Raw genomic sequence first — 72089 nt, forward strand, 5'->3', positions numbered from 1 at the left:
TATAATTTACAAAATGCGCAGTGTTAGTCCTGCTCACGTCTCCTGAATCACCCTGTATATACAGGGTGATTCCGGGGTCGTGACCCCAACCCTTTTTTTCTGACTCAGTAAACGATTGCGATGTTACCTGTATATATTTAAATTGAAATGCTAATGATTCATTTTTTACTTATTTTAACTAAAAAAAGCATGATTTCTGAAAATGCGTGGTTACCCTACTTTTCATATTGCAACCTCTTTGAAAACAAAACGTCTGATAGAATACTTAATAATTTATGAGTAATTATTGTCACAGTACGTCAAAGTCAATACACGTGTCAATAAACATTGTAAACTGAAATTAATAAAATAATTAATTAATTATGCCTCCGGCGTACCCTTTTTCCAATATCGAGCGTTCAGATATGGTAAAATTTTACCATCAAACGAACAACACTGTGAGAGCACGAGAGATTTTTCACCATCATTATCCCAATTTGCCAATACCAACCAGGCGTTTGATTGATTCAATGGTGCGAAATCTTCGAGAACACGGGCAGTTCAGCGTTCCAGCCCATGCCCAAGCACGAGGTGGTGATAGGCCACGAAGGCGAAATTACGAAAACCTGGATCAACGCATACTGAGATATTTTTACCGAGATCCGCAACGCAGTACCCGACAAGCTGCTAGAAGGTACAATGTCAGCCAAAAGTTTGTCTGGAAACTGCTCAACGCTACTGGATTGCATGCATACCATTTTCTACCCGTTCAAGATATCTCCGCCCCTGATTTCCCCTTACGGATGAACCTGTGTCGATGGATTTTAGACAATGAAGAAACAAACGTCCTGTGGACTGATGAGAGTACATTTACACGTGTTGGTTTGTTCAATATCCACAACGAGCATTTTTGGAGTGAAGAAAATCCGCATTTAACTCGGAGAAACGCGTATCAAACACGATTTAGTTTGAATGTTTGGGCGGGAGTTATTAATAACGTTATTATTGGCCCTCATTTCATCGAAGGCAGATTGAATGGAATGAATTACCTTGATTTATTACGAGAAGTGGTCCCGGAATTATTGCGAGGCGTCCCGGAGCTTTACTTAGAAAACCTGTATTATCAACATGATGGTGCACCTGCTCATTTTTATAACCGTGTTCGTGATTATTTAAATGAACAATTTCCCCAACGATGGATCGGTCGCCTTGGACCCATTGCATGGCCACCTCGCAGCCCCGACCTCACACCGTTAGACTTTTTTCTCTGGGGAGAGGTGAAACGGTTGGTGTATGAGCAGGAATCTAACACCGTAGAAGAGCTACGCCAGCGAATCATTTTAGCCTTTGAAACGGTTAAGCAAAATCACTTTGCTCTGAACAGATTAAGGGGCAACCTAAGACGACGGGCGGAATTGTGCATACAGGAGGAAGGTTCACATTTTGAACAACTTTTGAAGTACATTTAGTGTTGTAAATTTTGTGTAAATAAAGTATTAATTTTTATTGTTATTTTCTTAGAACAAAAATACAAAATATCATAATTTTCGTAGGTATCGATGCAATTATTCCTATCTGATTATCAATTTAATCATAGCATAACAATTTCATTATCTGTGACGATTGCAGTCTTTTAGAGTACACGCACTTGACATAAGTTTTCCTGGGAAACAGTAGGGTGACTATGATCTGAAATCATTCCGGACATTTTGTTTTTTTTTTGTGATGACTAAAAAAAACCACAGGATTGTTGTTGGTCCTACTCTATCGTGATTCTCAGGAGAAACTAAATTAAATGCTCCTTGCTTGCTCCACGACCCCGGAATCACCCTGTATATAATGTTCTTTTATTTTATTAATAGGTAGTACAGTAGGTAAATACAGCAGCACGTATCGCACATTTATCGATATCGATAAACAGTAGGTACTGGAAGTGTCGAGCCCTAGCGTTGTTTTTTTTTGTGTTGGTAGTATTGTGTGGTTTTTCTTTTTTTAACAATTATGGCCTGGATGCGAGATCTTTAAGCCTGTATTTGGTGTGTTGGGATATGTACGTTCATAATTCGGTTCGAGGATTGTTCGAGAGTGCCGACTCTTAAAACGTAGTGATTATATGCTCTTTGGGTCAAGTCAGGAATTATATTATCTGTAACTAGCTAAAATCACTACAAAATGTAATCTTTATTGATTGATCAATATTATGAAAAAATGTGAAATTAAACATGAAATATTTTAAAAACAAAAATCCGACTGCTTTAAAAATGAACTGAAAAGGGAAATAAATATTTGTTTTTACCTTGTTATATAGATTGAATTGGAAAATAAAAGATTGTAATATATTCTATTTACATTTCATTTATGTTCATATTATTACACGGTTATTATTTACAAAGGATAATTCTTTAGTCCTGCTTGCTAAGTTATAGGTACCTCCACGTTGCACCTGCTGATACTGAAGGTGATAGGTTTTCTTAGTATTTGATCAGTCATCTTCGTCACTATTCCCATTTATAACTACAACCATATTATTTTCAGCAAATAATTTCGTCATTTTTTCTGCAGGTTTTGGTATTTCAGACAGGTATCTTCCGTAGGACAGAAAGTAAATAACTGCGGCCACGTGTGAGCAGCATCCAACTGTGCGTAGGCCATTAGCACATTCACAAAAATATTGCATGATGGCGTGCACTTCGTTGCAATCAGGTATATATTTTATAAAGCAACGATAACTTTTTTTTGTCATGTGTCTGGACCGAACTTGTACCTTTAAAATGTTGGATTGTTCTTTGACAAAGTGCATATTCAGTGTGCCATCATCTAGTAACATTTCTGCTAAATAATAAATGGCTTGACCTAGTTGATAGGTTCCGGTAAACAATATTTTTAAATCGGTTTCACTGAACTCTGGAAAATCAACTATATCCCTGGAAGTTAACTATTGTACAATAGGGTAATCGTTTCCGAAGCCAGCCATTTTCTTCAACCTCTATCGCCAAAGTGTTTTCTGTATTTTTAGTGTTCCGTACAAAAGTTTGTTCACGGAACACTTATGGGATCACTTCGGTCTTGCAAATCAGTTAAATGCGTTTTTCTCAGAAACCGTTTGACGTAGATACCTAAAATTTGGAACAGTTATAGCAATTTCCACCACTCATATTGTAAATAAGTCAAAACTGCTTATTTCTTATTTAAGAGGGAAATTTAGGGGGTTGAGAGGGGTAGGCTGAATTTTTTTTAATTTGTAAGAATCGTGTGGGGTACCATTAGAAAGCTTGCAATAAATTTAGTCGATGGACTGATTTTGACTTCATTTTAGACTGCAATAGTTTCGTCAAAAAATGCATTTAAAGTTGCAAGTTTTCATACAAAAATTTTCACCTCTGTTCTGGCGATTTTCGCGAAAACTATAGCTAACAGGCAGCTGACCAGTCAATACCCAACTTAAAGAAGCATGGAGACGGCGGAAAAATTATCAGCTTAACTCTATCTTTATTAGTTTTTCAACTGCAGCCTGGTCTTTGGTTGCTTAGGGCTAGCTAACTGATGCTTACACTGGTCATTTCATATTACGCAGTAGTTTTAACGAGAAAGATCCTTAGTTAAAACTTTGGCATTTAAATTTATGACTTATGTCTTTAACATAAAGTTTAATTCTGCTTGCTTATTTTTGTGGGATATTTAATTTTATCAGAATAGCCTACTATAAGTATGAGAGAGATCTACAAAATACAACCTTATTATATTGTAAATAAGTTTAAATTTCGAACGGGCTTTCCAACCAATGGACTAGGTATCTCAAAAATCTGAAAAATTCAAATTAAGAATTCCGTTCTTCACTGTCGTTGTGTTTTTTTTATTTCACAATAGGACACATAGAGTTAGTAAGGCGTATAGAGATAATAATAGTACACTAGTAGTTCGCCCCGAACTGTGAACTCGCGGTTCGCCAAAAAGATCAATTGAATGCAGTGCTACTTAGTCCGAGATGGGCATTTCGTAATTGATTCCTGATTCCACGATTACTTGAAATTACTTTGTAAACTTTTATGACATAGTGCATGGCAGCCATTTTGGAATTCAAAAAGGTCATCATTTTAGAAATCGGGGCCGCCTAAAACCTATAAAACGACATCCATGACGACTTTTATAACATAGTGCATAACCGCCATTCTGGAATCCAAAATGGTCATCATTTCCGAAATCTGCGCCCCCCAAAACCTATAAAACGCCATCCATCCATTACGACTTTTATGACATAGTGCATGGCCGCCATTTTGGAATCCAAAATGGTCATCATTTCCGAAATCTGCGCCCCCCAAAACCTATAAAACGACATCCATGACGACTTTTATGACATAATGCATGGCCGCCATTTTGGAATCCGAAATGGTCATCATTTTTGAAATCTGTGCCCCCTAAAACCTATAAAACGACACCCATGACGACTTTTATGACATAGTGCATGGCCGCCATTTTGGATTCCAAAATGGTCATCATTTTCGAAATCGGGGCCCCCTGAAACCTATATAACGACATCCATGACGATTTTTATGACATAGTGCATGGCCGCCATGTTGGATTTCAAAATAATCATCATTTTCGAAATCTGCGCCCCCCAAAACCTAAAAAACGACATCCATAAGGATTTTTATGACATAGTGCATGGCCGCCATCTCGGATTCCAAAATGGTCATCGTTTTCGAAATCTGCGCCTCCCAAAACCTATAAAACGACATCCATGACGACTTTTATGACATAGTGCATGGCCGCCATGTTGGATTCCAAATTGGTCATAATTTTCGAAATCTGCGACCCCTAAAACCTATAAAACGACATCCATGACGACTTTTATGACATAATGCATGGCCGCCATTTTGGAATCCAAAATGGTCATCATTTTCGAAATCTGCGCCCCCCAAAACCTAAAAAACGACATCCATGACGATTTTTATGACATAGTGCATGGCCGCCATCTTGGATTCCAAAATGGTCATCGTTTTCGAAATCTGCGCCCCCCAAAACCTATAAAACGACACCCATGACGACTTTTACGACATAGTGCATGGCCGCCATCTTGGATTCCAAAATGGTCATCATTTTCGAAATCTGCGCTCCCCAAAACCTATAAAACGACACCCATGAAGACTTTTATGACAAAGTGCATGGCCGCCATGTTGGATTCCAAAATGGTCACCATTTTCGAAATCTGCGCCCCCTAAAGCCTATAAAACGACATCCATGACGACTTTTATGACATAGTGCATGGCCGCCATCTTGAATTCCAAAATAGTCATCATTTTTGAAAAAAATCTAAAATTAATAAAACAATATTATAAATGTGTAACAAACCGAGCACTTTCATTTGATACCTAATTCGACCATACTTTCTTTGAATAAAAGTGACCAGAATAGCTAGACCCCTCACAAATGGCTTTTATAGTATTTTAAGCTCTTCTAGCTCAATAACCTTTTGTTCGAGCCTGCTCAAAATTTAATGACTAAAATATAATCTACACGTTTACCCAATTTAATTTAAATTAGAACAAATTTACTTAAGTTCTTGAGTATCAAACTATCTTCTGACAGTTCAGCTTAAAAACATCGAAATGCCGGGACGTGCCGCTAGCCAGCCGCGTGATCCAAGTCGAATGTAAGAACTTCGCTTCGCTTCGCTTCGCTTCGCTCGCTCGTTCGATTATTGTCGAGGCTCGGAAGTAGCTACTTGCAGGCTGAGGATTCGTTTTAAACGGACGACCTTGGGAGTCCGTTTAATTGAATCCGAAGCCAGCAAGTAGCCTTCCAGCCGAGTCATATATAAGTGCTTTTCTCAAAAATGGTGCAAGAAATATAAATATCATAGAAATATTTTACAAAAGCAACATTCTTACGTATATATTTTCACAGAACAAAGCACTTGCCGCCTTTTTATTTTTTTTAATAAAATAATTTGGCCAAGTCCGAGATAGCTCGAGGCATTTAGTGTTCCGTACGGCTACCATCAGTTTGGCATTGCCATAAACGATATCGTGAACGTAATTTACTTCCTATAGGTATATCTCTTTCGCACTAATATGTCAGTACGAGCGAGATGCATAGAAAGTAAATTACGTTCACGCCCACGGTAGCGTTTATGTCAATGCCAAACTGATGGTAGCCGTACCGCTCGCATCGTTACATTTTACAGAGGTTGTTTGCCTGTTTTTAGGATACCGTATTCAACTACACACACAGAACAATAGTACAAAGTGTCTAAGTGCGAAGGCCGAAGGCCGAGCTTTAGCGAAATATCATCGCTTTAGCACAGAGCAATAGTACAAGTGTCTAAATGTGAAGGCCAAAGGCCGACCTCCGCGTAGCCCGAAGACCCGAAGCGTCCAGGATGTCAGTGCTTTAACACAGAACAATAGTACAAGTGTCTAAATGCGAAAGCCGAAGGCCCGAAGCGTCCAGGATGTTAGTACTTAAACACAGAACAATAGTATAAGTATCTAAATGCGAAGGCCGAAGGCCGAGCTCCGCGTAGGGCCGAAGGCCCGAAGCGTCCAGGCTGTCAGTTCTGTGTTTAACCACTGACATCTTGCAGGCTTCGGGCCTTCGGCCCTACGCGGAGCTCGGCCTCCGGCCTTCGCATTTAGACACTTGTATTAATTACCTGTGTTTAGAACTGACCTCCTGGATGCTTCGGGCTTTCGGCCCAATGCGACTTCAGCCTTTGGATCTTGCGACTTAGACACTTGTACTTAAAAATACTTGGAAAAGTTACGGGAGGCGCGCGTCTGTCGGACGCTTCGGATCTTCGAATCGCTCCTTCGGCCTTTGCATTTAGTTAGATTCTTGTACTATTGCTTTGTGTTTGAATACCGAAGTCGGCATTTCGCTCTCCAAACCCCAACATCTCGGCACCTGCATCTCCAATGGAGTCTCAAAATGAGACGCTAGATGTTGACCATTTAATTATGGAAATAGACGGGGATCACCTTTGTGTTACAAATGCTCAAAGTCATACAGCAATAACATATTAAAGACACGTTTCATGACAAGCGACTGGTACGAAATCCATGTTGAGAATGAACAAATCGTCAACTTTTTCATCGCAGTGCGCGCAGTGAATTTTCTGCGATATGTTACAGCGGGATTCTAAAATCGTGTCACAAAAATTAATATCGTGGTGCGCGCTTGGCCTATAATACCTTAAATGTATATCCTTCAATTTGAATTTAGAACTCATTATTATTTTTTATTTGATTTTGTTTCTAGTTCTATGCCATATATATAGACTTTAATATTATTTAGAACTGCTAAAAAACAAGATCGGCTTACTTTAAATATTTCGTCAATTTTACCTTTGTTTCTAAAAACTGTGATATTTAGCTGTCATATACTATTAATATCTTCCAAAATTATTTTCTCGTAACAGGACTGAGGGGCTACCGCGAAAACCGAAATTCGCAATTTGCGGGGATCTTTCTCTTTTACTCCAATGAAGGCGTAATTAGAGTGACAGAGAAAAATGCTCGCAATTTGCGAACTTCTATTTTCGCGGTTATAGCCCTGAATCTTGTTGCTCACCGATCCGTTCAAAAATATACATAAGTACTGAATATAATTAATAGATATTATAATTATACAATTAATACATAAATGTAATGGTACTTAATGAAAAGGAATATTGTGTATATTGTTTCGACGAATCAGATACTCTCAATAAAATCTATACATGAGGCCAAAGCTGTTCATAAATATTAAATGACTTTATTATCTCTATACGCCTCACTAACTCTATGTGTCCTATTGTGGAAAAAAAAACACAACGACAGTCAAGAACGGAATTCTTAATTTGAATTTTTCAGATATTTGAGATGCCTAGTCCATTGGTTGGAAAGCCCGTTCGAATTTGAAACTTATTTGCAATATAATAAGGTCGTATTTTGTAGATCTCTCTCATACTTATAGTAGGCTATTGAGATAAAATTAAATATCCCACAAAAATAAGCAAGCAGAATTAAACTTTGTGTCAAAGACATAAGTCATAAATTTCAATGCCAAAGTTTTAACTAAGGATGTTTCTCGCCTAATATGCATTGACCAGTGTAAGCATCAGTTAGCTAGCCCTAAGCAACCAAAGGTCAAGCTGCAGTTGAAAAACTAATAAAGATAAAGTTAAGCTGATAATTTTCCCGCCGTCTCCATGCTTCTTTAAGTTGGGTATTGACTGGTCAGCTGCCTGTTAGCTATAGTTTTCGCGAAAATCGCCAGGACAGAGGTGAAAATTTATGTATGAAAACTTGCAACTTTAAATGCATTTTTTGACGAAAATATTGCAGTCTAAAATGAAGTCAAAATCAGTCCATCGACTCAATTTTTTGCAAGCTTTCTAATGGTACCCCACACGAATCTTACAAATGAAAAAAGTTTCAGCCTACCCCTCTCAACCCCCTAAATTTCCCCCTTTAATAAGAAATAAGCAGTTTTGACTTATTTACAATATGAGTGGTAATTGCTATAACTGTTCCAAATTTTAGGTATCTATGTCAAACGGTCTCTGAGAAAAACGTATTTAACTGATTTGCAAGACCGAAGTGATCCCATAAGTGTTCCGTAAACAAAGTTTTGTACGGAACACTAAAAATAGAAGTGTATTTTTCTGCCGAAAATACGCCAACCTATTTGAGACAGCTAAATAGTCGCGGTACTAATCATCTGTTTGGCTGTTTAATGGGCCTGTGCCTTCATTTGATATGGCCATTTCAACTTTTAAAAAGTTTGGAACTCGAAAAATTATGGAATTTGTATGCAACATTGCAGTCCTAAAATCGAGACTGCAATGTTTTTCACTTTTTAATTTTTGACTGACCATAAACTCCGCGCTTCGCGACCTATTTTTTACACGGCAAAGTCGACTTTGACGTCCATTTTTGAGAAAAGTTATTTTATATTTATTAACAACTATGGCCTCATCTACAGATTTTATTGAGAGTATCTGATTCGTCGAAACAATATACACAATATTCCTTTTCATTAAGTACCATTACACTTATGTATTAATTGTACATAATATATATATAGTCAGGCCGTAAAAAGTCTGCAGCGATTTTGATAGCCCACGCAGTGCAAGTGTCATTTTAAAAGTCAAACTTCTATGAAGTTATGGCGTTTACATAACACTTACACTGCGTGGGCTATCAAATCTGCTGCAGACTTTGTTTGGTGCATCTATATTAATTATATTCAGTACTTATGTATATTTTTGAACGGATTGGTGAGCAACAAGATCCAGGGCTATAACCGCGAAAATAGAAGTTCGCAAATTGCGGGCATTTTTCTCTGTCACTCTAATTACGCCTTCATTGGAGTAAAAGAGAAAGATCCCCGCAAATTGCGAATTTCGGTTTTAGCGGTAGCCCCTCAGTCCTGTTACGAGAAAATAATTTGGAAGAAATTAATAGTATATGACAGTTAAATATCACAGTTTTTGGAAAGAAAGGTAAAATTGACGAAATATTTAAAGTAAGCCGATCTTGTTCAAACTTGTTTGAGAGATATTTCGTCAACCTTACAGCCAGCGCAGAGACAAAAATGTCAGTTAAGATTTGGTACTCATGAATCCCAGTTCTACTAAAATATTTTTTCTTTTAAATAGGTACTGTAATCGCAAAGATTTTCTTTTTTAAATTCTTTGAAAAACACATTTCCTCGGCCAAAATTCAAGACGTGCAGAAAATATTAATAACTGAATCGTATTCATAACTTATATTTTTTGTCAGCTTAAGTAGAGTAATAACACTAAATAACCTATTAATGCGGTTTATATTGCATTAGAAGTATTTAAGTACATTATAAAAACTTTAAGTTAGACCAAGAAAAGTCTGCAGCGATTCGATTTTGATAGCCCATGCAGTGCAAGTGTTATTTATACGTCATCATTTCATAGAAATATGATGTTTAAAATAACGCTTGCACTGCGAGTGCTATCAAAATCGCTGCAGACTTTTCTTGGTCTAACTCTAATTATATAAACTCGGACTGAGTTTAGTATCAATTGAACGTAGTTAAAAAAGCGAAAAGGATTCATCCATAAACTACTTCATTTAAATTAATGGCTTTTGTTTTTGAATTTTGTTTACCAGATTATCGTGGATTAAGTACACCCTTTTCCCTAAACTACGTCCAATTATTGATAGAATCGGACCAAGCTAACTCTGTATGGAATTTGCAATGACAAAGTGTAACTGTGTCATCATTAATGTCAATTTTCTATGAAAATATGACGTTTATCTCACTCTTACACTCCTCTACTCTACATTTTTATGCAGTTCTAAATAATATTAAAGTCTATAATATGGCACGGAACTAGAAACAAAATCAAATAAAAAAATAATGAGTTCTAAATTCAAATTGAAGGAGTATACATTTAAGATATTATAGGCCAAGCGCGCACCACGATTTTAATTTTTGCGACACGATTTTAGAATCGCGCTGTAATATATCGCAGAAAATTCACTGCGCCCACTGCGATGAAAAAGTCGACGATTTATTCATTGTCAACATGGATTTCGTACCAGTCGCTTGTCGTGAAACGTGTCTTTAATATGCGATTGCTGTATGACTTTGAGCATTTATAACTAATTATAACACAAAGGTGATCCCCGTCTATTTCCATCTAGCGTCTCATTTTGAGGCTCCATTGGAGATGCAGGTGCCGAGATGTTGAGGCTTGGAGTGCGAAATGCCGACTGAGGTCCGGCCGGGGTGCGATTTTATTATCGATACCATACAACTCCGCATGCTGCAATTCACTTTGCGACAATCGCGTCGCGAGCAATCGCGGAAAAATGTGACAAATCACAATTTGTCGCTTATGCGCGCACTGACATATAAACAGTATAAACACATACGTTGCATTTCTGCGACAAAATTATCGCACAACAAAAAATCGTGGTGCGCGCTTGGCCTTACTCTAAATTATTATAATACATCAAGCATTCGCGAGATGCTCGACTTCGGTATTCAAACACAAAGCAATAGTAATAGTAAATGCGAAGGCCGAAGGCTGAGCTCTGCGTAGGACCGATTCGAAGATCCGAAGCGTCCGACAGATGCGCGCCTCCCGTAACTTTTCCAAGTATTTTACAGTACAAGTGTCTAAATCGCAAGATCTAAAGGCTGAAGTCGCATTGGGCCGAAAGCCCGAAGCATCCAGGAGGTCAGTTCTAAACACAGGTTATTAATACAAGTGTCTAAATGCGAAGGTCGAAGGCCGAGCTCCGCGTAGGGCCGAAGGCCCGAAGCCTGCAAGATATCAGTGGTTAAACACCGAACTGACAGCCTGGACGCCGCGGCCCTACGCGGAGCTCTGCCGTCGGCCTTCGCATTTAGACACTTATACTAATTGTTCTGTGTTTAAGTACTAACATCCTGGACGCTTCGGGCCTTCGGGCTACGCGGAGCTCGGACTTTGGGCTTCACATTTAGACACTTGTACTATTGCTGTGTGCTAAAGCACTGACATTTTGCTAAAGTTCGGCCTTCGGCCTTCGCACTTAGACACTTGTACTATTGTTCTGTGTTTAAGCACAGACATCCTGGACGCTTCGGCCCTACGCGGAGCTCGAGCTTCGGCTTTCGCATTAGCTGTCAACACCACGTTTCACGTCACGTTTATGTCACTGCCAAACTGATGGTAGCCGTACGGAACACTAAATGCCTCGAGCTATCTCGGGCTTGGCCAAATTATTTATTTTTTGTCGATCATACTTTTCAAAATGTCGTTTGTTATAGTTTTATCTGAAGACAGTCTTTTAACAAAACAGTTCAATGTATAAGATGCTATCAACATTATGAGTTTTTTGTTAAAAAACTCATAATGTTGCTTTTTAATACTACATCACGCTGCGAAAAGAACACTTTGTTTTTTATATTTTTTACTTTTAAACTTTTTTTTTCATTTAAGGTAACGAAATGTAAGTGGCCAGTATTATGTAGGTATGTAATCTGCACGTTTCTCTAAAGAGGTTTCACACATGTTATATTGAGGCGAGTCTAGGAAATGTATGTAAAGTAATTTATGTAAAGATGTTCTCCCTAAAATAAAATTTTGAAAAAAATATATGTTGTAGGTTATTAGTGGGTGTACTATTGGCGAAAAAACTAGAGTGGTCTCTAACCTGTAAGTAATAAAAAAAAAGTTTAGTCATCTTTTTTTTTATTGTTTGCTATGACACAATGAGAATATTATTATGTCATATAATTATCTTGACTTAATGTACAACATATGTAAATTATACCAAAATCGGTTAACTAGAAAAAAAGTTATGGATGGAAAATGATTTTTCGTTTTTTTTTTTATAGAAACTATAAAGTTTCGGGTGCTCAAATTTGGCACAATAATGACTAATGTGGAGCCACACCATCTATAAAAATTACAAGCCAAAACTCGCTGGGGGCAGATTCACTTAGCTTATCCTGGCATGGCCTTTAAATTTCAACATTACCAATACACCCACTACTGAAAATATTATCTCTAATTAAAACGGCAATATGCATAAATTGCATTTTTTACTTTTTCTCAAACATGCAATGACATGTCGTCGCTCCGGGCGTTATAACAGGCTTCGAAGTATCACGTTTCGGGCGGAGCAACACGAGAGAACTGTTAAGGAATTTCATACAAAATTGAAGTCCTAGGCCGGGAAGTATTTTATTTATTTTAATGTACCTAAACATAGCGTCTGTGTCCATTAACAGGCTAAACAGCTGAATTATTTTTTTTATAAATTTTTTTTAGTGATTGATTGGTTATCGGACCAAAAATATCCACGTTAACGCCGAGTTAGCAGGCGTTGCTATACACGAACGTAACGAAATCCTCTGCATTTATTTTATTTATAGAAATTGGGATTCTTATTATCAGGTCGTGTATGCTGCCCTAATAGGATCTATGCGAACGTGTGTAGTCACACGCGAAATACGGACGATTTCCGTAAAAAAAAAAGACATTATGTCGGGATTGGAAGGAAAATTAACCCTTTGACCGCCGTTGGCATGTATACAAGACAACGATAGAACGATACACTGGCGCCGCTGTCTCGTATACAAGACACAAATTCAACCGCTCCGTAAATGTGAAAAAACATCAATTGTAGTATATTTTTACACTCGTGTTAATGTTTTAGGTCTTTGATTTTTAAAATAATTGCATTTAAAGCAGATAAATAAATCCATTCTTTTATAATAAGGCAATCAAAAAAATTGCTCCAGTTTTCAACGTTTTTCATGTTCCTCGTCGCCGTTGTCTTGTATACAAGACAGCTAGGGATGGGAATGTTAATTCGATATGAGAATATTAGAGATGCAACGGATAGTTGTTTGGCCGTATACTGGATATTCGGCCTGACCATCGGCCGAATATCCGGTATCCGGCCGCCGAATATCGGCCAGCAGAGCTGCACCTACATTTCGGTTTTTCAGGTGCGCACTCTGCAGTTTTGACCTGTTTCTAAGTGAACGTTCGCGCGGACACATTTCTAGGTTCGAAATGTGCGTTGCGCGCGTGCAAGTCAGTTGAATCTCTAAATTGTTTTAAAATAATAAACAAGTACGATTATGACCGTGACTGTTTCTTAAATCCAATTTTTTTACTCCAAAATCAAGCAATGGTACTATCCGGTATTCGGCCGGATAGTAGGGCACTATCCGGTATCCGGCCGGATATTAAAATACTGGCCGGATAGGGCGGATACCGGATAGTAACCGAATATCCGGTGCATCTCTAGAGAATATTCAAAATAAATATCAAGTGGCCAATCTGGTTTTATTTAAGCATTTGAACACCTGTTAAATGCCAATTGGTGATAACTAGTAACTAGAATACGTTAAACGAGAGAGAGACAGGTATAACTATAGCGGGAGTTCAGGGAACTTGTTCAGCTGTCCATAGTAGAGTCAGACAAGTAAATCTGTCCTTGTGGTCTATTTGCAGAACAAATGATTCATTTTGAGATGATAGTGTAGTGGGGAGTGATACCCTGCAGTGACCGCTTCGCACAAGAATGGTACCTACAGGCGGACGCTCGGACTAGTCAGTGTCGCCTAAATATGAGAATGTTATGTATTTGAAATTGACGAAAAATTATTATGGTAGGGAGGGTTTAATACGGGAACTGACAAGCTCTTCTAAGGAACATGTCGAATGTGAAGCATGCATTCCCGAACATTTCTGATCCCCACCCTTTTCCAATATTATTGTTCTTCACTCATTGACAATTCAACCCACGTGTCATTTTCCCCAATGCAGTTCCGGTACATTTATATTATCGACACACGATGCGCGGCTCTAACCATACGCTTATAAAGTTTACGTACCGACAAGCGCTTACGCCGTTGACCTAGAGACTATTATTACTTAATCCGCGCGGAAACGGTCCTTGTCGGTCTGCACTGCGGGCAGTCCATGCGCGCCGTTGTCATGTATACAAGACTTCCCGTAGAGCCTAGTGCGGTGATATTACGTCATGAATCGATATTGTTTAGTGGTTGTTTCTAATGATAAAGACCTTTATTTTTAACATTGTCGTGTGTAAAAAATATGTTAATTTTTGGCATTCTCGATATAAATTAAAGTTGGTTAAGAACAAAGCCAAATTGAGAAGATTTTTACCATAAACTGTAAATATCGATATCACATTTTTGGTCGTGTAGCTATTTGTGGTTGATACTTGTAAATACATTTTTTGAAATGAGTTCCGATGAACAGCGACGAAGGAATTAATTGTACTCCGCGGGGATTGGGGGCGGAGGCAGGATTAGCAATTAATAACTTGTTGCCGCCAAAGTCGAAGGAGAAATACATATCAAAATTTTATAAGCTGGAAGACTTGACAAAAATGCCCACGGTTTCTCAGAGAATGTACGAGTATTTCTGGCTTACTTTACGGAACTAGAAAGAACCAAAAAAACCTCGACATTGTAGGCAATGTACTCAATGCTTAAAGCGACTATACAGCCTAAGCAGAATATTCACATAAAATACTGTGTTAATGTTAACCCTTAAATGCATGGTGTACGATGCAGCGTACATTACATTATTTCATTAGTTTATATTTCATTTATAGTTTATATTTCATTAGATTTAATTATTATAAAATTAAGAGTTATTGTTAAAATACGAGAAGAGCAGTACCTCTTATCACAGGTAACAATTTACTTAAAAAGAGGTACTAAATACTATAATGTTATCTGTAACTTACTCTTGATTGAATAAATAATTTTGATTTTTTGATTACAAAGAATTAAAGATTTATTAAAAATTGGGACTATTTATAATAATAGGTGTTATTATAAGAAAAACTAATGAATTCAATGATTTATTACTGATTTGTTGGCATAACTGTATTAAAAAAAGTTATGTGTTTATAAGATGGCGGCAATTTAGAAAAAGTTAGATTATGAAGGTTTTCGTTGAGTGTGTTAGGCGCTTTTATCAAAGTAATTACTTTTTTTTAATTTTGTAATTCATATCATACCGATTTTACGTTTACTAAATTTAATAAAGTTGTCAGTCTAAAAGTAAACAATATTTGCGTCTTTGTTCATGTACGATCTAGCTTACATTAGGCATTCCCAGCACTTTTAAGGTACTGTTACACATGCTCTAAAATAGCATGCTAAAAAGCGTGCTATTAGTATGCTCAATACGAGCATGCTTATGAGCAGTTTACATTTGCTAGCAATAAGCATGCTAGTTTTAAGTATGCTCCTAAATAAGCATACTCAAAGCAAACACTCCAAATACACATGCTATTTTATAGCGTGCTCTCTCGCTCTCTGTCAGTTCAAACAAAGCTATGGACAATCAAACAGCTATCCGTATGGAGCTGAATAAGATCATCCTTTTGCTGGCGATGCAATGCATCCAGAAACTTATATCAGCTCGGCAAAAAAAGAAAAGAAAGAGAAAGATTTGGGTCCGTGATTGGATATCTAGAAGACAGGACTTTGGAGCAAGTGCTCAATTGCTTACAGAAATGCGAGAAGCCTCGCTCGCCGGTGTCCCCAAGGAAGGAATTCATTTCATGAAACCATGCCGCGGATGGTTTATATACTGTAGCGGCACCAGAACCGGATCGCTTTGACTCTTCGATTTTTTTTTAATTCTGAGTGGTACACAGACCTTAAATTCTTATCTTGGTTTTATTGATTTTCACAGTCAAGGACTCATCCTCCATGTTCGTTAATAAGTCTTGGTACGCATTAATTCTAAAAACATTACTTTTATACTGCGGTATGCCAGCGATGTGACGAGTCCACTTTTTTTCGATTCGAATCATTCGAATCGATTCGGCCACTGATCCGAGTTGAAATTCGAACTGACTCGACTCGACGGTTTGCGTGGTTCGCGACAAGGTCACGGGCCGCGGAGCCGCAAACGAGTCAAGCGGCAGTTGTTGTAAACAGAACCTTCAAGACACCGAATTAAGGTTTATTTTTCAATGGCCATACTACCAGTGAACTCGACTCGGGATGGCAAATCAAGCGGCAGTTGTTGTAAAAAGAACCTTCGGGCTATGGAATTAAGGTTTATTTTTGAATGGCCTTAGCGTAGCGTTGACTCGGCTCGGAGAGTTGGTGAATTGGCGATTCATTCGCCGAGTCAGCGGATCGGATACCAAGTTACCAGTCAGTTTAGTGGCCGAGTTGATTCGGATTGCCAATAGTCTTGATTCGAATCAACTCATCTGTAGGTTGATTCGGATTATTCGAATCAGATAACTCGACTCGCCCATCGCTACGGTATGCGGGGATTCCACAAGCACTCGTTATTTAGACACAAATTTGAGCGTATTTTCGTCGCCCCAGCGAGACATTTTGGCGTTAAAATTGTTCACGCGCACCTGCCACCCTAGCCAAGGTTACAATCGCTATCGCTTCGACAACGAAAAGCATTATGTCTCTCTGTCACTCTTCCATATTAGTGTGACAGTGACAGTTGCGTTTCGATCGCTACGGAGCGTAAGCGATTGGCATCTTGGCTACGCGGCCTGTTGCGAACGACTGATCGATACTAGCATGCTCAATAAGCAAACCTGTTCACACGCGCTAAAAGCACGCCCCCCTCCACCCGCACTGCAGGTAGCTTGACCAAAAATCGCACGACCGTTGATTTTTGAGCAAACTCAAAATTAGCATGCTCATTATTAGCAATGTTTCGACACACATGCTACTAAGTAGCAATTGCTCAATAGTGGCATGCTTTCGTGCTAGAAATCAGCATGTGTAACAGTAGCTTTACAATACTATTAGCAGTATTGAAATTACTCTTGCTGAGTAATTTAACTTGTACATGATTTTGATGTTATTAGTTATTTTATTTCATATCTTTTATTAATTAGATATACAATTGAAGGAAGGTATTGTGAGGAATTTATCTTCGATTTATTATTATTTGAAATTCCGTAAAGTTATTTTTTTTTTAGTTTATTTGTGGCTGATCATGATGGCATTATTCACTGTTAAAATTAAAAGTTAAAAACATTAGCTAGCTAAGTGAACGGACCAAACGGCGGGAAAAAGGCAAAACTTAAAGTACCTAAACATGAATGTATTTAAACGACATCCAAGAAAATTATATAACTTAACAAAAAAGAAAGTTTTAAACTTATTAGATTCAAAATTCGTATGTACCTATAGTAGATAATTGGAAGAACTCTTGCCGAGACTCTGAACTCGGTAAGAAAAAGAGGCAGACCGGGAACCAGTACTGCACATAGATCAGTCAGACGTCAAGAAAAGAAAATTGCAAGTGGCACCATCGAAAAACGTAAGACTCGATCAAGTTGGCCATTGGCCATCTTTTAACGAAATAAGCTAGAGATGTAAAATGCCAAAATGCTCAAGCGTCACTCAAACTACTTATTGTCAGAAATGTAGGGTGTCTGTGTTATAATAAAAGAAAAACTGCTTTATAGATTATCATTTTTAATATAAATATAAATTATTTACCAAAATTGTGTTTTTAATAGGGTGTTACCCTTTTTGTCGATATCGGGGTTATTGTGGCTATAGTATTCTTTCAGAATTCAGGCCGACTTCATTTGATGCTCTACCACCTCGTGACGGAAATGGCGTAATATTATTAGTAAGTTAGTGTTAATAGCATATACTTCCGAAAATGTTTGATTCGTACCTAAAAATATTTTGTATTTCAGATCTTTCATACATATCTCTCTAGACTCTGATAAGGGCCGACTTGTCCAGCGTGTGAACAGATGGAGGGGGTCGCTGGAGAGCGGCGGTCTTAAACTAAATGTGGCAAAGACAGAGTACATGGCCTGCAATAGTACAGATCCTCTACCCGTCCGCATAGGCGTGGACATGGTCAAGCGCACGGATCAAGTACCTAGGATCTGTACTTAGCACTACCGGGGACATCGACAGCGACGTCAAAGGCCGAATATCCGCTGCTTGGGTCAAATGGTGGGAGATGACTGGGGTTATTTGTGACCCCAAAATGCCGATTAAGTTGAAGGGACTATCTCGAGAAATTGATCAATTGATAGACTCTTATTTCCAAATGGAGCTAAGATGATTTATTCAATAATGAATTAAATATTTTAGCATTTCTAGCTATTCTAGCATTGCCCTCTACAACTTTTTTTGAGCATTCGTTGCCTGACCTAAATGGTTAGTAATATTTTTGTTATATTACTTATATTATTTTTTCTTTCCTAGTTTTCAAATTACCTTAATCTTTGCTTCTTAATTTTATAGATTTTTACAGGAGTTAAAGACTGTATCCAAAAGTAAAAGGACAACTGTAAATGGCCACTTTTCCAGTTTTACTTGTTTAAAAAACTAAAAGTTTATTATTATTTCGGAAGCTTTTGATTTCACGAAATGAGAGGCCTAACATCCGAGCAACGAAAACGAATCGTGGACAAATAGAAAAGGATATGTCCATTGAGATAATCGGCGAGGGTCGAGGTGAGGTTTATAATGTCATTAAAAATGTACAGCGAAGAGCTTTCTTTACATGACAAGCCTCTGACAAGCTGAAAAGTGTCCGAAAAACTGGCTCACATAACAGCAATATCGATTAGGAAATATGTCAACCAAAAAATCGCCTGCCTGTCTAGTGCTTCGATAAGAGATGTTGCCAATAACGGCTAAGAGATGTAGCTAGAATGATTCAGAGCCCATGCGTAGCGACTTTTATCAAAAGCAACGTAAGCCAAAACAGGCGGCACATGTTAAAAATCTTCTTCCAAAATTATACGACACGGTTTTGACTAAAAATTAGCATTGCCTAATTCAAAACGATGAAACTTATAGTTAGGATTATTCGGTGTAACCCGGCGCTCAAGTACTATACTGTTCGCAAAGGAAAACACGTCAATTGTGTCTGAAGCATTGGTGGCAGGAAATATGAGGAGTGTCATTTCTTAGGGCTTATTTTTGTATGGTGTTCATAAAGAAATAAGCCCTTTTGAAAAGATAGGTCAGGAAATGAATGGTCAAAAAACGTTGTAGAGGGAAATGCTAGGAACACAATTTTTGACTCCGTAACTTTGTTTGGACTAGTTAGGAGGTGAACATATCAAAAGTCCCCAGCTGTAGCCCCGGTGCTGCGGGGTAGAGGGGGGTAAGAAGGTCACATTTTTCGGTTTTTCATTGATATCTTGGAAACTTTGCATCTTAGCAACATGACTACTAAGACAAACCGAAAGCTGATAAAATTTGTTACAAGTTTTATCCAGTCAAGTTTTTCGATATCTTGAATAGTTTTTGAGATACCCGCTCTTGAAAGTTTATTTAGGGATTTTAATTTTATCTTGATATCTACATCAGTGATGCTATTAGGCCATGTTTGGTATCATTTTCGTATAAATCGGGAGTGCTGAATTCATTTAAGGTATCACATTGACACTATTCCGAAGTAAAATCAAAATTTAAAAAAAAATATTTTTTTTAATCCCTCTTCACGCTTAAACCGCTGAACCAATTTCGTTAAAATTTGGTACAGAAATAGTTTCAGTCTCGACACAGGACATAGGATAGTTTTTATAACCAAAATCATCTTTTGAGGGTGTGAAAAGTGACGTGGAAGTTTGTATGGGGAGTCAATAACCGCTGAACCGGTTTAGATGAAATTTAGGATGGTATACATCTGTGATTTAGATGAAAATGATACCAAACATGACTTCAAACCTTACCTTAAGCAGTATTAACCTCAGGAATTCAGTTTTGTCGACGAAGTTGAATTCCCCCCATACTCCATTTCACAACTTTAAAGGATGATTATTGAAATAAAAAGTATCTTATGTCCTGTCTTGGGACTCGAAATATCTGTATACCAAATTTTAATTAAATCGGTTGAGCGGTTTAAGCGTGAAGAGGAATTTAAAAAAAAAGGTATTTGTTTAAAGTTTATATGTTTTTTCTTAGGAATGGTGTCAATCTGATACCAAAAATGAATTCAGCACCCCCGATTTATATGAAAATGATACCAAACACGGCCTAGCAGCTTCACTAATGTAGATATCAAGATAAAATTGAAAGCCCTAAATAAACTTTCAAGAGCGGATATCTCAAAAACTATTCAAGATATCGAAAAACTTGACTGAATAAAACTTGTAACAAATTTTATCAGCTTTTGGTTTGTCTTAATAGTCATGTCGCTAAGACGCAAAGTTTCCAAGATATAAGTGAAAAACTCAAAAATGAGACCGTCTTACCCCCCTCTACCCCCCAGCACCGGGGCTACGGCCGGGGACTTTTGATATGTTCACCTCCTAACTAGTCCAAACAAAGTTACGGGGTCAAAAATTGTGTTCCTAGCATTTCCCTCTATACTTTCTTATTGCTTGGCCTAAGAATACTCATATGCAGATGCGGTATGAAATCCAAAGCGTTTATCACTACTTCGTCAATGACTACTGAACTTTACATCTTGCAGAAACGAATTCTGCCTCTGAGTTCGAGGACACGGGCGGTCTACCTTATTTTGACCCTATTTGGCAAGTTCCCACTGTACTGCCCGCACCACGCAGTGGACGGATACCCGCCACAACGTGCCACATGTCGATAATAACAGGAATACGCAAAATAACTATAAATAAGAAGTGAAGACTTTTTGCAATACTTAACTCAAAAACAGCTGGACGGATCATATTCGCTTTCGTTTTCGTTGAATGTATTTATTAATTTTGTTTAACGATTTTGTTTCATATTTTATGGACCCATTCTGCCCTCCTAAGCTAAAAGGCCGTATTTTCATTGAAAACTTAATGAAAATACCGCTTTTTAGCTTAGGAGGGTAGCATGGTTCACATAGTATTTTTTCCTTTCGCAGCGATTACCTATTTCCAAAAAAAAATATTTTATCTAAATTAGTTGTTGGAGACCCCCTCATTGGTTTTGAAAGACCTATTCAACAGTAGTATGGGAGGTATCCTATAAAAATATTTGTTGGTTTAATTTTACCGTTCTGACGCCATGGATGATTTATGTATGCATAGCAAATGCAGCTTTCTAGCACGTCACGGAGCAAAGCCGCGGACGGTAGTTGACTACGGAACCAAGTGCGAAAGGTCGCCCAAATAGCAGCACGTTAGTGTCAAGAACATAATCATGTTAAATGATAAACATTTGTGTCACTGATAAGGATAACAAAAAAGTTATCCTTATCAGTGACACATTTCACTTGTCCTTATACTTTTCGATACAGTCTCTATTCTTATTCCCAAATCCATTTATTAGAGTTGGAAGCATTATCAACTGAACACGTAAATAAAATTATTATGACTCTCACTATGAAAAGAAAACGTTCTTCTATTGGTCACACTTCAGTTTGTTCGAGGTAATATTATTAAAACGTATTTTAATACTGATATCCAGTTTAGAAATAATAAGCTGACAGCAGTTAAAAATATTAATAGGTAGGTATAGCAATCTTGCTCTTCGGTGTTGTCAACAAACAGATGCCATCCTACCTCTACAACAAGCTTTTATGGTCACGTAACTCCAGGTCCAACAAGGTTAGGTCTGCAAGGTTTCTTCAGCTTGTCTGTCCTCCTCACCAGACAGCAGCGTTTTGTGGTAGTTTTAGGTGTGCTGCCGCGAAGTGTTGGAACTTAATTCCGCCGCCTATCCGTGCACTGAAATCGCTTTACACTTTTAAATCTAAATATCGAGCATACTTGTTAAACGAACAAATCACTTAATTATCTCTTTTCTGTTTGCCTGCTTGCTTAATCACGTTACCCAATAATCTCACGGTCCGCAACGTTAAGCTTGCTAAAAATGATAAACTACCGTCTAATTTAAGTTAATTTTTTGTTGTAGTTTCCCACTTTTATTGTATGATTGTATTTTGTAATCTGTGTTGAAGTGCGTGTTGTCACTCGTCTAGTTTTAGTTTAGATTAGATGTAGATTAGTTTTTAGACAAGTACCCACTGAAAATCAGCGTCATGGCTTGCCGTGGCATTATGCTGAGTGGGGATCCTGTTTAGCATCTAAGTAGTTTATGTAACTTGTTCTGTGTGTTATTCTATACCCAGATGTTAAATAAATGTATTTCTTCTTCTTCTTCTATTGTAATTTATTGTCGTTATCCTTATTAATCTTATTTTTCTCAAACATGCAATGAAATATTGATGTTATGTTCCTTATAATAGGCTGCGAAGTATGACGTTTCAGGTGCGGCTAGGACAAAAGGTCGTTAATGGAATTTCATACACTTCTTGCAGGCCTAGTCCGGCAAAGTCCTCTTTTTTAATTTTCATTTCACAGATATTTGTGACACAGCATCGTGGCATTCATCCATTAAAAAAAACTAGAGGCAGTATTTGCTTTATGGTTCGTAATGACACTCTGCCACTACGCCTATAAAAAAAAAAAAAAAAAACAATGTTTGCTATAATTTGCAGTTTTATTTGTATAAAATCAACATGAACTTGATAAATAATACATTCTATAATTTTATAATTTTAAATTATAAATTTAACTACACAAATAAAAACATTTAAAATAAATCATCTAAACGTTAGCGGTAAAAAGGTCTACTCAAACACGCGTAGTTATATTTTTTAAATTGTTATGGAGGTAAAGTTGAAAAATATTCATTCTGTTATTGAATTTATGGTGCGTTGTTGATTTTTTGACTTTAATATGAGTTCCGACGAAATAATGAAATTAATATGAATTGTAATCGTAGGTGTTGGAATTGGCAGCGTAAGCAGAATTGATTTTAAATAACTTGCTGCCTCTGCCGCCAAGTCAAAGACGAAGTATGTATATGGTTGCTTATGGCAATTTTATTATTTGAGAAACTAAGAAAAATGGCTTACAGTTTATTAGAAACAGTTTTGTGGCATATTTTAAATAAATGTAACTACAAATTCGTCAACAGTGTGGAAATATACTTATTTACTCCATGCATAAAGCAACGATGTATGTGAAACATGATATCAACATGAAAGACTATGTGACGAAAACGACAGTCAGACGGATACAAGGCGAAAAAATCAAAGATACATGAAAATATACGGGTAGTAAAAATACACGACTCGTGTAAAACATACGCGTGATAATGATATAGGTACGTGTTGGTTATATTTTGGGTGTAGTTTACTTTTAGTTTTTTCTATAAATAAAACTTGGGTTTCGTGCATTTTTTATTTTATTTATTTCATTGCATGTTTGAGAAAAGCACTATACATACCTCGGCGGGAAATGGGGTTGCCCGCGCTCAGACCTATCCGGCCTCGCTTAGCTCGGCCGTCTATATGTCTTCGGCCGGCAACCCCTTTCGTCCCGGCCTCTTTAGTAATGTACTAATACTGAATTTTATCATTGTAAAAGTTTTTTTTTTGTATTAGGTACCTAAGTTTACTATGGATATCTTGCACGAAATAAGTTTTATTCAAATAGACGGTAGGACACGAGTTTACAATCATAATTTAGAATTTTAGCCATGTAGTGAGTAAGTAGTTTGGGATATTGAAACTGTGCGGAAATCTTAAATTATTGTAATTCACCACAATTGCTTATTATTACTTTGGCAGAAACTGTCCCACTTTTACTGCCATATCTTTCTATTTTCTTTAATACATCCAATCCGGATATGACATGGCCAAACACAACGTGCTTTCCGTCTAGCCAATCAGTTCTGAAACAAACATACAATATACAGTAGGTATAGTATGAATTTTATGAAATTATTTTTTCGGCTCGGAGCCTAAGCTGTTCAACAAAGGGTATTGATTGCTGTATGCAATGAGCTACAATTACTAAAATTGCCGTCATAAGTAAACGGTAACAAGCCGTTTAAATACCAATTAATTTACCAGCCTATTTATATGGTTCAAATTCATGAAACAACCCATTCAGAGATAACAAGATTGGTTATATCCAAAAATAAAGCCCTGTTGTTTTTGCCATCCGCGTGGCTGATTGGGTTTCGAATAATCTGTACTAAAATTTGAATCTTAAGACGAAACAGGAGCTGAGTTTTAAATATATTAGGTAAATATACCCGTCTCGCTAACGGAAGCTGCTACTAAAACTAGTGCGATAAGCACAAGGCGAAAAATCCTGCGTAAAAATCTCAAACATGGAGGTTTCGTACTCGACTGTTTCCTCCTCCAAAACTTAACCAAACTTGAAAATCTAAATGATTATGAAATTATCTGTGTCGGACCGCTTTGCTTTTTTGGCTAATTGATATCAGTTTTGAATACTACGCCTCTCATTGCGGCATAGTAAATTAGGCCATTTTTGAAGGGCTATAGCGCCTTAAAAAACAAAAATATCAAAAAAAGCAAAACGGTCCGACACAGATATTGACAATATTAATCTGTGTTGAAAAAATCATTGCTCTAGCATATAAAACCCACGGAGGAAACAGTCGAGTACCTTTGTATGAAGAAATTACCACTCCTGTTGGGTCTGAATACTATCACGATAGTTGCTTTTTTATCGAAATGGTTACACATAAAAGAAACATTAACGAAATGGTGTAACAAGAAACAAAGCCTTTTGTTTACAAATTAGGGCCCCAGAGCCCCTTGTTCATACAACTTTACAAGCTTCAATTATTTTATGATTTATCTCTTTCTTACAAAATCATAAGTCAAAATGACAGATTAAGACAAATGATTAATTGAGACTTGTATTGCTTTATGAATAACGTCAAAAATATTTTGCCATATTCTTACTTTGCAGTGCAGAGGAAAAACTGAGACCCATTGGAGTTTGGACCAGAATTAGCCATACTCAACACGCCTGGTCCTGAGTGTTTGAGTGTCAAGTTTTCGTCATCAAATTTTCTCCCATAAATAGATTTTCCACCAGTGCCATTGTGATTCGTGAAATCTCCACCTTGACACATCTGATATATATAAGTTAAGGTTCAAAGGTTTATAGCTTCTAATATACAACTTAAAAGATATTGCTACTTGTATACTTAAAATACCATACCATAAAATTCGCGAAAGCAGATAATTTCTTACCGCAGATGGACTTTCCAAATGCGACTACGGCTTGTGAAACTTAAGTAAATTAACATAATATTGATAGACTAAATAACTGTCAGATTAAGGTATTTTTACCACTTTGGTGGCAAACAAGCATTTGGCCCGCCTAGTGGTAAACGGTCGCCGTAGCCTTTGGACGCCTGCAACTCCAGGAGTGATACATGCACGTTGCCGACCCTTTAAGAACCTGTGCACATCTTTTTTTTTACACACTATCATATTTGCGGGCTAGAGGGCATACCAACAGGTATGCCGTCTAGCCCGCTACACATATGAATGTTCAAGAATAGCATCTGCCGACGAATACCCCTCCGCGTGATAGAGATTTATGGCAAAACTGGGGATGGCGGGTGGTACGGAGCTACCATCGTCAGTCAAGGTCGAGTTCGATGCAAAAAAGACTACCTAGAAGATTAAGTTTCTACGGTGGGCCAGATCACCATCTAGCTAGACCACCATCTCACAGTGACGGTAATTATTTAGAAATTAGGTTAATATAAAAATGTAAAAACAGCTCATATACATATAATGCAATTAGAATTGAAGTGACCTTTCATAATATGCACAAAACCTCAAAATAGCAAAAAAACTTAATGAATAGAAAAAGTTCAACAACTCTTAATGATGGTATAAGCTACTAACTAAACCATTAGCACTGTTGTAATTTTGGAGTTTGCTTGCCTTTATTTCATTTGTTTTGGGATTTTGAGATAGGCACAACAATGTTTATTTATTGTTTCACAAAACTTTGTTACCTACCTGTCAACGAATAGTGCAAAAAGCAACATTTCAAGATTCTTAAATAAAGGATACAAAATCGGGTATTATTCGATGGAAACTGCTGCCTTGGTACCCAAATCCTTTCTCGTGCGTACACAAAGCTCTAAAGTTTTCAGCAGTTTTGGGCACAACATCAGCTCGTAGCATAATAATTATCCGTCCAAGTTCCTGCTTTGAGACACTTATGTCAAAATATACTTGAGGATTCCGTTTCTCTGCAGGTTTGGCCGGAATCTGAAAATTAATAATAATTTGTTATTACATCTATCTAACGTAACAGGTGGCTATATATTGAGTATATTTATGGTATTTATCCCAGGGCTCGGAAACCGGTTTTTGCTCCATAGAAAAATACCAGTATTATTACATTCTTTTTCGTTCTTTGTTTTATTATTTCTTTGTTAATTGGACAATCTGATAACACAAATTCGTTACCTAAATACATGATACAGTCTTACGTAAAGAGCATAAAATAATTCAAAATATTGGTCTATTTGGGGGTTTTTTAAAAATAGCGGTTCCGAGCCCTGATTTATCCAAACATTTGTGGCTTAAGTATCGCTTTTGGAAAATAAGAAAGTAAGGGCCTATACGAGCCCCGATGCATATGTTTTCGTCAGGTGACCCCATTTTTCGAGGTTCTCGCGTTTGTTCAAAAATAATGTTTTTGATTAAAAATTACTATTATTTAATGCTTAAGTATACTAATGTAATTTAATTTTATATGGTAATACTCTGCAATATCTAAATCCAAATACAAGAAATACCGTTTGTTCTGAAAGAAAAAAAATAAGGTTTTTTTTTTTTTGACGGGTAGGATTACAACATATGTGAAAAGGGCTATTACCAGGGAAAGCAATAGGGCTCTGGCAATGTACTGACAATTTTGTTTCGAGCCCATGCATGCAGCAGTGTAGTAAGAGAGGACAATATGATTTGGACAACGTTTTTGAAAACTCCTTTTTTTCAGCAATAAAAGTCTCATGCAATTTTATTATACGATCAAAATAAACTACATTAAACATTGCTATTATGGTTCCCATTACTGGGTCATTATATGTTCATGTGTAAAATTTATTAAAATAAACAAAATTGTTGCGCGGAACTAGACGAAATCATTTGCATCAGGGCTAGTACAGACAGATGGACTGCAACCCAACTGCAACTTGTATGGGAACTGCACGCCAGCGTTGCAGTTGTCGTGCAGTCGGCGTGCAGGTCCTTTACAAATTACAGTTTGCTTGCAGTCTGTCTGTACCAGCCCTAAGATAGTGATAACAACCATTCTACGTTAATGACTCTTTTATAGATGGAAATGATATTGCATTTTTGGTAATGATGATGTGTGAACTAAGGGGTCATCCATTAATTACGTCACACGTTTAGGGGGAGGGAGGGGGTCAAGAAAATGTGACATTGTGACATGGGGGACGGGGGAGACACAAACTTTGTGACGTCACTTTAACTTCATCAGTAACCGAAAATTTATTTAAATTATTTAGTTCGCTGTACATTTAAATAACAAGTTTTTAAAACGAAAATAGTTTTTAATCGTTTAATTTTCTTTCCTAAGCAGTTTTGGGTTATAAAATTACTAATATTTATATCGTCAAAAATATTTTGATAAAATATTAATAATACGTAGGTACTTACTTAATTCGATTTGGCGATTTCGTAGAAAAAATGTGACGTCACACTAGGGGGGGAGGGGTTTGCCAAATGTGACCAAGTGTGACAAGGGGGGGGAGGGGTCAAAAAACCTAGAAATTGGTGTAACGTAATTAATGGATGACCCCTAATTTATTTCAATGTTAACATGATATGAAATTTATTAATATCTATTGTATGTAACGAAACTTACAATGTTAGCCTGAGATACCGACACCTCTTTCGCTTCATCTTCTGCACCATCTTTGGCTAGAGGCAGTGTTTCCCCAGCATGTTTTTGGAGCCATGTGTCTTCCGACCAGACAGGGCGAGTTGAGCCTTCTTTTATGCGCTGTGGTGCAGCTATATTAACGCGGACTGTGCGTCCAAACAGCTCTGAATCATTCTGCAAATACCAATAATACAATTGATAGTCAGCATTGTTTTTTATTACAGATAAAAAGCCCCTTAGCCACACCAAGTCCCATGACCTAACAGTCCTAACACACTATCTAAGGTCCGACTGATCCGGTAATCCGGCTGAATCCGGCACTTTTTAGGAGCTACCGGACCCGGACCGGATCTGGGAAAATAATAAAAAACACCTACACACAGCACACGCTGAGCGTTTTAGATGAGGTAAAGACGACGAAAGGAAGGTATGAAGTTGAACAGAAAGAAGATTGAATAAAAAATATATTTATTATGATGATGATTCCAAACAAAAGAGGATTTCCTCTTCTTTCATGTTGGAGTTGCAACTACTTTCTCAGATCTCAATTTGTTAGAGCAAGATAATATTGGAGCACATTTAATGTAATTTTGGATAGAAGTATTAATTTAAATATATTCCAAACTTGTCTGCTAAAGCATTTGGCTGTTCTTCTAATGTTACTTACCAAACCCATATTTTTAAGGCTAAAGCAAACCAACTTTAGCAATAGGAAATTGAATTTAGTTGAAACTATGTGACCCTGTTAACTGGGTGTAAGGGGGAATCTGGCAGAAAAGCCATACATTATCAGCAAATTAGTCTTAATAGATTTAAGCAAAATCCATGTAACTAGGTTATCAGGTCAATCAGGCACAAACATTTTGTACCTTTAGAATTAGATGTACCTGTCACTAGCAAAACAACCGAGTGTGTTTTTCAAACGTGTAGTAAGAAATAAGTTCATAGTACAATACTGAAGTTTAATAACATTAATATGCCCAAAATGTAGAATAAACGATCATGTCACTTACCATGTTATCGATGGCAGCCAAAGCATCCTCAGCGTTCTCAAATTCAATGAACGCAAAACCTCTGTGCTTCTCAGTTTCATAATCCAGTGGTATTTGGACATCAACAAGCTCTCCAAAGGGCACAAACGCGGCGTTAAGAATTTTCTCATTTACTTCCTCAGATAAGCCACCAACATAAATTGTGCGCTTAGAATTAGGTTTGCTTGTCATTTTAAATGCAGTTTTTGACACGTCACGACCTCAAATAAAACAATGAGCCAATTTAGACTGAGAAAAGTCTGCTTTGGCACACAAAAGATGAACTTAATGGCAGGGCTGTTTCACTTAGAACTATCAATATGAAGTATGGGGGCATATGTCTTGTCAATGAATCTAGAGATGTCGCCGGTAACACTCCGAGCCGGTAACGGCAAACATTTTACCCCTCATCCACTTGTTTTATTTCCTGATGCAACATTTCACGGTGCTCAGCGTTTAGTTATACGCAGAAAAACAGCGGTGCGGTAGTCTGTTACGACTATCAGTATTTATGGTATGTAAAAAAGCGGAAATTTAAAAAAATATAAGCGCGATAAGTTATCGTCCCATAGACAATCTGAATTTCGCGTCTTTTTCTACTGACGCAGTTGTTTGACCGGCTATACTTTTGTCACTGCAATGAAATAAAAAAAGATTACCAAAACTGTCTTTTAAATTGTCTTTTTGACTTTTCGTGTAACCTGATTATCTGCATATCGTTTTTTGTAATTTATGAATATCGTTACTCGGCGGCGAAGACAATGGCCGCATCTGAGAAACTTTGCTGCGTTCGGGGATGCGGCAACTCTCGTAAGTAAAATACCGAGCGGGAAAATTTAAAATAATAGTGCTAACAGGCCTGTACCGACGCGGCGCGCGGCCATGTGTTTTTCTGTATTTACTTATACCCTATCGATGTATAATAATCGCTCAAGCTGATTAGTACATGCGAAACGGATTATACAAATGTGTACAGCTTGGCAAAAAAAGAGTAGATTTTAAAAAGTGGCAACACTGTAGTGTCGTCCCTTTCAAACCAATTTGTATAAGAAAACGGGACGACACTACAGTGTTGCCACTTTTTAATTCCTACTCTTTTTGCCAAGCTGTATAATTCATGCTATTTTCCGGTTAGTTTTTCCTAAAATACTACAAGAGTTAGACCAAAAGAAGTCTGCAACGATTTTGATAGCATACGCAGTGCAGTGCAAGTTTGGCGTTTAAAATAACACTTGCACTGCGTGTGCTATAAAAATCGTTGCAGACTTTTCTTAGTCTAACTTTACACTCTAGTCAAAACCATGAATCTAGTAGGTACCTATAACTGGATCAGGCATGAGGGGAAATGACCGAACGGGATAGTTTTATGTATCTTTCAGTAGGAGTAGCAGAGAAAGCGCTATTGTTGTTTGTCCTTGTCACAGTCTCACATTTTTATTCCCCACCTAGCCCCACATTCACACTCCTACCGTGTAGTCCGCCTCGCAGGACTACGGCGTAGGGCTCACACACCATCCTACGCTGTAGGTCGCCTTGCAGGACTACGGAGCAAGAAATAGCTGTTTTGCCGTCCATTCACCAGTACTGCTTCGTTTCTCACAAGTGTCGGTCTACTTACTCTTGAAAATGTTAGGTACGTGCAATTAAAAAAAAAGAAAATAGCTCTTCTGCTATGGATTTTTTTGTTATTGGATAAAAATAAAAAAGAGTGTGGGAAAAGAAACTGCTAAAAATTCGCCCGAGAGCGTCATATTTCTTAAGTATTGGTAATAATTGTTGCAATGCCTATTCCTCCATTGTTTGTTGGAGTGATTGGGTGATTTCTGGTCCCAAAAACAGCGATTTACTTTATAAATTAAAAAAAAATGGCGCGCACTGTTGTCATACGTCAAACACGGTAGGCCAAACGTAGGACGACAACCCACACACAATCCTACGCGGCGGACTACAACGGTGGGCGGGGCTTGTAGGATCCGTAGGACCCAAGAGGCATCCTACTTAACCTTGTAGGACGGCACGTAGTATAATATATTACAAAAATGTATTTTAATATTTATTTCTATGCACGTATTTTTAATATTGTAAAATATGGGTAGTAGGCAATATAAATTGTGACTACCTGATAATTATATGTTTTTTTTATAATCAGGCAGACCACTAAGCTTATACTGTTTAACTTAGGTATTATTAGACACTCGCGCGACTTGTAGGTACCTATACAAACACCACCACCAGACCAGTACAAACGGCAAATATCAATTTACGCTTTTCCTACTGACATATTGGTTTGCCACTTACAATTATAATGTACCTACCTGGAATATGCTTACAGTCCCTTTTTTAGCATTAGAAAGAACTTCGCAGAAGTAAGCTTGTGGTCCAAATCCGGCACTTATAGCGGTAATAATTTGAAGTAAATTATGTATATGTATTAACCATGCTTCATTAGATAATTCAATAATTATTAACAATTAAAGACCCTGATAAAAACTGCACGCTTGCTTCTATGGAGTTCTTTCTAATGCTAAAAAAACGAACTATAGGTCAGCCCATCGACACCCCATACTATGATAAACTATGAACGTACTTGTTACCAACATTGAGGCATAGAAATAATCTTATCGAATTAAAATGACTGTTGTTGCATTTTGGTAGCACATACCATACTTGCTTTCAACTTAGTCGTATTATACTTACTTTTCTTTAGGTTGGTATGATCGGTAAAACGTCAACCGTCATTTTAAATTTTCGTGACAGCGGTAATATTAAGTGATTATTTTTGAGTATAAGACAAAATTATTTTCTCTTTTACTTAAATGGGGGGCAAATCTTTGCGAAAATGTGAAGTTTGTGGGGTCAGGCGTGTAAGAAGATTAACTTCTGATATATTTTTGGCGAGATTTCCGCTTGACCCCAACAGGTCGATAAACTGATGTTTTATGCGATATTTTCATTTTGAGTCGTTACCAGATACTAATTTAATTAGTTTGGAGCAGTTTTTATCGTTTACAATCCTTGATTAAAACGAAAACATTCTGTGAATAGGTTCTTCTTGTAAAAAACTAGGTAACCTAAGGACACGAATAGTGTGCGAACAACTTGTCGATAATCCCTTTATTTCAGATGTCGATTATGGGTAAAGTTGACCGGCAACGAAGATTTGGTATATTTACCCATACAAATATTAAACGAAAATAAATTTATTTGTGGAGATCATTTTCCACCAACTGCCTTCAACAAAAATGGAAACAGGCTAAAAAGGAATGCGGTACCAAGCCTAAATCTCAAGGCGCCCCTCTCGGACGAAATTCTGTCGTCATTCCCTATTGTTCCAGAGTTTGAAAAACCGGGCAAGTGCGAATCGGACTCGCGCACAAAGGGTACCGTACCATAATGCAAAAAAAAAAAAAGCAAAAAAAAAACGGTCACCCATCCAAGTGCTGACCACTCCCGACGTTGCTTAACTTTGGTCAAAAACGTTCACGTTTGTTGTATGGGAGCCCCATTTAAATCTTTATTTTAGGGGAGGTCACGAAAAACTCACGATAGATCACGTTGGGGGAGGGGGGATTTATGCGACTGTGGACTTAAAGGAAAAATGACGGTTTATAAAAATGTCCACTCGGATAATTTCCTCCCTGTATAATTTTTACTAGTTATATGTTTGTCGAAGTATAAAAATGACCCTTTTTTATTGTCTCAATATATATTTGGTGGAAAATATAATTGACAAAGTATAAAAATGACCATTAAACTTTTAAGATGCCGCGGCGATATCCCTATGCTCGTTTTGTCCATAGTAGATATCCTATAAGAATCGAACTTTTTACATTAGTAACTGGCCACTTAACGATACTAATTTACACACACATATAAGATATCCAAGTGGGCACACATAAACATACATATAAATATGTGTAAAATAAACCGGAATATAAATATGTAGCTAAATATGTGAGCCACAGAGTAACAACAACTATGTATGTACTATACAAACAAGCGATGGAATTTAATTAACAAAATTTCTGCTTTACAAATTTTTAAGAGGTCACCCAAGACATACCGTTTTCTGCAGCATATAATGCCTTTGCCCAGTGTTCGAACAATTCAACGCTTACTTAAAGCTGTAGAAATTAATCCTGGCATTAATACCTCAACTCTGAAAATGTTAAAAGAGAAAGCTTCAACTATGTTACCAAATGACAAAATCTGCGCGTTATTGTTTGATGAGATATCATTAGAAAAGCGGCTAATTTACAATGAATGTTCAGATAAAGTTGAGGGATATGTTGACTACGGATCTGGAGAATACCGCGGAAGGAAAAACGAGATAGCAGATAAAGCTCTAGTCTTTATGCTTCAAGGAATTCGCAACAAATATAAACAGCCATTGGCGTTTTATTTCGTTAAAGGCACTATTTCCTCAGAAAACTTATTGAGTATTATCAAGGAAATTATTGCCACTGTTGAAGATATTGGTTTCACAGTCATCAGTACGGTTTGTGATCAAGGACCGACAAACTGCGGAGCATTAAACATTGCTCAAAAAGTTATCACATTTACCGTCTACTGCTAACTATTTTCTAGTGAATCAGAGAAAAATATATACAGTTTTTGACGTTCCCCACTTATTCAAGTCAATTCGAAATAACTTTTATGAAGCCGGGTCTATGAAATTTGACGGTAAAGTGGCTAAGTGGCAACACTTACGTGACGCAGAAGCCATAAATACTGGAATGTTGTACTTTCATAAAATATCTTCTGTAATGCTAGATCCAAAACAAAAACATAAAATGAAAGTGAAATATGCCGCTCAAACTCTAAGTAATACTTTCGCAGCTATTCTAAAGATGATTGCAGAAAAATATGAAGACACAGAGTACGGAAAAGAAGTGGCACAAACATCCGAGGTAGTACGGGACCTTAATAATTTATTTGATTCTACTAATGGCCCATCAAACCCAAAAGATGTAATAAAGGGACGAAGACAAAATGTGTCTCGTAAAACCAATCACATAGAAATCTGGAATAGTTTTTTGAAAAAGCTGAAGTCAATGGAGTTCATGAAATCAGATAGCAGGTTAAGATTAAAAAGAGTCAGATGCGTGGAAGGTTATATTGTAACCATAAATTCGCTTAAAGATATCTGGTGTTATTGTAAGAATCAAGGATTTAACTATTTGAATTTACGCTCACTGAATCAAGACGCTCTTGAAAACCTATTCGGACTTATACGACAGAATAGCCGGGCACAAATCGAAATCCTACCTGCACACATTTTGTAAGTGCATTGAAATCAATTCATATTTCTGGAATGAATGCACCACATAACCGAGGATCTAATTGCGAAGAAGATTTGAACAAGTTATTGCTTGTCAATCCATTATACCAACATGATGTTGATGGTGATGAGAAACTCACATCAATGACTACCAATGAAGAAGAAGAATATCCTGTTTTAATGATACCTGAAAATGAATTAGAGGAGCAAATTGAAACAGATTTAACAGACATAGAAAATCAACCTATTGTATATTTAAGCGGTTACATAGCTTATAGACTGTTGAAGAACGTAAGCTGTCAAATGTGTTCTAATTTGCTGAAACTGGAAGATGTTACAGATCACCCAATGTATAAATTTATAAGCTTGCGGGAGTGGTGGCAAGAAAAGAAATCATTAACGTACCCATCTATCCAGCTGTGTCGTACAATTGAGGAAGCGAAAAACTATTTTGAAAAAAATAGTCATTTATTATATAAAGAAAATGTCGGGCAAATGTTTTGCACACTTTTTGCGGCAAACATTAACATAACCTGGTGGACATGTAAGGAACATGAGGATTTCATGAAAAAACAATTATTTTGGCTTGTGACCAAAATCTTAATTAGAAGACAGTGCCAAATATTAAATTCGGATATTATTAAAACAGAAGAAATTTCTGCGAACGCTGCAAAGATAGCTCAACTAAGAAGCGCTGCAAAATAATATATGTAATTACGAGTATGCAATATCAATTCCACGCGGACGAAGTCGCGGGCAACACCGCGACTTCCTCCGCGTGGAATCTTATCTTCAACATTTTACATCTTTAGTACCTATAATTTTCATATCCAAGCAATGTTGACATTTTTTAGCAAGTTGTATGAAGTTTTAAGTCAAGTGGATTTTGATGTTGGTTGCTGAAATTACTTTTCTTGTATTCTCATAATAGGTACCTATGCCCTTATACAAAGATTCAAGTTCCGCATTCCGCACTCACAAAATATCTGATCTCCATACAAACTTTCAACCCCTTTTTCACCACCTTAGGGGATGAATTTTCATAAATGCTGAAATGAGTTTTCTTGTATTTTAATTAAAAACGTTTTTACAAAGTTTCAAGTTCCTTGCTTAAAATAAAATTTGCACCCGCAGACAAACTTCCATCCCCTTTTTAACCCCCTTAGGGGTTGAAATTCCAAAAACGTTGCAATCACTTTTTTTTGCATACGGCTATTATGCCTTTCTAAGAAGTTTCAAAACCATTTGTAATGGATTCAAACTTTCAACCCCTTTTTAACCCTGTTAGGGGATGAATTTTACAAAACGCTGAAATTACTTTTCCTGTCTTCTAATAATATCCCTAAATACAAAGATTCAAGTCCAACACTCGAAAAAATGTTTGATATCCATACAAACTTTCAACCCCTTTTTCATCACTTTAGAGGTTGAATTTTCAAAAACGCTGAAATTAGTTTTCTTGTATTTAAATAATATATCTTTTAACGAAGTTTCAAATTCGTAGCTCAAAAGAAAACTTTAACCCCATACAAACTTTACGTTCATAACATAAGCGTATTGTAATAATAAACTATCTGTATCATATCTTTAATATGTTAAATAAAATTATTTTTATATTTTGCTTTTATTTTATTAATCCTAGTGATACTCAAAATTTACTGTTACTATAGTACAGTACAGCAGCATGTACAGTCGCCATCAGATATATCGAAGCGGCCAAAGTGCTCACAAATATCTGAACACGCCTCTATTGTCATGGCACTAGGTGCGTGTTCAGATATTTTTGAGCACCTCGGCCGCTCCGATATATCTGATGGCGACTGTATCGCACATTTATCGATATCGATAAAGAGTAGGTACGCCAGTAGTGGCAAGCCCTAGTGTTGTTTTTTTTTGTGTTGGCAATATTGACATGTATTTGGTGTGTTGGCACAATGTACGTTCATAATTCGGTTTAAGGCTTGTTCGAAAGTGCCGACTCTTAAAACGTAGTGATTATATGCTCAGTGCTATAGGTATCGATTGCAATGTATTATTAGTTACTGCAATAAAGAATTTGTATTTCCAGTTCGATTGTCAAAGGCTCCATTAGTAAGTACCTAGGTGATCATAGGTCCTAGATCCGGATCATCCGGGGGCTTACGATAACTTGCTTACTCGTCAAGATATGACGAGTATATTGTATTTTAAATTGTTAAAAGATTTTTATAGTACTCTTTGTTGTATTGCTGTAACTTTGTTAGTGGATTTGTTTAAAATTACTGTTAAATGTTATAAAATTTGGTAAATAAAGTAATTTAACAATTTTTAAAGTAGTTTTACTCAATGATTATCAGGATGCTTTTCGTTTTTAGGGTAATCAAACTATTTAATAAATTAATTTAACTATACAAAGAATAGTTTTATTACCCTAATCAACCATGAACAGATTTGAAATTTCCCTAAAAAATTACCCTTGTGCCAGTTAGTTTGGAATATTTCGCTAGATGGCGTAGCGTCTCAATGCTGAGTGTATACTCTATCTCAGTATATATAAGTTACTCTATGCTTAATGGGAATCGCATGTAAACTTGGTCAAGCAGATCTTGTCAGTAGAAAAAGGCGGCAAATTTGAAAAATGTTGGCGCGAAGGGATAGCGTCTCATAGAAAATTTGAATTTCGCGCCTTTTTCTACTGACAAGATCTGCTTGACCAAGTATATTTTCAGTGTTGATATCTATGGTTGATGTTACCAAAATGAAATGACGCTGACGCCGCCGCCGGCGCCGCCGGCCACCGCCAACAAGTTTTTTTTCTTCGATTCGCAGTTGACATTCCGGTTAATAAACGGCCAAACAATGCACGACCCAATAATCAGCCTCCTATTTCTTTGGACGTTTAGGCCCCGTTCGCACGGCAGCTTTTTCGGCGCGATTTAAACAACCGTTTGAATGACACAACTTTTCGCGACAACTTAGACACGACACGACAACTAATATTGCAGTGTAAGAAAAAATATATGGGCAAGTTTATTATTCGGCAAAAATAATCAAATCATATGAAGGTTAAAAGTTGGCCAAATGGTAAAGATGGCGAAATGTAACTATCACTATAGAGGAGTTGAAAAGTAGTTAAAATGAACATAGTTATACTTACTAACTCTTCGAAATGTAGGCAAAATTAAAAAGTTGGCAATCACGTAACAGATCGGCAAGATCTGGGTTCTTCTAACCCATTACCCAGGCCGACCGATAATCTTACGATGGAGTTAACTCACCGTTAAGTCATCCGGCGGGTGATCGCGTAGCATCAACATCTCCTGATAGGGAAGAAGAGTACGTATTAGCTAAGTCATCATCCCTCAAAAGACCCGCGAATAATATAAAAGAGACCTCGACTGCCATTCCTAAGAAAACAAAAGTAACTCAACCAACGAAGTTTCAAGCGTCAGCATCGCCCCCCATTGGTAGGCAGTGATTCACGTACAGATGAAGCTAGATCATGTTCTGATAATACACATGATATTTCTCTACACCCCGTGAAGTTTGGACAGTATTTGTGCTCTAATAATGTTAAAGGTTTGCTCGAGGGGGGAATTCGTAAGATAGGCAGGAATCGGTTAAGCCTTGACTTTGTTAACGATCTTTCTGCTAACAGGAACACAAACAGTTAATAAAGATAACTCTCGTTACCTTGCTTTTGTCCCGACTTTCAACGTTAAGCAAGAATGTTTATCATTCGAAAGGATCTCTAAGCAATGAAGGAGTAGTAGCGGGTATGTCAGAGGAGGCTATATCATTTAGCGAAGCCTCCCATCTCTTCCCCTCATCAAAACGATCCTACGCTGAAATTGATGAATCGGCTGCAACAACATCTTACAAGAAAACCATTGCTATCACCAGGACACCCAGGGCTCCTCTCTATCCGGTACATGACAAGGTAGCCCATCAATCAATAATAAATAGTTACAGAATCCCTGATCCACAAAATGGTTGTGCTCTCCGCGAAAAGTCGAATGCAGACTTAGAAAATCACTCTGACAACGCCAACTCTTCTCTCTCCCCGCCTATCCGCCAACCCCAAGACTCTTTCAGAGGGAATGCGCAACTAAATGACAAGGTCCTTGACTCCTTTCTATCTTCCCTTTTGATGCTTCTTAGTCTAGACAATTTACCGTACCACGCTGCTTCCAAAATTGAATCCCTGTGTGTAATCCTAAATAAAAGACTCCAAGATGTGTAAGGCAGTACAATGGAATTCGCGTAGTATTTTAAACAAAAAATCTGAATTATCATACTTCTGCAATAAATATAAGCCAATGCTTTTTGCCATAAGCGAAACTTGGCATAAACCCCAGCAATTCTTCAAATTGACGGGATTTATAGCGCTAAGAGATGACAGGATGGATGGGTGGGATGGTTCCGCCCTTTTAATTAATAACAAAATCCCTTTCTATCACGTACCACTCCCTGTTCTCTGATAATATTTATAATTGTTGCAGCCAGCATTAATACAATTTCTTACGTTTCAGTTTACATTCCGCATCCTACTATAGCCAATCTGAACGAATTCTTCTCTATACTAGAGAAATTAAAGAATGTCCCCAATCCGATTGTTATTATGGGCGACCTGAACTGTCACCATAACGTGCTGGGTTTCAGGCGCTTGATAATTTAAACCTTTCTTGTCTAAATGACGGCAGGTCAACTAGACGTACGGCCCCTAATCAGATTTCCTCAGCAGTAGATTTAACTCTTTGTTCCTCCAACTTAGCCCCTCAACTATCATGGAATATCTGTTCCCTATCTCACAATAGTGATCACTTATTCCTTATATTTATTTCCTTACCTGGTAACCTTAGTTCTTCGGCCCCTCTCCCTCCGTTACTAAAATACAATCTCTAGGTAAAGAAGACCGGGACAAATACTCTTACTCTTTGGATGACAAAATTCAGACCCTCTTCTCTGTCACACATCCCAATTTAAATTCTGCTCACGAGTCATTTGTCTTTGCTATCCATAAATAAGCAGAGGAATCCATCCCTCTCAAAAAACCCTTTGTCCGTCGCAATAATAAGCCCTCACAACCATGGTGGGACTCAGTGTTCTGCCGCGGTAAAAGAACGAAATGAGGCTGAATTAGAATACTTACGCAAAAAATATATCTATTGAAAATTACATCAAGTTCGAAAAAATTAGAGCTAAATGTCGTATTAATTCTCTCAGCTAAGAAATCTGACGGCTGGAACCATAGATATAAGAATATATACAGATGCCTTCCAAGCGAGCTGTCAGTGGGACCACTTTTTGTTTAGTGTACGATTAACAAAGCGACCCACTTTGCTGTAGCCATGTCGATAAAGTCATATCGATAAACTACCGACATTTCTTGCAATTTTAATTTTACTTCAAAGGTTTAACTATACCTAAAATGAACAAAAACGCTTTTTTTCTTTATTGTGGTTATCAGATCACAATTTTGTAGTCACGCCCCAGGAGAGAACCAAGGGAAAGTTCAGATATTTAATTAAAATACATAAATACCTATTAAAATAGGTGGTCCGCAATAATTGAATTATTTTATTACATTATAATATATTCATTATCCATTAGCATTTCAATTATGTTTATGTTTAACGAAGATATTGAAGCTTCAATTAATCGCTATTTTTTGGTTCCGCTGTGTAGCGTTTATCGATATATAACATGATTAAAATCGACTTTTCACATGCCTAAAAGAGCACACATATACGTTTTTACGCACACATGCACAACCCGGGTCGCCTAAAAAGGGGCCACTTGGATTTGAAGTCCATCTTGTCAACAGTATAGTTGTCCTTTTTTGACAAATGGCATTTTAAAAGAGCGAGGAGAGAGAAATGATACTAGTTGCTGCGCCGTCAAATAGAACAATAAAGGTAGGGGCCTTGGCTGGAACTCTTTTTGTGAATCTATTCCCCCTCCAATCCCTCTACGCTAATATTGAGGAATATACGAAGATTCCGCAGAGGCATTGCTCCTGTGACAGCCTCTGGATCGTCTTATAATTGGACTATTTAGATTGTAGAAGTACTACTATTTAGGCATAATAATATATATATATATATATATATATGTAATAAAGAATATAATTTATTAAAGAATGTATGTAATTATAGACTACGGCAATGCACACCGGAAATGTGTCAAATGCGGAGCAACGGCTTCGCAAGACATGTCTATTAAATTCCATCGGTTTCCGAAATTGGGAGTAGGACAAAATATTTTAAGGTACCTAAATATTTTCATTCTGAAAATAAATTTATATGTCGATTGGACTCATGGATGTAGGCAGGTGCAGCTGCGCCTCCTTGGAGCTCAAATTGTACATAACACAATGTATATACCCCGGGTTGGCTATAGAATAGAGCCGCAGGATTTTGCGAATGTAATGGAATGGAATGCGATGGAAAACAAACGTCACAAACCCATTGATGAAAAACAAACCCCTTGGTGCCATTCACCCCGCGCGGAGACGCATTTTCTATACGGTTTTTGGGTTCGGTACCCAAAGGGTAAAAACGGGAAAACCTACTAGTAAGACTCCAGTGTAAATCTATCTGTCCATCTATCAATCACCGTGAACCGTGATAGAAAAAAGTACAAAGATACAAAAAAGTACGGAACCGTCGGTGGGTCCGACTCGTACTTGTCCGGTTTTTTTTAGTTCACTGGCTAGCTCTGGCTACGCCCTTGATTGGACTGGAGATTCACAAGTTCGAATCTTGGTCGTTCCCATGAATTTTGTCCATTTCTTTGAATCAAAGGAATACCTTTGTGCCCACAGCACCGATTCTAAGATTGTTTATTTTATTTCTGTGATACCCAGCGGTAAGCCAGTGGTCATCGAGTTACAAGGAAGTAAAGCTATAGATCTACTCGTATAGTATGTCGATACATTTTGTAAAATAAAGTCAATGTCTCCCGCCGCGTGTGTCTATGTTCGCGGACTGGAGGGCTGTTGTGGACAGCTCAACACTCACAGACTTCAATGAAGTGCATGCAGCCGATATCGTCAAAATATACAACAGTGTACTGGAATTACTTGAAGTCACTGCATCGTCTGCTCTACATTAATTGATAAATTTCTATTTAGATATCCATTGTGTAGATCTTAAGCAATAAATATTGTTATGAAACATGATATCTAAAATTTATATGTATGTAGGTACGTATGTGTATGCCCGCAGGCAGAAGTATTATATTTACTATTTATGTTGTGTTGATATTGCACCGCCTACAACTTCTCTGCTTTGCCCGAAGGTTGACTGGTAAAGAATGCTTTATAGCATTAAGTCCGCCTGTTGTACGATAGTGTTTCTTTTGTGCAATAAAGATTAAATAAATAAATAAATTATGAATGCAGTTTTCTTTGTTGCTAAAATCGACGTCATGGTTCCTAAGAACAGATCTTGCTATGTTTCATAGTTTCCGACTTCACCATACTGACCCATTTGGATTGTACACCCGGTAGAGTAACGATATTTTTGGCGATCACAAAGTGTCACTAGCGAAGTTTCTACTCCGCGTGTTACAGCTTTGGTAACTAGCAAAGTTGGTACTATGCGAGTTGGTACTATGCGAATTACAGATTTGGTAACTAACGTAGTTGGTGTTTTGCGAGTTGGTCACTTTACAAACTTGGTACTTTACGAAATTGGGGTTTTGCGGATTTGGACATATGAGTATGTTGGCACATTGCGTTTCTGGTACTATGCGTCTGAAGGCGAATTCCTTAACATTGTGTTTTTACTCGAATACATTATATTATAGGGCAAAATATTGTTGGCCTGATTATAACCGGTCCGTCAAATCTCTGAAATGCCTGTATGAGAAATCCAATGTTATTTGCGGGAGGCATTTTGAAAATTCCTCCTACAATGATTCAAAGAGGACACGCCTCAGCCGGTATGCAGTACCAGGGACGAAAGAATATGTTGTTAATACAATAAGGACCTTAATGGTCAACAATATCAGATGCTGCAATTGTACAACAGGTAAATATAATCTTAATTATAATGACAGGTTTCACAAGTCATTAATTCAAAAATATCATTTCAAATTAGGGTATCTATTGTGCTAATTCCAATAGAGGGGTCTACACGGAACTAGCCGCGCGAGGAATTTGCCGTGCTACGCAGCTCGGCCAGTAGAAGTGAGATGAACGTCTGGGTTACTGTCAAAGCCATTTTATATAACATGTTTTAGGGCATTTCTCAGCAGGGCCATTTTTTCGTGTCCGGGGCAATAAATTATTGAATTTACTGTTCAATAAATCTGAATTAATTTAGGCATGTTCTTCAGCCTATATTCGGTCTGGGACACTAGCAAATTATTTAGTTATTATTTATATAATACAAGAAAAAAAATTCAAATACGATTCTGAGTAGCCTGAGTAGGTATGTTTGACGCGGCGCTACCTGTATGAAAAATAAGTGACTTTAATTCAATATTAAGTACATCGTTTATGTTTATAATTACGTATATAACTAGTATATCTATTAGGTAAAAAAAATAATATATGTAAACAGTTTAAGTACTTACATGGAATTTTTTAAGTACTTACAAAAGATATTCGTAAATTTATAGCCAATTTCAACTTCAAAACCTATCTCGTATTGAGTAAACTTAAAAATTTGAAACGCTCACAGGTGGATTCTGCGGTAGCTGGTTGCTCCACAGACCCAGCCAGTCTGCAGGGTTTAGTAGAGACTCTGCCAGGTACTGCTGCTGAACTAGCTACAATAATAGTATGTTTAATTAATATTATACCTACCAAATACCAATAAACAGCACTGAGAGTTAACTTAACCGATCAACTGCCTGAAATTTTCTTTTAGTAGTGCCAGTGTATGTCTTGTTTGTAAATAAATAATTAATATTTAATAAATTAATCAAACAATAAGTCAGGCTTACGTGGAGGTCCCGGGTTCGAGTCCCGATGGGGAACATTTGTATTGCATGAGATGGTAATGGATGTTTGTTTCAGGAATGTGGGAATTTCTATGAGAACGGGAGAGTATTTGACAATATATGGGAGTAGGTCATTGACTGGAATCTATGGTGCATACTTAGCTTGGTTTAGGGACGGGATAGTAATAAGATTATTTAATGTGACATTAAAGAAATAAGTATTAAAACAATGAGTCCAATCTCTAAATGAATTAATGATTGATTGTAGAACTAAGCAGATAACCTAGAGAAACTGGTTGTTGTTGGAAAAGTGGATGGCAAGAGGCCGAGAGGACGGCCGCCCACCCGTTGGTCCGATTAAGTAAGGAACATTACAGGACTTACTGTCACTACTGCCCTTAGACAAGCCCAAGACAGGGTGAAATGGAAGCAGCTCGTCGAGGCCTCGGTGAAGGCATTTCAAGACAGAAACGACCTTCAGTAATGAAGAACACGAATAATAAGAAGAAGAAGACTTCTGGAGGAACGCCATAGGCTTCTAGATTTTACTGAAGATGAAACATCGGTTTTCAACAATATTTCAGCGCCAATTCGCTACCAACAAAGTCCAAACGAACTTGTAAAGATAAGTCTGTCTGAATTTACAGTTCGTAAAAATAAGTATTTTATTAATTTGCAGTTCGTCATATACATTTTGAACTAGAATTTGGAGGGACTTTGGAGGACGCGAATCTTATATTCATCCAGTGACGTGATGGTACAAAAATGCGAATAAGAATTAGGGAAGCAGTTTTACGCACATGCAATTTTAAGTTCTCTATCAGTGTTCTAGAAGATTTTTCTTACAATCTTATTGTGTGTCACATTCGTTTTCGCAACGAGCGCGAACCGATTCAAGAGGGCGAAACAGCTGAATCCTGTTTCTTACGCCGTCAGTCAGAATTAAAGCCTCTGCTACATAATGTATGCGTTGAACAAATTCACCTATGCCGAGAAAATTATACAACAAGCAATGAATCAAGCTGCAGCACTTAACAGTGTAAACGAGGAAAGCAGCGATTGTTGAGATCTTGCTATGAGACAGCTTAATCGAGGAACAAATCAATGTGTATGAACGTGATGACTTTGTCGAAAAGAATCAGACACACAAACATTGCAAAATTTAATCTCAAGGCAGACTGCTACCGATACAGGCATAAATGCAACAGACTCAAAAGACGTGCTTGGCAACTACACAAATAGTCATTATAATGAAGGACATAAAACTGCATTAAAAACCTAAAACATTAACTATGTATAGATAGGTACAAAGTGTTTCAATATCTTTAAAAACAATCTTACGACAACACTATAATAACAATGTCGCTCTTTAATTAAGTAAGTATTTAAAAGTTAAAGGCACAACTTTTTCTTTCATTCAATACATTTGTACAATTTATTTTTCTTAGTGGATATGTATGTACATATTTTTAAAAACAATAATAAATTCCCGCCCGCTAAAACAGGACAATAATGGTTTGTGAATTTTTCCGTGGATGTTGGAGAAAATATTTTTATATATCCGAAATAAATAAAAATATCCGAATACATTTAATTAATAGCATTGGGATAATAGCATATGGATATGATTTATGCGACTGTGGACTTAAAGGAAAAATGACGATGTCGAAAAAAGTCAACTTTCAATAAATAATTATGTCTACGTATTATAAAGCCAATGAGTATAATTAATTAAATAGGTGGTTAAAACATAGAGATAAACTCCATGTGGACTCAAAAGCCTCACCGAATGATACACATAAAATATATGTACACCCGCTATAGAAACTTGTGTAACAACTTATTATATAATCTAGTCTGAATTTCAGTACAAGCAAATACAAGAAAATGAGGATAAACCTAAGAAACTATGGAAAACAATTAAGACTATGCCTAATCTCAAATAATATAAATGATGCCGCCAACTTAATCAAATCGGTAAACTCCGGTCAAAAATCCCTTGATAGATGTAACACTCACTTTACTACTGTAGACAGCAATTTAGCTGATCAGATACTGCCCAAACTCGCGGAATCTCAACATACTCTTGCTGACAAGTTTGCTTCCTCACATACCATCCCTACACTCGTTTTCATGCAGTCAACTGCTCCTTTTGAGGTAGATAAACTTATAAGGCAACTCAAGTCTGATAGTCCTCCTGGATACGATGGCATTAAACCATTACTAATTAAGGAAATAAAGCATACCGTTTTGTCCACCTTGATTTTTATTTGAAGGGATGGCATGGCAAGATATAATTTCTTCATGGCAGCTGCTGTTATCGAAGAAAAACAGCATAGAAAATTCCAACGACGGGCCATAAAGGATACTTACATGCAACTCATTTGATATGCCCAACGAGGAGTTTCGGCACATTTATATAGTGCGCAAAGAATTGGCACTCATTTGTGTGCTGAACTCGACGCCGACCTCAAATCTCAACATGGCGATGGATTGCCGGAACATCTTAACCCTTAACATGGCAAGACATGAAATAATGTAGCCACCTATCACGTGGAATGTTTTTGGGGATAGTAATGAGTAAAAAAGTACTATATTCAAGAAAAAAAAATTAAAGCATTCTGAAAGTAGGGTTTTCAGGACGTCCGTTAAAACGGACATTGCCACGAACCTTATATATTGATTGCTCCCAAGGTTGTCCTAAAAAACGGACAATGCCGTTATACAGTTTAAGAAAATAAAAATTATTAAAGAATAACAGGGCAATAAAATTTAAAATTATTTCAATAACACACTAATTAATGTTTGGAAAAAATGTTTATTTATATTAATAAGAAGAAAAATCTTATGGGACACATAATAATACTATATTTTCTTCTAGTGTTGATGTGTAAAACGACCCACGTACAGATATATTAAACAAAAATATACATTTTAAAGCTACGTATGCATGAAAAATAGTCTCATAAAGCTAGTTACACATTACAATTATTGTAAGTAATATTACTTTACTTAAATGACTACACCATTTATCACTATGGTCTCACTGTTCTATGTCTTGCTTGTTTTCTTATTACCCGGGCTATCTGAAACGTAAGCTGGTGGTAGATAATAGCTGTTGTTTCTGTAAAAGTTAAGATATTTTTCAGTCTCAATGGCCTCTGGCAACATTCTGGGAATATATGGCTCCTCCTTGGCGAGAACCAGAGTCTTATCCATGTCATGCTCCCAGACCGCAAGCTTTAGTTGGCGGTGCTTGACATAATTAGCTATAATAATATGTTCTTGTACCCTAGTAGAAATGCTTTGCTTCGTCTGCCCGACATATTTATGAAAGACTAGATTCGAAATTAGCTATTTACTCTCCTGAATTTTGTAAAGATTACATTTTACAGGCCTCAGGAACAGTAGCATCTTCATCATCGACTTGAAATAGGTTTTAACCGTAGGACATCTCAAGACGTGCCAATAATTTGAATACTGAAGCGAGTTATGCATTTAATGGCGAGGAATTAAGTTTTATAGATGGAGTACTAGCGGACAGGTCGTGTTTAGGTCATCAGGTCGAGTATTATGAACAACTTTTTTCCCACAAGGACTATTTAGTTCGAAATTATATTTAAATACAGATAGTGCCATTCACAATGAGGCGCACTAAACTTTAGTAGCACGGCAATAAGAATAAAAGCACGCGTGTTCGTAAATAAACATAATATTTGTCCATCATATTTGACATACTCTAAGAAAGTCACCTGGCTGAAAAAGAGTCAGATTGGGGCAAGGCAGATGTACAATCTGCCTCTAGTAAAATTTCGTCATCGTCGTCTTTTTTGTTATCTCACTCTTCTGAGTCACATTGTGGAACCACCTGAGACTAAAATATAAATAAAATGTATACATATACTTATGTATAACATAACCCCAACGCAACAATAGCCTATAAAACGACGATAAATGAAAAAAATATATATACCCTAAGTATGGCAATGTCCGTTTTCTGTCACAATCTTGTCTCCGCACAAGCCGGCACTGTCCGTTTTTTAGGACGTGGTAAATGGTACTTTGTTACCAGCACTATCGACAATGTCATAAAAATGGGACATGATTTATTTCGCAATTTTTGACTTAGAATTAATCTATGATTTAATGAGCTTTATATTAAATAACAATGTCTAACTCATCAAGTAATAATTTCAACGCAAAGAAAACACTTTGGCTATTTACTTTATATTCTATGGTGTCAGGAACACATTCCGTCGCAAATTCAGCGAATTTCAAATTTCAACTGCCGCCTGCGCATAAACCGAATTTTGTCTGATATTGTCTTAAACTAGGAAAAAAAGTACAATTCTTGCACTTTCTTTAACGTACTTCTTTTTCTAGCCTGCACTTAGTGTTTAAACTTGGCGTCACATTTAGTACCTGTACTAAAAAAGTGACACAAACGCTTAAAGGGTTAAAGATACTCGTACCTATAGTGTTGCACTAGTCCTAAACTCATTCTTATCACCTTTACTACCACCTTGATCACGTAACAGGTACTTATTTAATAACGACATACCAACTTACAACTCTTTGTTTTAAGTTCTAATATCACTGCATCTACTGGCTGACGGTAGTTACCAAAGGGGAACTGGACAAGACCATGGTTTGTCCATTGCTCAATCTACCGTCAGTAAGTACCTGAGTCCCTCTGGATCAATTTATAACTGCGGTGAATATAACTCCACTGACACAGGGAGTGAGATATTTGTTATTCACCGTGTTTTTTTTATTTCCGTTAATTTTAAACAGAAATTCTTCAGGTTAAATAAAGTTAATTTCTCTAAGAAACTAGTGTTTTAACTCTTACGGATTTTGAGATATTCAATAAATAAATTTAATTGCTGAACCAGTGTAAAAGGTTCTTCATTGCCTCCAAATTTTATTTATTTTTGAAATTTCGACAGTAAAGTTTTCCATTGACAGCTACTCACTACAAGAAGGTTACTGTGGGGTGAGTTAGGGAGACAATTTCGATATTATTTACTTTTCTTTCATTATGTTTCACTTAAATGTCATAACAGAAAATATTAGTCTTGTAACAATATTTTACATATCACTAGAAAATATTATTATTCTCCTGGATCCTGGAGAGGTTCGTGATATACTTACATTTTGTTTATGGCTTATGCAACAGCAATGATGCTGAAGCGGCCAGAGAGTACAGACGCCGTTATCCCGATCGACGCAGTCGGCCGATTGTTGCATCGCATTTCTCGCAGATTGCAATAGTTCTGCAGTAATTCGAAAGGCAAATTAGATCAATTGTTGTCGCGAATAGGTCTAAATAAAATTAAACATAAACGTGTGAATAATTAAAGGTGTAACCATTCAATTAAGTTCGATAAACCTCTCCTCCTCGCCAAGAAGCGATACATTCATCCTGCGTGAGGCTATTGAAATCAAGGAGGTTCCTTTTAATTTCAATAGAGAGGATGCAGCTTAAGGATCAAGTATTACTACATCTCATCAAGGATCAAGCACGACACAGGACTGGAAGATCTTAATGTCGACTTTGTTTTAAAAAATTAAAACGGATAAACAGTCTCCAGTCTCCGTTATTAGATCAGCTAGATGGTAGAATAACGTTGCGTTGTTACCCAACTTACATAAGTATGTGAAGTTTTAGCTTAATCGAAATTATTTGATTTGGGCCTCTTCCATCCAAAATATTTCGTTGTTAAGCTCTTTGATAAGATCTTGAACCAAAAGTTGTACTTATTGCGCGTTGGCAAAATTTAATTCGTTAAAAGATCCTGAACCTTTTGAAAATGGTACGGAAGTTGTATAAATTTTTCAAACATTATTCAAAGTGCTTGCACATGCGTACATTGGCTGTTTGGTACAAAACTGTTGATGGTTTTTTCAGTTTTTGTTTTTTTTTAAATGGTAGAGTCATGAGGAACTATGTATTATGTTATTGCAAAAAATAGAGACTTAGACAGAGCACGTTGCTCGTAAAGACGCTGACCACAGGGGATAGGTTCTTAACTGGCGACTACGTATGGGAAATAGAACCTTAGAAATACCTCCTACAAGCTGTACTGGACGGTCTGCTCAGGATCGTAAAATAAAAGAACTAAAGACAGAAATTGAACGAGGATTTTTGTGATAGATCTCTGAATCTGTAAAGAACTCCTTTTAGCCAAGCTAATATGATAAATAGCGCAACCAAAGAAGCAAAACTATTATTTTTCACCAGAACTTATACGAAACGAATGATCTGGCCGACTAGCCGACTAGTCGGCCGACTAATCGGCCATTCGAGCGCCGATTAGTCGGCTAGTCGGCTAGTCGGCCAAATCAATAGTCGGTACATCACTAGTTTTTACTTTAGTTGCTGCTTCCTTACATTTTTTAAATTGTAAATATTCCATCAGCCGAATTTTCTACTTCGCGTATTCAGCTCCGTCAAACACGGGTACCTATAATTATTTTATCGCTATTGCTCATTTTGCCACTTACTTGTAGATATCTTGCCGCTTATTCTTCATTCACACGATCCTGCTACCATATTGAGTGATACGCAGACGTTGGAAATATAGGTACGTAATATATTTAAATTAAATCTTCATAACAGATATTCATTTCGTAGTTCGTAGCACTGTGACATTTGACATAGAACTCTAGTCAAGATTCATAATAACTAATAACCTGCCAGTATAAATCTTTACATACCTACTCAACAGTGACTTACAGCTTGGCAAAAAAGAGTAGATATGGAACTAATTTTTTTTTGCTCTTACAACACTGTTTAATATGTCAGTTGTTAGTATCTATGTTGTCAACAGTGTTAGTTTATTTTCGTATTTATTGTATTGTTTAAATTTATCGTCAGTAAACTGTTGTTATTGTGGCAAATGATGAACAGGACGATCCGAAGTGGCACCCGCCAGGTTATTTATAACGTTTACAGGCGGTGTCTGGCAGAATTTAAAGCCAAAACCTTGTTGTCGGAACTGGACAATGTTTACCAAAGAACGGCAGAGATGACAGGTTTGTAATGATTTTAGAATACTAAAAATGGTGAACTCTGGCGTAATTTACAAAATCACCATGTTTTCAAGCTTTTAATAACTGTTTTCTTGAAAATTTAATCAATCCCAAAGGTTATGTTTTTAAGGTTATGTGTAATATGTTAACCAACCAACTTGGTACTTGCGATTAGCGATATATTTTTATAATGTATGTAAATGTTTTGTAAATTATATTAAACATGTGACTATTATAACTGTATTAACTAGAAATTATAATTAACTCTTCTTTATATTTATTCAATCAGGTAAATCTGTTTATTCAATCAGGTAAACTACTGTAAGGAGAATTGTATTAGAAGGTGACCTTAACAATGCTGTGTTTGCAACGCCTGGAAAACGCCAGAAGGGGCGTCCAAAAAAGGAACTGGACAATTTCGACCTGTGTGCCATTAGGCAAAAGGTTCAATTTTTTTACACGGTGAAAAAACAGGTATGTGAAAAAACCTTACAACCTTAATTAATATGTATCTACACTATTATAGCATTCAATGTAGTATAATATAATAAAATATACCCACACACAGGTGCCAACTCTAAGAAGTCTGCTTCCGATAGTGAAAGAAGACCTGGGCTTTGATGGTAGCCGGGAACACCTGAGAATAGTACTTCATGCTCTTGGGTTCAATCTTGCTGCATCACGATAACACCTGTTCACATACGTCCCTCAGAACAAAGGCGTTTATTGAGAAAGCTGGGATAGAAACCTTACCACATCCACCCTACAGTCCTGATTTAGCTCCCTGCGATTTCTTTTTGTATCCGGTGGTGAAAGAAAAAATAAAAGGGAAGTTTTTTTCAAGTGCTGAAGAAGCCGTGGCTGCATATGAAGAAGCAATTTCGGACCTATCTGATGAAGACTGGCAAAAGTGCTTCCAAAGTTGGTTCAGACGAATGGAACTTTGTATAGAGAGTAATGGAGAGTATTTTGAAAAAATGTAAAATAAATAATACTAATATCTTCAAAAGCTTTCCTTATGTCAAAATTTATTGAGTGACCTACGTAAATAATCATATTAGATTGATAACTGTTAGATATAATTTGTGGTAACTTTTTTTAAAATGTGTTTTTCAATTAAAAGACGCATCAATATTGTTTACCTTATTTCTAATGCTAACAAAAACGAACATTAGTAAAAAGTCAGAAACTCAAAATTTGTATTTCCTGTACCTGCTGATGAGAGTGGAGTCCACTTTCTTGACTTACCTATATTATCCAAAATCGGTTCCGACGTTGTCAAATATGGGGTGTGTGCAAATTTGGCATTCGAATAACCAATAGTCATAACTTTTGGGAAGAGTCGATACAAACAAGAACATTAAATCTGTCCATGGCCCAAGTATCAATATCTCTAGGTCGTACTATTTGTGTTGCCATGTAAGCGACAGTGGCGCCCCTATTAATTTCTACTCTTTTTTGCCAGGCTGTATGAGATATACTTGGTCGAGCAAATCTCGTCAGTAGAAAATGGCGCGAAATTTAAATTTTCTATGGGAAGAAATCCCTTCGCGCCTACATTTTTCGAATTTGGCGCCTTTTTCTACTGACAGGATCTGCTTGACCATCTATAGATGACGTGATTGGATCTTAGAGTATTTAATAACTGGAGTGGCAATTAAGAGCTTACCCCTCTGCCGAAAAATGTGCACAATAGGGAGTACCTATTAATGCAATGTTCTGCTGCCAGAGTGCAGCACTAATTTGTTTAGTAAACCATAGAGTAATTTATACATAATACTAGGCCGTAAACAATTTTTTGACATGTTTTCATTATGACATTGATGCACCAAGGCGGTTTGTTTACAGGTGGCCTACCGCGAAACGCGAATATCGAAATTTCTTTAATCTTTAATCTGCCTCTGTCGATCGAATTAGCAAGAGTGATAGAGAGGCAGAAACCGAACTTTCGATCGTTGTGTTTCACGGTAGGCCACGTGATTGACCTAGTGACGCATGATGTGTCAATTGTGTCATTGATGATGTCAATGATGTTTGTTTACTGTAGGTATGTGCTAGTGGTGCCACCTACGCAGAGCTTTGCCTAATATTCCCTACTGTGCAAACTTTTGTATGGACTGACACGGCTATTTGTACGTTACGTCATGGCTATTTGTTCGTTTGTTACAAGTGTATTGATGCAAAATTAATTCGTTTTATTTTAGAGAGAAAAGTTTCTTACGTGTTACACGATTGATATACATGTCAAATATGAAAACATGTCAGCTGAACAAATTCAAATATCAATGACAAATGTAGACAGCCAGCACTTTCCAACACCTTCTCCTGATGGATGCTCATGTGACTGCAGTATGCACTATCCACACATTAGCGTCTCGCAGTGTCCAGCGAACTTCACTTTACCTAAAGGCTTTGTTATTATATCCGCTAGCTGTACTTCGGTTGGGCAGTAGTTCATGTTGATCAGCCCTTGCACAAAGTGTTCATGTATGAAATGGTATCGCACGTCTATATGCTTAGATTTTTTTATTGCAAGAGCCAGATTTTACTAGCTGTATTGAGCTTTGATTGTAAACATGCAGATTGACTTTTGATTCTATATCTGTTATTTCCTTTAAGAACGATTTTAGGTATATCGCTTCTTTACAGCATTCTGCTGCAGCAATAAATTCAGCTTCTGTAGATGAATGGGACACTATGGGTATCTCTTGAATGCCCATGAAACAGGTCCATTTGCTATCATAAGTACTGAGCCAGATGTACTTCGTCTCGTCTTCGGATCTCCCGCATCACAAAACCGATAGGTACAGAAGTCAATCACATGTATGTACTTCACTTTTCATACCTACGCTCGGCGGTCGGTCTAGGGTTGTCAACTATGGCCTATGCACAAAAAAACTATCGTGGTAGTGGCACTCGTATCAGCTCGTATCTAGTTGTTTGATTTATTGTTGAGGATGGAACGGGAAGAATGGAAATATAAATTAATAATAACTAAAATATTTTTATTTTAATGTCATTGTTAAACTGGTAGTTAAAAAAACAATAATTCACCGTTTAATGTTGTTGATATTTTTGCCATTCGCAATTTTTGCCATTTTACTTTTTCTCGATAGCTTCCTTTTCCGAAATAATTTCTAGCCATTCGCATATTTTCCCATTATTTTTATTTTCCAATAGTTTATTTTTCGCATCGGTTTTCTAACCAATCGCATAAGGGGTCATCCATTAATTACATCACACGTTTAGGGGGAGGGAGGGGGTCAAGAAAATGTGACATATTGTGACATGGGGGAGGGGGGAGACACAAACTTTGTGACGTCACTTCAACTTCATCAGTAACCGAAAATTTATTCAAATTATTTTATTCGCTGTACATTTAAATAACAAGTTATTAAAACGATAATCGTTTTTATTCGTTTAATTTTCTTTACTAAGCAGTTTTGGGTTATAAAATTACTAATATTTATATCGTCAAAAATATTCTGATAAAATATTAATAATACTTAGGTACTTACTTAATTCGATTTGGCGATTTCGTAGAAAAAATGTGACGTCACACTAGGGGGGGGAGGGGTTTACCAAATGTGACCAAGTGTGACAAGGAGGGTTCAAAAAACCTAGAAATTCGTGTGACGTAATTAATGGATGACCCCTAATTTACCACTTTTTTTCCAAAAGCTTATTTCCCTATTTGGTTTTATAACCAATCGCATAATTTTCCTTTATATGTATTTTCCAATAGATTATATTTCTGATAGGTTTTCTACCCATTCGCATAGTTAACCACTTTATTGACTGAGCGTTAGCGAATCCTTTTTAGCTTGTCGTATGTGCGGGTGTTCTCATCTACTGTTCAAATTTTGTGAGCTTTTAATAGTTACGAAAATTTATTTCTGTCTGGAGAAAATTATCATGAACGACTTAGTTAAGCGCCGGCAAGATGTTTTTTTTAACCGACTTCAATAAAAGGAGAAGGTTATCAATTAGACCGTATTTTTTAGGGTTCCGTAGCCTAATGGCAAAAACGGAACCCTTATGGATTCGTCATGTCTGTCTGTCTGTCTGTCCGTCCGTATGTCACAGCCACTTTTTTCCACAACTATAAGAAACTTGGTAACTAAGTAGATATATTCTGTGAACCGCATTAAGATTTTCACACAAAAATAGATAACAATCAATAAACTTACGTGTGGGATATCTATGAATAGGTCTTCAAAAATGATGTTGAGGTTTCTAATATCATTTTTATCTAAACTGAATAGTTCGCGCAAGAGACACTTTCTAAGTGGTAAAAAGTGTGTAACCCCCCCCCCCCCCCCCTGTAACTTCTAAAATAAGAGAATGATTTAACTAAAAACATATATATGATGTACATTACCATGCAAACTTCCACCAAAAATTGGGTTGGAGATCTAGTAAGTAGTTTTTTTTAATACGTCATAAATCGTAAACCGCAATTTTATTATGTTACTTGCTGCTACGGAACCCTTCATGGACGAGTCCGACTAGCACTTGGCCGCTTTTTTTGTATGTATGTTACCTCATAACTGCGTCATTGCTGAACCGATTAGGAAAATGATATATTGTTTGAAAGTACGTACCCGAAGTGCCATAACGATAGACAGCCGTAAGGTTGAGAACGCGCCAGCTGGCTAATTAAATTGTGTTTAATTCTAAATCCTCACATATGTAATACGTACCTATAATAAAATAACTGGATGCAACAGTAACTACATTCTTGGCTGACTGTACCTACATGTATTGGTATTATAATTATGATTCTAATGTTAGTGCACGTTTAACTTAGCATGTCAGTTTCTTACTAAGTATTTATTTATTTATTATTTATTTATTGAGGAGATAACAGAGAAAAACATACGTGGGATGAACATAAAACTTAAAGTAACATAAATGGCCTTAAATACAGATGCTTCCATAAACGTATCTCACAGAGAACATATGTATATTTATACCACTTACCTAATCCTAATACTTAACTAACATGCGGTTCACAATATTTCAAATGTTAAGTGAGACTGTACCTATGTATAATATACTATACTAAAACAACAACATAATAAAACAAACAACTTACAATATTAATTAAGCACTTGATTCAGATCTTGAAGTGTATAGGCACACGTAGACCTCTTATTAGGCTATACTCTGTTCTATACTGTTAGGTTAACTATTATCCTAAATTATACTAACACACGCAATAATAATAATTTTGTATTTATTATAGCTTTAATAAAATAAAATTACTCTAGGTGCTAACCTACAAAAACTTAAAAATAGTGACTACTTTGTCAAACATATCGATACATCATGTAATATCACTCGTAACGTAACTAAGTACACGCTCGAATAATTAAAAAATATCTCTCTTGGACTGCTCTAATGTTTTTTTTTTAATATTGTATAGGTAATACTTGACACAATATGATTTTTTTACTTATTAGTTATACTTTAAGGTACGACAAAAGTGAAATTGTTCTTTTCATGTCGTAATTTCCTTCTAAAAAATTATTGTAAATTTTTTCTATTTTCGTGTCCATGGCAATATATTTCTTATGCCTTTTGCGAAAGGTATCGGAGCGAACATCATTTTGTAGCACACTGAAATCCACTACTTGTGCCTCGTCTTTAAGCTCCGACAGAACTAGCAATATATTAGAATTTTTCCGAATCATGTTATTAAGTTTTTTGTGCCAACTCTCGGTCACATTATTTGTGCGGTGTCTAGAGATGGGTAGGGGTGAGTAAATACTGAGTATTTACTCAGTATTTACTCAAAGCACCCGATAAATACCCGTATTTACTCATTTGGGTGGGTAAAATCGATTGCTTATAAAATATTCAAAAAGTGAGATTTAAGAACAAAATTGTCTTTTATTGAAGAGTGCTAACGTGTATTAACAATATCTATAAAATAAAAAGTATATAGGACGCTTAATTTAGGAAAAAAACCGTAGGTAATTACTAATGAGACGCAAATTGTGATAAGATAATGCATAGTTAACAATTATGTTTTAAATAAGAAGATATTTACCAAGGCCTATTGACTTCCTTGGAATGACGTGACTATGGAGGTAGAGGTAGAGATGAGGAAAACAATCTTCATGTATTAAAAAGTGTCCCTCAAAAACATTAAATAGGCGGCGCCACTGTGCATTGCGAACCAATTTTTGACGGTCTTTTAGCCTTGTCGGTAGTGACCCCGCTTATGAAGCAGGAGGTCCCGGGTTCGAATCCCGATAAGAGTATTTATTAGCTTTTTATTATTTGTATTTGTAGGTATTTAATACCAATATATAAATTAATATTGATATACATATGTAAGTTGCAAAAGATAGAGAACAGAAATTGTGATGACCAGCATCACTGGAGGAGGCCTTCACCCTCACAGGAGGGGTTCTTGCAGAATAAATTACAAGAAAAAAAAATATAATTACTTACTACTTATTACATAACCAAGCATAATAGAACATTGATTTGAGGAATATTAAATATTATTGTAATACTAAACCTAATGTAAATTTAAGTTTATAATATTGTGTTCGTTTTACCGGCGAGAACTAAAAGGCTCTTTTTTGTTTTTCGTTTTTAATATTAATATAAAAGTAAAATATAAAAACACTTACAAAACAAAAAAAAAACACCCGAACACATTTTTATATAATTGTATAATGTAGTGGCGGATTTGCAGTCTTTGCCGCCCTAGGCCCCAGGCCCTGTAGCCGCCCCTTTCTCAGCACCCATCATATTGACTACATTTTGAGTTATTTCTTGTTAACATCAGCGAATGTTTTGTCACAATTTGCCTGCATCTGACCCTTGATCCAGTCTCTAGGTGTTGGTCGAGACTCTTCGCTATGAGACCGTCCGCTGAGACGACTATCGCAACAATGATCGTCGAGTCAACATCCCACATGGCGGTAATCTCGTATATAAAGTATTACTTACCTAAGTATCACTAGTGAGATTGAGTTGGAAATCAAAACCTGAGTGTGCGCGGTAGTTTTCAGCGAATGCGAGTTCTTAGTTCGGGGCGAACTATTAGTAATTAAGACAATAACTTGGCATTTTTCCTGTTCATTTTAGTTTTGGTTTTGGCTGCGGCGTAACGTTTATTTTCATATTTTGCCAGAAAGTGGGCTCGCATAACTACGTACATATCGATAACATTTTTTAATATATGTTTGAAATGGTCGACACATCCAACTTTTATCAATGCTTCTTTTAGTCATTCTTGCGTAATTTCACTGATCGTCTCCATATTGGTTAAAGCTTTGCTTATTACTCTTAACATACATTTCTCTATCATTTTGGTCAGATTGAATAGATCGTCACTAGCATAAATTAACCCGCCGTATAAATCCATTTTATCGATTACTTCGTTTCTCACTAACAGTTTTCCTCATTAGGACTCATTTGTATGAGTTTTAAACAATTATTGCATTTTACGATTTTTCGCAATTTGCGGACGATGTACCCGGCAATGTAAGACTGAACCGCGTCACTGGTTACAGCCTCGTTGTAATCATGGTCTTCATAACCATCAATCAATGGTTACCAGATCCTTCGCTCCTAGTAAGTTCTTCAGCAAATCCTTGCCGGAAACATTACAACCTTTCGGAGGGCGTATTAGGGAAAAACGAGACGCCAATCGGTAAACTTGTGCAAACATTTTGGGATCAGGGTGATCGTTTCCTCCACACGAATATCTCATGACGGAAAAAAATCCGAGACGACTATCGCAACAATGATCGTCGAGTCAACATCCCACGTGGCGGTAATCTCGTATATAAAGTATTAGTAGGTATCACTAGTGAGATTGAGTTGGAAATCAAAACCTGAGTGTGCGCAGTAGTTTTCAGCGAATACGAGTTCTTAGTTCGGGGCGAACTACTAGTAATTAAGACAATAACTTCGCATTTTTCCTGTTCATTTTAGTTTTGGTTTTGGCTGCGTCGTAACGTTTATTTTCATATTTTGCCAGAAAGTGGGCTCGCATAACTACGTACATATCGATAATTTTTAGGGTTCCGTACCCAAAGGGTAAAACGGGACCCTATTACTAAGACTTCGCTGTCCGTCCGTCCGTCCGTCCGTCCGTCTGTCACCAGGCTGTATCTCACGAACCGTGATAGCTAGACAGTTGAAATTTTCACAGATGGTGTATTTCTGTTGCCGCTATAACAACAAATACTAAAAACAGAATAAAATAAAGATTTAAATGGGGCTCCCATACAACAAACGTGAATTTTGACCAAAGTTAAGCAACGTCAGGAGTGGTCAGTATTTGGATGGGTGACCGTTTTTTTTGCTTTCTTTTTTGTTTTTTTTTTTGTTGCATTAGGGTACGGAACCCTTCGTGCGCGAGTCCGACTCGCACTTGCCCGGTTTTTTTTTGATAAATGTTTGGAATGGTCGGCACATCCAACTTTTATCAATGTTTCTTTTTGTAATTCTTGCGTAATTTCACTGATCGTCTCCATATTGGTTAAAGCTTTGCTTATTGCTCTTAACACACATTTCTCTATAATTTTGGTCAGATTGAATAGATCGTCACTAGCATAAATTAACCCGCCGTATAAATCCATTTTATCGATTACGTCGTTTCTCATTAACATTTTTCCCTCATTGGGACTCATTTGTATGAGTTTCAAACAATTATTGCATTTTACGATTTTTCGCAATTTGCGGACGATGTACCCAGCAATGTAAGACTGCACCGCGTCACTGGTGACAGCCTCGTTGTAGTCATGGTCTTCATAACCATCAATCAATCTCCTTTTACTTCTACACTCCATAGACGTGACCCTTCATAATTGTACATGTGTGCTCCGTTTCTAGAGCTGGATTGCCAGTAATTACCATAAAAATATTTTACTACAGCAACATTTCTCCCAACTGGCTCTCTATAACTTTGGGAACAAATCAAATTACTTATTTCATCACATAATTATTTTGATTCGTGTCAACCAATTATGTAAATTATATGTAATTCGAAATTATAATTATATGTAAAGTATATAAAGAATGTAAAATGTAATTATGGAATACGGGAATGCACACCGAAAATGTGTGAAATGCGGAGCCACGGCTTCGCAAGATATGACTATAAAATTCCACCGGTTTCCGAAGCCGGGAATAGGACATAATATTTTAAGGTACCTACCTAAATATTTTCATTCTGAAAAAAAATTTATATATCGATTGGACTCGTGGGCGTAGGCAGTTGCACATAATAGTTGTACATAATAGAATGTATACCCCGGGTTGGCTATAGAATAGAGCCGCAGGATTTTGCGGGGAGGTGTGTGTGGGGGGTGGGGGTGGAAAACAAACCCCTTGATGAAAAACAAATCCCTTGGGCCTTGGTGCCATTCACGCATTTTTTATATGGTTTTAGGGTTCGGTACCCAAAGGGTCTGTACTCCACTCCACTGTCCGTCTGTCTGTCCGTCTATCTGTCACCGTGAACCGTGATAGCTATTAGACAGTTGAAATTTTCACAGCTGATTATATTTCTGTTTTTCTCTGACAACAAATACAAAAAAGTACGGAACCCTCGGTGGGTGAGTCCGACTCGCACTTGTCCAGTGTTTTTTAGTTTAATTAACTATTAAGTGGCTGGCTCTGGCTACGTCCTTGATTGGACTGGAGATTCACAAGTTCGAATCTTGGTCGTTCCCATGAATTTTGTCCATTTCTTTGAATCAAAGGAATATTGAATATTACCCACAGCAGTGATTCTAAGATTGTCGCTTATTCTATTTCTGTGATACCCAGCGGTCATCGAGTTACAAGGAAGTAAAGCCAGAGGTAGGTACTAATTGACCTATCGACGATACATCGATACATCTTCTAAAATAAAGTCAAATTCTCCCGCCGCGTGTCTCTGTGTTCGCGAGAAACTGTAGTGATTCTTGAGGAAATTTTAAGTGTATAATTTGTTATGGCTCCTCTACACCATGGGCCAGCGCCGGCCACTCCCAAGGGACGCATTTATGCGTTGGAGGGAGCAAGTGATATTGCTATCCCGTTCTACCGAATGGCTGCGTCCCTTGGAGTGGCCGGCGCTAGCCCATCGTGTCTCGTCATCGACGTCATCGAAGCCTGGACAGGTATCTAATAACTAAACTAAAACTACAAATTCCCCAATTAAACATTGTATTTAAATTGTGTTTTCACTCGAATACACTATTTATAGGGCAACAGCTTGGGCTACGTATTGTTGGCCTGAATATAACTGGTGCATCAAGTCTCTACAATGTCTGTATCAGAAAAACAAAGTTATTTGTGGGAGGCATTTTGAAAATTCCTCCTACAATGACTCAAAGAGGACACGGCTGAGTAAGTATGCAGTACCAGGCACCAAAGAATTTGTTGTCAATACATTAAGAGAATTGAGGTCAACAATATCAGCTACTGCAATTGTTTTAATATTATTTTAATTATAGTGACAGGTTTTACAAGTCATTAATTTAAAAATATCATTTCAAATTAGGCTATCTATTGTGCTAATTCCACACGGAACGAGCCGCCCCGTGAGGAATTCGCCGTGCAAAGCAGCTCGGCCGGTAGAAGTGAGATGAACGTCTGGGTTACTGTCAAAGCCATTTTATACAACATGTTTTAGGGCATTTGTCAGAAGGGCCATTTTTTCGTGTCCGGGGCAATAAATGATTGAATTTACTGTTCAATAAATCTGAATTAATTTAGGCATGTTCTTCAGCCTATATTTGTCTGAGACACTATCAAATTATATATTTATTATTTATATAATACAAGAAAAAAATTCAAATGTGCAAAACGATGTTTGGTGGGAGTGCCCATTTTGCGCACTGGACACATGCCGCACCCAGATTTTATGAAACAAAAAAATATTACTCAAGATGGGGCATTATATCGGAGTCATATATGGGTATTCACGCATAAGGTATTAGATAACTTGTCATATTCTTTATATCAATAATAATCATAATCTCTAATATTTTAAAACCTATAAGGTTCTAATGGAAGACTCCGCTACCAATATTTTTATACAGGACTCATCCTTATAACTTTCAGCCGGTGTAGGACTACCGTTTTACCAGACTACCAGACTAGTTAAATTTTACCGGTTTTTACAAGAAAATCAGGAAACTAGTAGTCTAAGGACAGATGGAGCAATTTTTTCTCGCAGAGGCTTATTTATTGTTCATAATGAATATGATTGGAATTCCCGAAACCCACACCAAGAAGAGATGCGTATCAAATACTGTGATTGCACCACATTTCATACAGGGGAGACTAAACGGTAATAATAATTGTACCAGCTAGTGCTCGAGGCGTCCCAGAACAACATAAAAGGGCTCGTTGTGAGAATCAAGATATTTTTAAAATAAAATTAGTATATACAGTGAAACCTGGTTAATTAGCACCTGGATAAATGGAAAACCTCAATAATTGCAACCAAAAGTCCGGTCCCGGTCCCTTGAGACCAAAAGGCCTCTATAATTGAAATTTTGGAACCTCTATAATTGCAATTTAGATTTTAGTGCTTTTCGTAATTTTGCCTCTATAATTGACCACATCGCAACTTAAGACCTCTATAATTGACACTGTGCTAAAAAAATCCGTTATTTTTGCTCTTGTTTTTACCTCTATTATTGAAACGAGTCTTGCTTATTACCTCTGTAATTGAAATAATGTAGTTGTATACAGCAGAAACAATATTTTAATAGCAATGATCATTTTATTTATATCTCCATCCAGAATTTAATTTATTTATTGGGTATCTATCACAGCCTGTAGTAGGTGAAATAGTTTTGATCAATAAAAAACAAAGTATGCTTTTTATATTCTAATAAAACTTTCTTCTACAATTCAAGGGAATTTTTTAAACCCAAATGATAAGAAAATAAAGTGGTAATTAATGTAGTGTAAAAGTGCAAGTATAGACGGAAGCAATATATAGAATGTAAGCGTGTAAATCTACTTAAAATGGTTATTTGCACCTCCATAAAAGAAATTTGTCAGAACGCAACCTCTATTAATGAAAACCTCTATAATTGACACAACCATTTTTTGAACCTCGTTAATTGACACGACCTGCTTAAATGAAAAACCTGGTTAATTGACAAAAATTGGCCGGTCCCTTGAGATTGCAATTATCCAGGTTCCACTGTATATTTTTTATTTATTGTATGAAAATAGGGTGAAAATAAAAGCTTGGTAGGTATAAACTTCAGTGAACCTACACAGGTACATGTACCATGCTAACATGTCCAGTTTAGCCAGATCCACCGGCGGCTGCTTCTTTTTTTAGTTTACATCGGACGCCGCGGGACGCGGTAGGCCATTTAGAAATGGATGGGTCTAGAACCTCCACGGACACTTGGTCATGAAGGCTGTCGAGTCAGGCCTCACAAACATTTATCTACTACCTTACCCACAACAAATAATCTTGGTTAGGTATTTCGAAGGTGAAATAAAACATTACGATGAAACCTGACCGGACTGCTAAAAAAGGTCGGCACAAAACGGCTTTGTATGAGCCGTGTCTAATGGGATGTGGTGTGGTCTGAAAGAGTTTAGGCTAGCAATGCTAGAATGATAAAAAAATTACTGCACGTGTATCTTACAAGGTTTTACGAGTACAGTAGGCCCTTTCAATTTTCGACGTAGCCACGTAATGTGCTTATTATAGCACCTGGTGTCATAATGTAGCACCAAATGAATTTTATACTTGTTTATCAATTATAAAGGCCGTATGTCAGCGCGTAAGTTAAGTATAAAACGAGTACAGGCTGCTGAATCGCGTCTACTCGCTTCCCGCAAGGTCAAGTGCGAGCGTCCAAGTCATTGCTCCTCCTGTGCGCGCATACCTACTTGCGCAGCGCACCTAGTGCTATTACAATCGGTGATCGGTGTTCTTTACTCGCGGTAAGTTTATTGCATTATTTGTATCACAATCTAAATTTGCAAAAACAAATGGCATCTGTGATAAGTTGATAATCTCATATTATGACTACTACGAGTATATCACTTTTCTGGGTCTTACGTATGTATGGATAGGTAGAGGAACAAGAAAATTATATCGTGTAATAGAGATTACGATACAAGTGCGAAAAGTAGGAAACGAGTACATAGGTATGTATATGCATATTAAACTATTTGTAATATTATCTGTGCAGTGCGGGTATATAACCCATGGTAACTAATGTAATAGAAATTTATAATTAGACATAACAGGATAAAAAATATATTAGTAAGTAACAATATAATGTAATTCTTTTTATTTGCGTAATTTATGTTATATGTACTTATTTGTACTAAGGCTATGCGAGGTAATTCATTTTCTCGTCATTTATGAAATACCTACCTACGTTATATACCAATCACCCAATCAGTATACATATATTAAGAAAATCGAAATTAACTATTTTAGATTTAAGCTAGTTATCAATTTCTTTTAGTATTACCACTGTATATACCTATCTTGTTTGTAAATAAATGATTCTTGTACTGAAGAAACAACTAAAGTAATTGCATTATCTTCTTTAAAAAAAGAAAACATTTAATAATTAGGCCTTAGCCTAAACAACAAAAATCGCTAATCTTAAAAAAACCGGCCAAGGGCATGCCGGGCCATGTTAAGTGTTTTGAAAGACTAATCCAGCAACACCCCACACTATAGCGTTGAAGCGAAAAAAAACATCCCCACTTTATGTGTCCTACCCTACAAAACCCTATTAAAAATATTACTAGTTTTTTTTAACCTCGCTAAATTGCAACTTTGTAGGACTTACGATTACGGAGCAAACCCTCGGGAAGACAGGCACATGGCGAAACTATAAGGGTTCCTAGTTGACTACTGAACCCTAAAAACGTTAATAACTTGCAAAGTTTTATTTAGTTTCAGAAATTAGCAAATTCATAGCAGTACCTACTAGAGTTAGACCAAGAAAAGTCTGCAGTGATTTTTATTTATAGCACACGCAGTGCAAGTGGTATTTTTAACGCCAAACTTCTATAAAATTATAACGTATAAATAACACTTGCGTTGCGTATGCTTTCAAAAACGTTTCAGACTTCTCTTGGTCGAATACCTAGGTAACCTATTATGTATCTAATACTGTCACTTATGAGCTATGTATGGTATCTTACTCTGTTGGCGAATCATATATTTTTCATCACACTTGCTCGAGAAAGATCTTATTACATGCAGACGTAGGTACTGAAAGACTAGGGCTTATTTTGTTCCCCCGGAAGTTATGGATTGTGAAAATTACTGAAAATTTGCTAATAACTCCCTAGCTTTTTTTCAATTACGTCACGAATTCCTACAAACCCAGCAGGTATAAAATAAATGAGTTTTACTTTTAACCCTTAAATGCATAGTGTTGCCAAATGTCTACAAAGCATTAGACAGCTCACAGATTTAAAAAAAGGCTTACGTTCTTAAACGCACCTTTTTACCAAACGTCAAGTAGTAGTGTGATGATTTATGGGTTAAATTTATGCAATATTTTTAATTTATAAAAATTACATTCGTTTTAAGACGAAAAGTCGGAAAGCTTGGAAAAATCCAGAACTTGATAATTTTTAGTATGTGATTTTGAATGGTGTTTGCGAGTTCGTAATTATTTTATATTTAAAAACTTTATCATAGGTATATCACAAATAATGTAGGTACATTTCTAATGGTAGTAAAAAAATCATATATCTATTACTGAAAATGACATATTTACATAAATATGTTTTAGCCAATTCAACTTCTACTTAACACTGATGTCGCAGTGAAAATCGAAGTTATATTTTTTTACTATTTTTCCTACAATCGGCAAACAATGTGATCCTACTTACATATATTAATTTCGGGCAAAAAGAAAAAAACATGCAGTTAAGGGTTAAAATACTGACGTTTATTATTTTTGTTTATGTTAAGTATATTTAATTTGGTTAATTTTATAGCCGTTTAAAATATTTAAATTACATAATTTCCAGTCGTGGCTGAATGCCGGAAGTGTCTTTGAAATATCACCGTATTTAAGAATTATTTTGCTTAAGATTTAGCTTTTTCCTCGCAACTGTGATAAAAATCATTATGTGTAACTCCGAACAACTTAGAATATTGCAAATTCGAGTAACTGCCTCGTTTCATTCGTTGCCCATTTTTCACTTACCCTCTTCGTTGACTTCGTTCCGCAATGTACGAGTACTACGTAATAATCATGTGAGTAACTACAACTTTTCTTGCTGTTAAAATTATTGTTTCGTAATATGTATATATACTCACTAACTAGCTTTGAAACTTGCTACTTTCAGAATTAAATAGTGATGGTATTTATTTATTGAGATTACAGCTTTACTGCTTCATCAAAACTGTTATAAGATAAACTATATCTGGGACACTGATTGCTCGGAAAACATATAAAAACTAAAAAATGCGCGTTTTCCCAGAGAAAAGACCTAGCTAGATGGATTTATCGCCCCCGAAAACCCTCATATAGCCAATTTCATCGAAATCGTTAGAGCCGTTTCCATGAATTACTCGTTCAAAGGTATTAGATAGATAGATAAACATTTTAGACATGTCTAATCAAAAATTTTCAGAGTCGTTTTTAAAGTTATAAAGGAAATATGAGCGGTATTCAAATATTTAACAGTACGTACATTCCTATGTACCTATTGTTGATTTTATCGTTATATTTACAGGGCAATCATCCGTTAACTTGATCTCGCAGCGCGATCACTTCACAAAAAACCTGATCATTTGAATATAGGTAGTCAAGCTCCGTAGAAAATTATATTTGAATTCGTGCACTGTTAGCAATAGCCTTATAGTGGTTTTTACTATTCTCTCAAACATAGCCACCTACCTACAACTAGTTTTTTCTTAAAACCATGTTTTTATAAAAGATAATTCGTGACTCATTCATACCAGATTCGCAAGTTAATACGGACGCGGGGATTGTCATCAACCACCCGTGAGCAAAAATTGTTTTTGAAGGAAACTTTTACTAAAAAGGATTCTTTTATATCAAAAACGGCTCCATCATGGGGTTTTTAATACATACCTATAGCTTGGCAAAAAAGAGTAGGTTTAAATCAAAAGAAATTTAGTTAGGTAAGGTTTTCATTTATATTTTCATATTTGGTGGACGCACATCCTTTTTGGAATATCTCGCGTGAGAAACGATATTTTTTTCGAGTCCCCTTTTTTGTCGACAGAGCTATCCGATGGAACCCAATGCCACATGGCCCTCGTGGTTGTGTAACGTTCACTGAGCTAATCCGCGGACAAGCAGACGGACATGGCTCACATGGCGAAACTATAAGAGATCCTCATAGTTGAGTATTGAACTCTAGAAACATAAATTATAGTTTGTCAAAAGATTGTCTTAGACAGAGATAATCATACTATCTTTGTCTTACACTAGTAGGTACTAGCACCCAAAAGAAAAGGATGAGTGTAGTTTTTTTGTTCTTATTTACTGATAAATTTGTTTTGACCTACTATGGCAACTACTATACATATATGATAGAAACTGTTTGATATTGCAGCGAGTGTTATCGTAATACCATACATAATCAATGGTTATGTTAACACTTACATCCACCGAGGTCTCACTACACTACGTCAATGTAACGGTTTCAGCAATTTGACGTGAACCCACTCAGGTCGATTCTCACGTTTTAATAAATACCTTGGTATGGCGGATGTAAATTTAGACAACGTTAACTGTTTCACAGTTCACACTATTACTTATGACTAACGGAACGAATTAAAATTGGTACATGGAAAATTTAACACTAACGCTTTAAAGCTCCCTTCCAAAATGTTTTTTTCCTTTAACTTATTCTTTCTAACGCTACGTCTTACGTAGGCGAACAACGCGCGAACGCGGCGCGGCGCGGCGCGGCGAAAGCGGCCGCCGCCGCGCCGCGCCGCGCCGCGCCGCCTGACATTCGCGTGCAAATCGCGCCGCACCGCGTTCGCAACGAGATCGCTTACGTAGGACACTTCTATGGGCATCAAAGGATTGATTTCGCCGCGCCGCGCCGCGCCGCGTTCGCGCGTTGTTCGCCTACGTAAGACGTAGCGTTAGTATGTTCTAGGCTTTGCTAGGCATATTAGCTCACGCTAGAGTCGCTAGACGGCCTCTCAGCCTAGTGGGTAGTGAGCCTGTCTACGAAGCATAAATTGTATGTCTTTTCCATATCTAAGGACCATGGGGGGCCATTCACGGGTACAACAACAGATACTCAGAAGGCATTGGGTATCGTAACAAAAATGTAAACAGTTCAGGGCTATGGATGAAGTTTGGCTGGAGGTAAGATTGTGTTATTGCAAAGAGGTTCGGTCACCGGCCATAAAACTGCTAACACATGTTATCGAGGCAGGCGACTGACTAAGATGGGCCCCTGAAACTGCTGTCGTAAAGACGACCAGCAGCAACACCGGTGTGAACAGATCAGGGGAGCCGAGAGGTCTGCGCCGCTGTTTACAGCCACTGTGGCAACTCGCGTCAATACAATTCATTAATACTATTGACATGTGAAAATAAATATAAAATCGTTCTTCATCTCCAAGTAATTCGTTAATACATATAATGTAATTCACCTTGTTCTTCTCGCATTGTATTTATTGGGTGAACCCAGTGCTTTCTTTTTTTTAAGATGCCTCGAGGCGTAACAAAGCAACAATAACTTTTGAACCATGAGTCATAGTCAGCTTGCGGCTGTCGTGAATCTATAGACTACCGTTTACAATATCTCACTTACAGGTGCACAATGTCCTATTATAATGCTACTAAATTAAAAATCTTTTATATTTACAAATATTTGGAGACGGAAATTACCTATAGTATAGCTGTACCTAATAAAACATTGAAATAAAAGGTAATACTTATGGTGATCTTATTACATCATTAGCTAGCGAAGATTATGATTTCTTAACATCATTACGCAAGTACCTATCACCGATGTCAGATGCGGGACGCAGCGCTCGCGCATACCTGGAGCAAGGCCGCTCGGAGCAATGACCCGGCGGTGGACTCCACTTCTACTTGTAATTGCATATAAAAAAGAGCACTTAATTAATAACGAGTACGGTAGATACTTACTTAGACTTTGCATGAAATTAAAATAACAGCTACGTATGAATAGCTATGTCAGAATGCCACTAAAGTTAAGAGGATAGGATAAAACTGTATGCAATAAGGGTGAAAAGTAAATTAAATTTTCTTTTTTTTACATCAGAACAGTGTCAATGTGATATATATATATATCTACACCAATTAAGTTACTAGGTCAGGTTTGGTATGGTTTTCGTATAAATCAGGAACGCCAAATTAATTTGTGGTATCACATTGACACTTATTAACTCACATTTATAGACTGGTCTAACGCGAATTTTATTCAATTACTTGCCTTTATTTATCGACGTTTCGACACAGGTTTCACTGGTCGTGGTCGCGGCTGACTCATGTCCCAGCAAAATGCCAAAACAGAGATTTGTGGAACTACATAAGTTTAAAGTTTTAAATATCACATTGACACTGTTCTGATGTAAAAACAAGAAAATTGAATTTACTCTTCACCCTTAACCGCTGAACCGATGTAGTTAGAACCTTAGAGAAGGTCATAAAATAATAGTTTATATATCAGAAATCATCCCTTTAAAGAGTGAAAAAGGAGGTGGGATTTGTATGGGGAATGTAACCGCTGAGCTGAACCGATTTAGATGAAATTTGTAATGGTCTACACCTCTATTTAGTTGAAAATGATACCTAGCTACTGTAAATAACAACCTAAACTCGTAGGTACCTTAAGGGGCTCCCCCACGCCAATGACCTTCGATCTGAATCCCTTAGTTTTCTACTGTTTTTTGTAGCTTATCATATTAACAGCAACGGCTTTAAGCAATATAGTATCCCATATTTACTTTAAATCTCATTGTCTTCGAGATATTTGGCATCAAAGTTGAACATTTTTAGGCTAAAAAATTGGTTTTCTGGCCATAACTTTTGTTTTAATTAGTTTAAAATTAAAACCTTGGACACGGTTTTCGAGACTTCGAAGACGAACCCAAATATGTAGATTTCGTACATGTAAGATCCTTCACTGCAAACTAGATACGAAAAAAGTGTTTTTTTAGACAATGTTTAAAAAATTCACAAAAAAATAAGTATTCATTTTTTTCAAAATCCGGTGGACAAAACCGGAGATAAAAGATTGAAGAACTGATAACCGTTTGTCTTATACTTTTATCTGTAGTTCAAAAAAAGGAGATACGTTTCAAAACTTGTCAAAAATCGATGAAAACCTCGGGTAGCCCCTTAGTAAATAAATACGATGACAAAAATGGAGGAAAATCTAAAAGTAATTAATCTCTATTTAACATTTGATTTAACGTCTTCCAATCTAAAAACCATTTGTGTAGTGTCTGATTTTGGGTTGCCTAGAATGTGCATGAAGGCACCGATATCATAGTGTATATTTTCATATTTTACTCCATTGATCCAACGAATTAGAACCAACCAATAAGTGTCTACCGTAGAGTTTCGTATCTTCGCCTGGGTTTTGTCACTTTTCTCAAAAAATCTCTCAAATTTGAAAGCATTTTAATCCATTAAGGCGAAAAAACGTTTTTTAGTATTCCTAACTATCAGTATACACCACTAAAACTTTGAATTTCATTGGTTAAGTTGGTAATAAATGGCCCCAAAGGCAATAGGCGATGTTTGGGTATATTTCCCAATCTTCTTACACATGTTAAGTCGCATCTCCTTGGAATGTGCTAATATACTATGAACCTTAAATACACCAAACTAGGCATATATTTAAAAAACGGGGTAGTAGGCGAAGTTTGGTAACAGTCTGAAGTTGTTTTCATACATTTTCTATAATGAAGCTAGGGCTGCCAAAAACTAACCAACATGTCAAATAAAGGGGAGTAATGGTTTATAAGTTAAAAAAAATATTATTTTAAACAAAATTGTTTAATTGTTGCAAAATTGTTGTTATTATCGTAATTGACATCAAATCAATCTTATTTACAGAAAGTGAGACATAAAAATACCTATTTGGTACCTACTCAATATCGGTAAGAGTAGAAATAAACATTTGCATATAGCGTAAACTAAAATAACCAAACTTATGAAAATATTTAGATTTGGAAACAAGTAATGTCATCCACCAATGAATGTGGTACAAAAAATTTGTCAACCCTAGGGGTAGGCGAAATTTGGCAACAAGATGGACGCAAAGTACCCTCACCAACGTTTTATCCAATTGTGACTTCTAAACGTGAGCTAGCCATTAAATAATAGTTTCATATGAAAAAGAGATAGTTATAGGATATAATCATGTAAAAAGTTTAACATTACGGGGTCCGTGTCACCGTTTAAAACTGAAGTTAAAACACTGGTTTAAAAAAACGTGTGGTCGGCGTCGCGAAAAAACCTCACTAAAAGTCAACTGTGTGAAGTTAGCCGCAGAATGGTCGAAGAATATTGACACCCGTGAAAAATACTTTGTATTTAGCAGTTTTATGTAAGGCTTACATTAGAAACATTTTGTTAATGGCAACTTATGTCAAACTAGGCGAAAATAGGTAGCGCAGGCAAAGATACGAAACTCTACGGTACCTTGTCATCGTAATGCGAAGCACAAACAAGTGTATTTTGTTCTTTATATAAATTGTAGTGCTTAATACATATAAGTACGTAGGTATATTATTTTCTCTTTTCATTTAAGTACTTATTATTTACTTAACTTACTTTTTTTATTGTCAGTAGGAAGATGCTTCGGAGACAACTTGTTTTGGCGTGCCTGTTCTGCTGGGCCGCGCGAACAACGGCCAGCAGCGACGACCGGTTCATCAAGAAATACGCAATGATGAAGGTAAAACCGTATGTACTTACTTAGAGACTGCACACTTTGGTGTTGCTCGCCGGTACTTAAAATGACAAAACCTCAGGAAATTCTTGAGTATTCTAATACCGGGTGTGGCCTGTAACACGAGCAAATAGTTAAAACATAGATTGTACTCCTCAAACGGTGACACTTTTGTTCAACAACTTTTTAAAGTTATGAATTATTTTGACTCCCTATTTTTCATGATCCCGTACACATTCGTCACTTTTCGACTAAGTTCCTAAAAACGCGTTTATGTATTTTTAGTGCACTTTCGTCAGCAGTGACGAATCTGTACTCAAGTTTAATTTCTGTATGTTTTTGACACTAGTGACCAAAACGAACTTACAATAAATTTGGGTACATTTTCGTGTGCAACAGACAGTCGTTTTATAAAGTGACGAATCTGTACTTAAGTTTTCAGTTCTGTTTGTTTTTGACACTAACTTAGAATATATTTTCGTCTGCAAAAAAAAACATTTTAGCCTTTTTGCCGTCAGTTCTAAAAATAAAGAGCGTGCCACCGACACCAAGCAACCTTTTTGGTTAGATATTTTACAATCTATTATCGTTGTTTTCTATGACAGTGACGCATCAGCTTAGGCAGAATACACGATTTTCTTACAAAAATTAATTCAGTATGAACAGGTTTAGCGGATCCCTTAGGCGTGCATATGACGATTCAAGTAGATGCGTTTTCAGTGGATGTCATGTAAACGAAAA

The 72089-nt window shown here is 36.7% G+C and overlaps 2 protein-coding genes and 2 long non-coding RNA genes across 4 annotated transcripts in view; 3 read left to right on the top strand and 1 right to left on the bottom strand.

Moving 5' to 3' along the window:
- Positions 1-23988: 23988 nt before the first annotated feature.
- LOC134679405 (peptidyl-prolyl cis-trans isomerase) lies at positions 23989-29496 on the bottom strand. The gene is made up of 5 exons (XM_063538300.1): positions 29183-29496; positions 28152-28343; positions 26324-26524; positions 25193-25365; positions 23989-24144 (listed from the first exon to the last, which is right to left on the bottom strand). The coding sequence occupies exons 1-5, from the start codon at positions 29390-29392 to the stop codon at positions 24000-24002; spliced, it is 921 nt and encodes a 306-aa protein (XP_063394370.1). The 5' UTR covers positions 29393-29496; the 3' UTR covers positions 23989-23999.
- Positions 29497-31303: 1807 nt separating this feature from the next.
- LOC134679106 (uncharacterized) lies at positions 31304-36787 on the top strand. Its single transcript, XR_010100290.1, has 2 exons — positions 31304-31531; positions 36497-36787. It is a non-coding gene; the product is annotated as an uncharacterized LOC134679106 (long non-coding RNA).
- Positions 36788-50153: 13366 nt separating this feature from the next.
- Positions 50154-51474, top strand: LOC134679118 (uncharacterized). Its single transcript, XR_010100291.1, has 3 exons — positions 50154-50450; positions 50759-50921; positions 51016-51474. It is a non-coding gene; the product is annotated as an uncharacterized LOC134679118 (long non-coding RNA).
- Positions 51475-63242: 11768 nt separating this feature from the next.
- Positions 63243-72089, top strand: part of LOC134678808 (uncharacterized) — a 20509-nt gene continuing 11662 nt past the window's right edge. Inside the window, exons 1-2 of the mRNA XM_063537510.1 lie at positions 63243-63386; positions 71246-71354. Of these exons, the coding sequence (XP_063393580.1) occupies positions 71253-71354 (102 nt within the window). The 5' untranslated portion in view covers positions 63243-63386; positions 71246-71252. The remainder of the gene's footprint in view (positions 63387-71245; positions 71355-72089) is intronic.

The sequence above is a fragment of the Cydia fagiglandana genome, chromosome Z, assembly GCF_963556715.1.
Source record: "Cydia fagiglandana chromosome Z, ilCydFagi1.1, whole genome shotgun sequence".
Classification (NCBI taxonomy): Eukaryota; Metazoa; Arthropoda; class Insecta; order Lepidoptera; family Tortricidae; genus Cydia; species Cydia fagiglandana.

Bases quoted from the DNA above. Each gene is read 5' to 3' on its own strand.
- LOC134679405 (XM_063538300.1), bottom strand. From the start codon at position 29,392: ATGACAAGCAAACCTAATTCTAAGCGCACAATTTATGTTGGTGGCTTA. The intron at 28,344-29,182 runs GTAAGTGACATG...TGGTATTTGCAG, and splicing joins TGGCTGCCATCGATAACATG to AATGATTCAGAGCTGTTTGG. The intron at 25,366-26,323 runs GTATCCTTTATT...TATATATATCAG, and splicing joins ATCGAATAATACCCGATTTT to ATGTGTCAAGGTGGAGATTT.